At 37.2% G+C, this 72,089-nt stretch overlaps 1 pseudogene; it reads right to left on the reverse strand.

The window, feature by feature from the left end:
- Positions 1-24,209: 24,209 nt before the first annotated feature.
- Positions 24,210-28,371, reverse strand: LOC121437548 (annotated as a pseudogene).
- Between the last annotated feature and the right edge of the window lie 43,718 nt (positions 28,372-72,089).

Below are 72,089 nucleotides of genomic sequence, written 5' to 3' on the forward strand. Positions count from 1 at the left end.
GATTTAGAGTCTACCCATGAAAATATCTAATATGATAGCCTTTATTACATGAATATTTATGTCCTTCCTTCTTCTTTCTCCATATGTGAATGTTATTTCTTATTTCTTCTTCTATAACTCCAAATGCTTATCTCTTATCTACTTATTGCTTCAATTTGAAAACACAACCACAGTTCTCATTAGTTGTGGAATCATAGTCCCTTTTTAGTGCCAGCAACAATATCCAAAAAGCAATGTAATACTCTGTATTGTAAAATAAAGAATGCACAACTAATTTTACATTGACCATATTTCTACCTAGTTCCAGTGAATGTGTACTTCCTCATCTATCTACATTTTTAAAGACTGTTTTTATCTCTCTCTTTGTATAATTCTCTCTGTGTGGTGTTTTTTTTTTCCATGAAGTTATCAAAATTTTGCATTAGGAGGGGATGTCTGTTTAAATTACTGCATACAATGCTCGGAAACCTACTGGGTTTCTGATAGCAAAGCACACTAGACTAGTATAAAATTAAACTAAAACATCTGCAATCCCAGTACTTGCTATCAATTATGTCACAAGTGGAAGGCCAACTTGGGCTACATAGAAACACACTTAGTATAAAAAGTTAAAAACAGCACCTCCCCCCAGAATATTAAGTCTGTCCATTTTTATAGTTGATTATAGAAATTCAGAACTCATTGTCTCATGAGTATACTTTTGAATAATTGTAACTGGTATAAAATTTATTTGAATACTTAGTTAAATTCTACTGTCTTAGAATTTTTATTCTGTGAATTTAGGATTGTAATCTTTTCATTTTAAAAGCAGGGTTTCTCTGACAGTCCTGAAATTCACTCTGTAGACTAGGCTAGCCTCGAACTTACAGATCTGCCTGACTCTCTCTTCCAAATGCTGGACTAAAGGTGTGTGCCACCACACCCAGCTGTGAATTAGATTGTATTTCATCTGCTTTAAACATCATAGTTATTTTCCACACTCTAGGTGGAGGCTTCTCATTCATTCCCAGCCAAGTAGACCTGAAATAAGCACACAGAAACTGTATTAATTAAAACACTGTTTGGCCAATTAGCTTAAGCATTTTGCTAGCTTGCTTTTATATTTTAATTAAACCATCTCCATTAATCTATGGCTCACCATGAGGTGTGGCCTAAGGGTAAAGTTCCGTCCGGGGTCCAGCATCCAGTGTCTGTCTTCTGTGGCGGCTACATGGCTTCTCATTGATTCTGCCTACTCTCTCCTCCTCTGTCTGCTTGGATTTCCCACCTTATCCTATTCTGCACTGTAATAGGCCCAAAGAGGCTGCATTCTAATGGTATTCACAGCATACAGATGGGAATCTGACATCACCTCCCCTTTTCTTTCTAAATAAAAAGGAAGGTTTTAAATTGAATACAGCAAGATTACATGCAACAAAACAGTTAGCAAGCAAGAATTTTAGTTAGAATATTAATATCTATTTTATATTCTATCGTAACTAAGGAAAACTATAATTATCTATTCCTCAACTCAAAGACCACAGAAGGATACAGTATTACCTAAGTAAACAGGAAGTGCATTGAAAGGAACTTGCAGAATTATAGAATTAACAGACATCTCACTGCTTGAATAGTCACCTTCTAGTACTTTTTGTAGGGCTGGATTTGTAGATAAGTATTGATTAAATGTGGTTCTGTCAAGGAATATCTTGTTTTGTCTTTCTATGGTGATTGAAAGTTTTGCTAGGTATAGTAGCCTTGGCTGGCATCCATGGTCTCTTAATGTCTGCATAACCATTGACCATGACCTTCTAACTTTCATTATTTCCTTTAAGAAGTCAGCTGTACAGCTGATAAGTGTATCCTTATATGTTACTCGGTCTTTTTCTTTTCTTTCTTTTTTTTGCAGCTCTTAATATTCTTTCTTTATTCTGTATATTTAGTGTTTTATTATGTGTTGAGGGACCTTAACCCAGTCTATTTAGTGTTCTGTAAGCTTTTTGTATTTTCATAGGCATATCTTTCTTCAGGTTGGGAAAGTTTTCTTCTATGATTTTGTTAAATATATTTTCTGTGCCTTTAAGTTGAACTTATTCTATACCTATTATTCTTAGGTTTCCCGTTTTCATGATGTCCCATATTTTCTGGATATTTTGTGTTAAGCTTTAGTTATATTTAATGCTTTCTTTGGCTGGTCAGTCAATTTCCTCTAGTGTATCTTTCGTGCTTGAGAGTCTCGCTTTCATCTCTTGTATTCTGCTGTTTATGCTTGCATTTGTGAGTCCTGATCGTTTTCTCATAACTTCTGTTTCTACAATTCCCTCAGCTTATGTCTTCTTTATTGTCTGTATTTCAGTTTTCAAGTCTTGAATAGCTTCTTTCAGATGTTTGATTGCTTTTCTTTAAGGATTTTTTTTAATTTCTTGTTTTATGTTTGTCTTTTTCTCCATTTCTTTGAGGGAAATTTTCATTTCTTCTTTAACGCCCTGAAACATTTTCTTAAAGTTATTTTTTAGGTCATTTTGTTCTGTTTCATCTATATTTGGGTGTTTAAATCTTGTTGTTGTAGGGCCACTAGTTTTTATTTGTCCTGCAGAGGTCTCTGGCTCTGGCCTACTCTCTCAGACGTCCCAGACTTGTGCCCAGACTTGCATAAGTCTCTTGATCTGGCCTACTTCCTCAGTGGTTGCTCCCTTGTTCTTACTACTGTGGACTTTGCTGCCTCAGGCCTACTCAGGCAGAGGTCGCTGATTTGGACCCTTTCTTCCAGCAGAGGTCCCTAGCTTCTTCTAGATCCTACAGAAGCCTCTGGGTTAGTCCTACTCCCTCGGAAGTTCTGGATTCATAGTTAGACCTACAGAGGTCTCTGGTTCTGGCCTAGTCCCTTAGTGGTTACTTTCTTGTATCTGCCCCTGTGGCGTTCACTGCCTCAGGCCTGCTCTGGTGGAGTTCACTGGCTCAGGCCTCTTTCCATAGATGTTCCTGTGCCCACTCAGACCTATTTCCACAGATGTCCTTGGCCTTGGCCTGTTCCTATGGAGGTCCCTGGCTTGGACCCAGTCCCACAGAGATCTCTGGGTCAGCCAAGACCACTTCTTAAAATGCTAAGCAGTGTTGGCTAGGACTAAGACTGCTTTGTCTTTTGGCGCTGCCTAGTCCAACATGTTGAAGGCAAGTTCACTGCTTCTGTGAGCTGTGCACACCAAGACAATTCTAGGTATACAGGTGTCTATGTTGCACCATTAAGCAGTTTATAACATACTGCTTACAGAACCCATTTAAGTGCAGGACTTCCTGAAAAAGCCAGAGTTCATTTTGCCAGGATGGACCAGGAAGCTCGATCTTAAATATGGTGTGTATTTTTTTTTTTTGCCACTAAAGCTGAATCAGGAAACCTCTTAAAGAAGCTGCATATCTGCCTGCTGCCAGCAAACAGAGACTACCTAAAAATATACGGCTATAAACAAGCTCCAGTTGACTCTCATTTTTGTGAGTCCAGAGCCCTCTTTTTTTCATAAGCTTTTTTAGGTCTTACGTTGATCCATGCCGCAGATGGAGGTTGCTCATTTGATCCCAGCCGCCCAGACCTGAAATAACCACTTAGAAACTCTATTAATTAAAATACTGTTTGGCCAGTTAGCTTAAATGTATTGCTTTCTAGCTCTTATATCTCAATTAAAGCATCTGTTAATCTGTGCAATACTACATGGTTGTGGCCTACCAGGAAGGTTTGATTTTGCATCTGACTGTGGCAGCTACATGGCTTGTTATTAACTCCACCTATTCTCTACTCCTGTATCTGCTTGGACCTCCCACCTTGCCTTATTCTGTGCTGCAATAAGCCCAAAACAGCTTGTTTATTAGCCAGTGGTATTTTCAGCATACAGAGCAGAATCCCACATCACCACATGATGTTTCTTAAAATTAATAAAGGCCTAGATATTTTCCTGATAAGACTCTATTCCCAAACAACCCTTTATTTCTTATTTTACCAAGTTTTTCTGATTCTTTTATTCTCCTCACCTTTAAATGTAACCTCGCTTGACAATATTATCTCAAAATGAGACATTAAGAAGTGGTATAATATTTATGGTCCATGACTCATGGAATAGACGGTGTCATCAAATATATTACTCTTAATATGTATCTGATATAAATAAAACTCATCCCGTGCTTAGCAACTGAAACACACTTGTGACAGAGTAGTCTGAGCTGCAAAATAAAAATAAATAAACAAGAAAGCAATTAATCTCATTTATCAAACAAGCTACTGGGTAGTAAAATCTCATTTACCCTTAACTTATACAATACTTCTGCTTGTTTTATTACATTTGTTTCAGATACTGGGTTCACTTTTAGATATACTAATTTTTGCCTTGTTAAATTTGTTGCTGTATATTTTCAGTACATTTATATAATTTTTATCTCCTCTGTTACGTGTATTTTTGTATGAATTAAAAAAGAGAATATTCTCAAAGTATGCTGCCATATTTTACACTTCATTGAAGTTGCTAAATCTTCCTAAAGATTGCTTACCTTGGTGATTAGGCTCATGTGTTTTAATTTAATTTTATTTTTTATTAAAAATTTCCACCTCCTCCCATTTCCCTGCTCCTCCCTCCTACCCCCTCCCTCTCCAGTCCTAAGAGAAGACAGGGTATACTGCCCTGTTAGAAGTCCAAGGCCCTCCCCCCTCCATCCAGGTCTAGGAAGGTGTGCATCCAAACAGACTAAGCTCCCAAAAAAGCCAGTACATGCAGTAGAATCAAAACCCGATGTCATTATCATTGGCTTCTCAGTCAACCCCCATTGTCAGCCAGAATCAGAAAGTCTGGTTTGATCACATGCTCATTCATTCCCAGTCCAGATCGCCTTGGTGATCTCCCATTAGGTCATGCACACCGTCTCAGTGGGTGGACGCACCCCTGCAGGTCCTGACTTCCTTGCTCATCTTCTCCCTCCTCTGCTCTTCATCTTGACCTTGGGAGCTCATTTACTTATATACAACTGTTCACTGTATCTACAATATTAAAAGAGAGGGAGGGAGTAGCATTCATGAAGTCACAGTCAATTTTTCTTCACAAAGAAGAGAAGTATGTTATGCATTTAGCTAATGTGCAAGGGAAGAATTTCATATTCAGGATCCAAATCCAGTTAGTTTGAATTTTGAGTTTTTCTTCTTTTGACCACTGGATAATCAATTCTTTGATATTTCATCTAAAAAGTGTGTCCCTGGGTAGTAGTTTGTCAGGATTATGTAGAGAATTATGTCATATAATAGATTTAGAAGTGCTTGCTTGTAGAAGGAGCTGCAGGCTGCATTCCTGCTGCCCAGCTCCTGGACGCCTGGCTAGCTTATGCCCTGACATAACAACATACAAACTGTATTCATAGAAACACTGCCTGGCCCATTATTATATCTAGCCTCTTCTTGGCTAACTCTCATATTTTGCTTAACCCATATTTAGTAATCTGTGTGGCAACACGAGGTGGTGTCTTACCGGGAAAGATTCAGCATGTCTGACCTGGTGGCTTGCTCCATTGCATCTGACCAGAGAGGAGAGGCATGGTGATTGCCTCACTTCCTCCCAGCATTTTGTTCTGTTTATTCCATCTACCTATTTTCTGTCCTATCAAAGAGCCAAGGCAGTTTCTTTATCAACCAATGAAATCAACACAAAACAGAAGACCCTCCCACATCACTTGCTTAAAATCCAGAGCTTTAATTTGTGGTTAGTATGATTTGTAGTAAAATGGACAGGCGTTTCTATTTTTAGAATCATGATTCCTAATTGACTTTCATCAAACATTGAGATTTCTCTTTCTGTTATTGGCAGTTAAATCCTATGTAAAAATGGTAGTTTCTTCTCAATCAGGTGATGAGTGTCTACCCAGGAAATACCCATTTCATTTACCCTTTGTTTCTTGTGATAAACATAATGTTTATTCTTAATTAAATGAGCCCAGTGCTGGAGAAGAGCAGATAATGTATTAGAGTGCATTTCTAGCTAAATGTGAAAGCCAAAGCTGAAGGAAATAATACTTACTAGAGGGATTGCTAGTCTGCATGTACTTAAAGAATCTCCCAATACAGCTCTAATTTCTTTACTATGCTTTAAAAAAGTGCCTTTGTACTGGAAGTGAAGAGAAACTTGCTTAGGTCAATGTTACCTGAAAATAGGATACCTGGCCCTCATCACTCACTTGCAGATTTATCTGATTTCATTGAGAACAATGGCAAAAAGGGTTCTTAAAATGCATGCACTGATTTTGAGCTAGTGCCCATCATCCTCACATTTTGGCTATTTCTTGATTTCCTAGTTGTAAATGAGTAATTTGAAAGCTTTGGTAAATCTGTGTAGCTCATAAATATTGGCCCTGGATCCAACTTTTGTTTTCTTAACTCTGAGGCTTTACCTCTTTATCTGTGCATTGTAGATAATTATGGTACCTGCTTTAAGACTTGTATCTCATGCTGGCCCAATAAATTTTAGTTATCAACACTATCATTATTTTACATAACTTTCCGCTTCGACTATTTGAAAGCTGCATCTTTCAAATAAAATACATGAATTAGTCTACCATGTTATTTAAACCTCATCACTAATTACTGCACTCTCAATGAGAGAATAAGGTCTAAAATAAATTAATGGAAGTAAGTAATTAATTAAGACAGATTCAGTTGATAGCAGTATGTCAGAGATAGAGGAATGGAGAATGCCTGTAAAACAATTTCTATGGCATTCATGGTATTGTGAAAGAGGCAGCAGGAATGATGAGAGTGGAGAGGAATACAAGTTATTTAGATAAGCAGGGTAGGAAAAACGGTTTGGACTGAATAGGTCCAAACTGAATGAATTTTTGAGCTCCGATGTACAGGACAAGCCAGTAGGAAATATAAAAAATTCTAGATAGGATAAGACCACAAACTGAAATTTCATTTCATATTGGATGCCTCGTGTTTGATATTGGTGCACATATACTAAGAAATGCCAGGGATTGACCTGGTATAATATACACTGTTGCCTTCTATAAAAAAATGTGGAGAAAATACTGCTTGGAACATCATATATTACTTTAGAAATTACCTGCGTTTTTGTTTTTGTTTGTGGCTTTGGAGCCTGTCCTGAAACTAGCTCTGTAGACCAGGCTGGTTTCGAACTCACAGAGATCTGCCTGCCTCTGCCTCCCGAGTGCTGGGATTAAAGGTGTGCGCCACCATCGCCCAGCTTACCTGCGTTTTGGGATGGGTTGAAAGTGCTAATGGATTTTGAGATGATAATGAGAAAGTACCAGACATTTCAGTATCCTGATTACTAAGGGAAATGTATACATACATAAGAAAAGTACTGTGTAGAATGGAAATTCCCAAAGATTAATATATCTTGAGAGGGAAAATAATAAGACTCATTCATGTATGGTGACAACCTTGGTGATGATAGGTGGAGTAATAAAAGTGGATATTTTAGAAAAATACTCTGAATATTAAAAACTGCTTTTATAATATAACCGAAACATTTTAGCATCAATTGTGTCATATATGATATGGATAAAACAATAATGCTTATACTATGTTTTTTGTATATTGAAGGAAGCAATCTTAGTCTTCTTTAAATTATATATTTTTATAATGTGTATAACATACAACAGACATACACATGTGTAGGCATTTTTTTCTCAGAGTTGGGGTATAGTTGTGGCTCTGGGCTGTGGCTTTCAGACATCAGTTTGAAAATAGATGCTAGTATTCCAGAAATAGTTCTTTTGTTGTTTGTGGCATTGGCAGTTTCTTCTACATTAGTTGAACATGACAGAGACAGAGAGAAAAAAAAACACATTAATGACATTAGTAGGGATATGCCCAAATTGAATATATGCAGAGAAAAAAAATGACTACTCTCTAGAGTTACAGACCTTTTCTAAGGCTCTGTACAACTGTTTATAAATACTTATCCATTTGTTCAGTGGAAACCTAATAAAAATAACTTTCAGTGTTGTTATAATTCATATTTAACCTCTTGAGTCAGTTATTTGGCACGAGGTAGTTGAGACAGAAAATATCCATTTACACTTTTGTTTATGTAACTGTCTCTTAGTTGTTCACTACTGCATAGGCAAGGATAGTTGGCCTGTGAGCTTCTACTTTTTCTGTCTGAAATCTCCTATTTCACTGCAGGAACACTAGAGTGCACGATACCATGCTGAGGTTTACTGGAGTTCTTGGTATTCACTTGGGTCTTCATGTTTGCACAGCAAATACTTCACCAGTTAAAACATTCCCATAGCCCCTATTTCTTTATTTCCTCTTCTTCTGCTTCCTCTTCCTCTTCTATTTATCATCCCCCTTATTCTGTTTTTACTATCTTTAGTAATAGTAAAGTAACTTACACTAAAATTACAAGTAGTTTTATTTATCTTTTTGATATCACTTAGGAATGAGTTGAGTATCTATCACCTTGGGTACTATCCTAAAATCTCTAGGGACAAAGAAGAATAGATATTTTCCTCATTAATACACTGCTATTTGAGATTATTTTTATTTTAATATAGTGAAAATAGAAATACTTGTCAAGTTTAATTAAATATTGCCAGGATAAATGTTGCTTGCAGCCCTGAGACATTGTTTTTCCCATTGGCATTATAGGTGTAACAATTGGACCTTATACATCATTGCTAAAGTTAGTTTCCTTGGTGGGTAACGCTGACATATCTGGAGGGCTTCTCAAAATATATTAAGCTCATACTCTGTTACCAGTGCATATTAAGTGTTGCCCAAAAAAATGTGCTTGCATGTAAAAATATGCCACTTACTGCTCAAGTATTTGGTTTCATTCTGTTTTAGGTTGACTGCCTGTTCTTAATGATCATTGCTTATGTATAATTGACTTTTGTGTATTACATTACTCAATTTTTAAAAACCACACTAAATTTATTATTACACATATAGAATTTTGAATTCATTTCCAGTAAACCAATGAAATAAATATTTATAATGGCTTTAACTCATTAATGGTCCTGAAATTTTGTCTTGTTAATTTTCTTCTTTAAATTTTTATTTAAATTTTTTCATATATTCTTACCACATTCTTTCCTCTCTCACAACTCTTCCCAGATCCTTCTACTCCGTACCTACCTCCTAAACCTACCCAGCTCCATGTTCTTTCTCAAAAATATCATCAGAAATCAATCAAGAAAAGCAGCAGCAAAAAAGCACTAAAACTATAAATCAAACAAACTGAAAAATAAATAAATAAATTACAGTTTTATTTTTTTAAAGAGAACTTAGTTAAAAATCTCAATATAACTGCAACCCATGTGCAGAAGGCCCAGGTCTGTCCCATGTAAGTTCTTTGGTTGGTAGTTCAGTCTTTGTGAGCTCCCATGAGCCCAGGTTAGTTGCCTTTGTGTGTTTTCCTGTGGTGTTCTTGGCCCCTCTGGTTCCAATTATTTTTCCTCCCCTTCCACAGGATTTCCCGAGTTCCGCCTAATGTTTGGCTGTGGATTTCTGCATCTGTTTCTATCATATGCCAAGTGAAGCATCTCTGATTACAATTGCTCTATGAAATTATGAGTATAGCAGAATATCTTTAGGAATTGTCATTTTTTTCTTTCTTTGACAGTCATGTTCAGTTTTATACTAGGTCTCTGGGCTGTCTGGGATTGTGTGACTCCAGTCAGAGGAAGTGGGACCTTTGTGTTCATTTTGCTGGGTTTTCTCATCCAATCTTTTATTTAATTGATTAATTAATTTTTTAATAAATGATCTTTTCTCATTTTACATACCTATCCCAGTTGCCACTCCCTCCTCTCCTCTCACTCCTTCCACCCCACCCCATCCACTCCTCAGAGAGTGTAAGAAGCAAATGGGTATTCATGGGGATTCTGCAGAGGCAAAATCAAGTCCCTGTCCCCTATATTTAGGCTGAGCAAGTATCCCGCCAAAGAGAATAGGCTCCAAAAAGCCAGTTGAAAAGAAATTCTGGTCCCACTGTTAGTGGCCACAAAGATTTCCCCAGCCACACATCTGTCACCCACATTTAGAGGGCCTAGTTTGGGCCTATGCAGGTTCCCTTGCTGTCAGTACAGAGTCAATGAGCTCCCACTAGCTCAGGTCAGCTGTTGCTGTGGGTATCCCCAGCATGGTCTTGGCCTCATTGCATTATTATTGCTCTTCCCTCTCTTTTAATGGTTTCTGGAAGCATTGTTCTTCCCTCTCTTTGACTGGTCTCTGGAAGCATTGTTGTTCCCTCTCATTGACTGGTCTCTAGTTGCATGGTCCAATGCTTAACTGTTAATCTCTGCATCTTCTTCCCTTAGTTGCTGGATGAAGGTTCTAGGGTAACATTTAATATAGTCATCAATCTGATTACAAGGGAAGGCCAGTTCAGGCATTCTCTCCACTGTTTCTTAGGGTCTTAGCTGTGGTCATCTTTGTGGATTCCTGGGAATTTCCCTGGTGCTAGGTTTCATACTACCCTCATAATGGATCACAATAAATATATGTGATCAAGTTTTCATTGTAGACTAAAGCTTGCAAAGTCTATCATTTGTTTATAGCTGAATTTACCATTGTATGGCCTTTCTTAGTTGCTTTTCTAATGCTGTAAAGACACTATGGCCAGAACATCTTATAGAAGAAAGATTCTCTTGAGGAATTAAAGTTTCAGAATTCACGACCATCATAGTGGGGAACGTGGCAGCAGGCAGGGAGGAATGACACTGGAACAGTAGTTGAGAGTTTAGCCTCTATCCTCAGATAGCAGGCAGAGATCTAACTAGGTGTGCCACAGGCTTTTTAAACTTCAAAACCCTCCTAAGGGTGATATACTCTCAACAAGACCATACCATCTTCTGATCTTTCCCAAATAGTTGCACTGACTGGGGACCAAGCATTCAAATAAACGAGACTATAGGCAATTACCATTCAAGTTGCCTTACTGATTCTGATTTTAGTCAGGCTTGTTATGATAACAGGAGCCAGTTTTCCTTAATAAGATAATTCTCCATTCATGATATCCAAAGCATTCAGTTACAGTATAGAAGGAAGAAACAATGGTTATTTTTAAAATAAAAATGAACAAAAGTATATCATTTTGACCCAGAAATTCATCCAAGTAAAAGACAATAGGTGAGAACATCCGTAGAAAAGATGTAATTGGATTTGATGTACAGTAGATTTTAAAGTAACTAGGACTAAGTAGGAAGTAACCTAGGTTCTGCTCTCATGCTATAATGGAAGGAGTCATAAAAACTGTATGGGATGGTGGAGCTTGCTGATGTAAGACCTCCACATTCAGTATGTTGTAAGCAATCCCCCATTCAGATGTCAGAACTTGTGTACCTGGGACATTTCTTGACAGGCAGTGTCTTTCCAGAAAAAATGATATAAATTTTAGGCTTCTTGAAGATACAATTCTTTATCCCAGGAGGGTTTGTTAGACATCTGTAATTATCACTGCATTGTTAGTTTTAACATCAACACCACAGATTAGCAGAGAAAATATAGACCACAAGATACTTAATAATACATGCAAGAGAAATTGAGCAAGTTTACTGATGTGGGAGTGTCATGTATCGATCTGTTGATTTCATTGGTTAAGCAATAAAGAAACTGCTTGGCCCTCATAGGTTAAAACATAGGTGGGAGGAGTAAACAGAACAGAAGGCTGGGAGAAAGAAGCTGAGTCAGGAGTTGCCATGATTCTCCCACTCCAGGCAGAGGCAGGTTAAGATCATTCCTGGTAATCCAGCTCGTGGGCTACATAGATTATTAGAAATGGGCTAGTCCAGGTGCGAGAGTTAGCCAGAAAAGGCTGGAACTAATGGGCCATGCAGTGTTTAAAAGAATAGTTTTCCGTGTAATTGTTTCAGGTAAATCTAGCCGTGCGGGTGGCCGGGTGCTGGGGACGCAGCCCTGCCGCCCCTATTTCAACAAAATGGCGCCCAACATGATGGACTAAATCCACTTAAAAACCTGAGAAGTCTTAAAAATAAGGGAGAGAGAGTTTAACACAGATTTTTGCTGTTTGTTGGTGGCATGCTGTAGAGAGATTTCCTTATTCGCCAACAGCAGCAGAAAAACGCTGTGTCATTTTAAAGCGCAGCTTCTTGGGGCTGTGCTGCCAGCGTGAACTCTGGCTTTAAAGCATTTCAAAGGATTTTATGGGACTGGATGTTTGTGTTCCCTCTTGCAATCAGAAGGAGAGTGCTCTGAGAGCATGCCGATGGCTCAGAGCTCCCTGCCTTCACCTGGGCAGACAGCCGAATAAGGCTTAGGCAAGCAGAAGAGCATGGCGGAAGAGAGACATGTTTTCAGACTACACAGTGCTCTGCCTTTCAGATTTGGCTGTAACTTGGATGAAAAGAATTTCTGTGCTGCATGCTCAGTCTTAGAATCAAAGTGCTGAGTGCCACTCCTACCTGGCGGCCCCAGAGCTAGCACAAAATGTTACATCCTCCATTTTGAAATTTTCCTGACTCAGCAGCAGGAAAAAAACTGGCTGTTTTAAAATGCCGGCTTTCTGGGCTGTGCCGCCATTGCAATCTGTCTCCTGCAGGAGACAGAGCTTTTGAATGGAGCATTTGGAGTAAAGTGCTATGATTTGTTTGATGGCAATTAGACTGCTGTGTGCCTAAAAGGGGCACATTGTGTGTCGCAGCTCAGAGGCACAAGCAGCTCCGCCATGCTAGTGGTGCAATGTGCAAGGATCAGAGGCACGAGAGGCTCCACCATGTTGGACTGGGCAGGGCCAGCAGGCAGTACCTGTTTTTGACCTAGGAATGTCATAGCTTAGATTCTTAAGTGCTTAGTGATTTAAAGGCACAAATCAAAATTGCTCCTGGATAGTAAAAAAAATTACAGATTCACAATAAAATAAATTCAGACAGACCACTAAATGGATCACAGTGTTGGATGAATGTACGTAGGCTTGAGAGAGAAAAGAAAAAGAATATAGAAAATAAAGTTAATGGTTTAAAAAAAAGGGTAAAGACTTTAAAGAGACAGAGTAGAGATAGTTGTAGATTAAAAGAAATAAAGAAAAATAAGCCACGTAACAATGGAAAATTCACAGAGAGTCTGTATTATATACATTGTGTTTTCTTTAAAATTTTTGACTGTGAAAGAGCTAAGTACAGAGAAACATTTCATTATAGGGACTGCCAAGTGTAACCAGAACGGATATCATGAGGGTATGACTTGAGAATTTGAGTCTAAGGATATGATGTTTTGGAGAGAGTCTTCTTTGTTTTCACAGAAGATGGATTTCTTCTATCCCAGTTTGGTATGATAGACCATGCCCTCCTTAAAGGTTGATGTGATCACCCTCAAAAAATTACTTCACTCAACTGCCAACAGAGATAAACCAGGCACACAGGTTATACCATGAAAGACCTAATTAACAACGCCCCCATTCAGCAGGAAGCAGTTTGGAGAGAAAAAACTGTGCCCATGTTCCCAAATATGGTTTATAAACGTTCTTTTACATTTAAAGGGGAAATGATATAGGTATGAATAATTTGCATTGGTATGGATTTTAAGATCAATTTTATTATATTTATATGTATTTCTGCTCTTGATTAAGGTATTGTGATTGTGTAGTTCATTTTTAAAATGTAATGTATAATTAGAAAATATAGGTTGTTAATGGATAATCACCAATAATTGTAAAGTTTGTAGTCATGTTAGTTAGATTTTCTAGATATATAGAGATATATTTCAGTTAAATAGACATTCTTCATATCTCTCAAAGGCTGCAGAATATGGCATTTAAAATATTTTAATAACTTAGGACTTTTCATGACAATGAGACATGTCTGCTCCTGGTGGCACCAATCTACTTCAAGAGGAAGATGGGCATTGAAGAGGCACGTTATGGAGTTTGATAGCCATTTGGGCAAGAAATTTTTCTTGCCTGGACTGTTGCACAAACTGGACACAACCCACAGAAAGAGGACTGCTGAACTTGCCTAAAGGTGAAATGGTCTTTCGAGGTTCCTGATTCATGAAAGAGTCTGCAAGACATTCTGCAGGACACAGTAGAAAGTGACTGAACTGTCTTTGGAATTTCCTGCTTGATGAAAATGTCTGCTGGATACTATGGGCCTGAAGGCTGAAGATGGATGCCCCAACGGTACAAAAGAACTTTGGGTGACTGTCCAGGCAGCAAGCTGTCTTTGTCATTTCTAGAATTTGAAGTTTCTTAGTTCTTGTTTACTTAGGTAATATTATATCCTTCTACAGTCTTTTATGGAGTTGAAGAATGAATAATTATAGTTTTCCTTAGTTATGATAAAAGATAAAATAGATATATTGTAACTAATTCTTGCTTGATAACTGTTTTGCTATATTTAATCTTACTATGTTAAGATGAAAGCCTTTCTTTTTTGTTTAAACAGAAAAAGGGGAAGTGATGTGGGAGTGTCATGTATCAATCTGTTGATTTCATTGGTTAAGCAATAAAGAAACTGCTTGTCCCTCATAGGTTAAAACATAGGTGGGAGGAGTAAACAGAACAGAAGGCTGGGCGAAAGAAGCTGAGTCAGGAGTTGCCATGATTCTCCCACTCCAGGCAGATGCAGGTTAAGATCATTCCTGGTAAGCCAGCTCGTGGTGGTGCCCAACGTGGGGCTAAATCCACTTAAAAACCTGAGAGAGCTTAATTTTAAACAGAGAAAAAACAGAGTTTAACGCAGAGTTTTGCTCTTTGTTCGTGGCATGCCGTAGAGAGATTTCCTGATTCAGCAACAGCAGCAGAAAAAAAGCTGCATCATTTAAATGCACGGCTTCTTGGGGCGGTGCTGCCAGCATGAACTCTGGCTTTAAAGCATTTCAATGGATTTTATGGGACTGGATGTTTTTGTTCCCACTTAGGATAGGAAGGAGAGTGCTCTGAGACCTTGCCTATGGCTCAGCACTCCCTGCATGCACCTAGGCACACAGCCAAATCAGGCTTAGGCAGGGGGAAGGGCATGGCATGTTTTCAGACTGCGCAGTGCTCTGTGTGTCAGATTTGGATGTAACTTAGATGAAAAGAATTTCTGTGCTGCACGTTCAGTCTTAGAATTAAAGTGCTGGGTGCCACTCCTACCTGGCGGCCCCAGAGCTAGCACAAAATTGTACGTCCTCCATTTTGAAATTTTCCTGACTCAGCAGCAGGAAAAAACTGGCTGTTTTAAAATGCTGGCTTTCTGGGCTGTGCCGCCATTGCAGTCTCTGTCTGTCTCCTGCAGGAGACAGAGCTTTTGAATGGAGCATTTGGAGTAAAGTGCTATGATTTGTTTGATGGCAACTAGACTGCTGTGTGCCTAAAATGGGGACATTGCATGCCACAGCTCAGAGGCACAAGCAGCTCCGCCATGCTAATGGTGCAATGTGCAAGGATCAGAGGCAGCAGAGGCTCTGCCATGTTGGACTGGGCGGGGCCAGCAGGCAGTACCTGTTTTTGACCTAGGAATGTCACAGCTTAGATTCTTAAGTGCCTAATGACTTAAAGGCACAAATCAAAAGTTCTCCTGGATAGTAAAAAATTACAGAATCACAATAGGACAGATTTAGACCACTAAATGAGTCACACTGTTGGATGAATGTACGTTGTCTTGGGAGAGAGAAGAAAAAAAAATATAGAGAATAAAGTTAATGGTTTTAAATAATAGAAAAGGTAAAGTCTTTAAAGAGACAAAGTACAGATAGTTAAGAGATTAAAAGAAATAAAAAAATAAGCCACGTAAAAATGGAAAATTCACAGAGAGTCTGGATTATGTACATTGTGTTTTCTTTAAAATTTTTGACTGTGAAGGAGCTAAGTACAGAGAGACATTTCATTACATGGGCTGCCAAGCTAAACCAGAATGGATATAAGGGTATTACAGTTTCAAAATTTGGGTCTAAGGATATGATGCTTTGGAGAGGGTCTTCTTTTGTTTTCACCGAGGACCAGACCCTGTGGATTGCATCTATCCCGATATGGTATGATAGACCACAACCTCCCGAAAAGTTCCTGTGAACACCCTCAAAAAATTACTTCACTCACCTGCCAACTGAGATAAACCTGGCACACAGTTTACACCCTAAATGATCTGATTAACAGTGCCCCCATTCAGCAGGAAGCAGTTTGGAGAGAAAAAACTGTGCCCATGTTCCCAAAATATTGTTTATAAATGTTCTTTTACATTTAAAGGAGGAAATTATATAGATATGAATAATTTACATTGGTATGGATTTTAAGGTCAATTTTGTTATATGTATGTGTATTTCTGATCTTGATTAAGGTATTGTGATTGTGTAGTTCATTTTTAAAATGTAATGTATAATTAGGAAATATAGGTTGTTGATTGATAATCATAATCAATAGTCAAGTTTGTAGTCATGTTACTTAGATATTCTAGATATATAGAAATATATTTCAGATAGGCATTCTTCATATCTCTCAAAGGCTGCAAAATATGGCATTTAAAATATTTTAATAACTTAGGGATTTTCATGACAATGAGACATGTCTGCTCCTGGCAGCCCCAGCTACTTCAAGAGGAAGAGGGGCATTGAAGAGGATCCTTATGGAGTTTGATAGCCATTTGGGCAAGAAACTGTTCTTGCCTGGACTGTTGCATAAAGTGGACAAAGAGAACCCGCAGAGAGAGGACTGCTGAACCTTCCTAAAGGTGAGATGATCTTTCGGGGTTCCTGATTCATGAAAGAGTCTGCGAGACATTCTGCAGGACACAGTAGAAAGTGACTGAACTGTCTTTGGAATTTCCTGCTTGATGAAAATGTCTGCTGGATACTATGGGCCTGAAGGCTGAAGATGGATGTTCCAACGGTACAAAAGAACTTTGGGTGACTCTCCAGGCAGCGAGATGTCTCTGTCATTTCTAGAGTTTGAAGTTTCTTAGTTCTTGTTTACTTAGGTAATATTATATCCTTCTGGAGTCTTAGATGGAGTTGAAGAATGGATAGGTAGTTATAGTTTTCCATTGTTATGATAAAAGATAAAATAGATATAATATTGCAACTGTGATTCTTGCTTGATAACTGTTTTGTTATATGTAATTTTGCTATGTTAAAGTTAATACCTTCTTTTTTTTTGTTTAAACAGAAAAAGTGGTAGTGATGTGGGAGTGTCATAGACCAATCTGTTGATTTCATTGTTTAAGTAATAAACAAGCTGCTTGGCCCCATAGTTTAGAACATAGGTGGGCAGAGTAAACAGAACTGAATACTGGGAGAAAGAAACTGATTCAAGGAGTCGCCATGATTCTTCCACTCCAGGCAGACACAGGTTAAGATCATTCCTGGTAAGCCAGCTCGTGGGCTAAACAGATTATAAGAAATGGGCTAGTCCAGGTGCGAGAGTTAGCCTAGAAGAGGCTAGATAGAAATGGGCCACGCGGTGTTTAAAATAATACAGTTTCCATGTAATTATTTCAGGGCATAAGCTAGAGCTAGCCATGTGGGCGGCCAGGTGCCAGGGACCCAGCTTCGCAGCTCTTACTACAACATCGTGGGCTACATAGATTATTAGAAATGGGCTAGTCCAGGTGCGAGAGTTAGCCGAGAAATGGCTGGAACTAATGGGCCAAGCGGTATTTAAAAGAATACAGTTTTCCGTGTAATTATTTCTGGTAAAGCTAGCCATGCGGGCGGCCGGGTGCTGGGGACGCAGCCCTGCCGCCCTTATTTCAACAGTTTACAATCATTTACCTGAAGTAGGGCAAGAGAGATGTTACTGCATCAGTTATACATGAGTGAAATGATAGTATGTTAACCATCTTTACAGTTCTGTACACTCAAGCATAATAAGATGGGGGATGCATAAAAGTAATAGCCATTGGTTAATATGGGGGGAGACATTGCAGCATTGCAGTATGTCCTAATATAAGAAGAGCAAGATAAACAAATTTATTCTCTTGATAGTCACAACTTTACACCAAAAGAGGAGACAAGTAAGAGGACATTCCTCTAAGAAAACTGAATAGTAAAGGACAGTGAGTTTATTCCTTTCTAGGAATTATGAACGAATGTAAAGATGTAAATATAGCCTATTTTATTGGTGCTTTGATGAAAAGTAAAGAAAATGATAGAGGTTAATATGCAAAATGTTAATCTGAAGTGTGTCATAAGTGTATTCGTACTATTCCAGACATATGAAGTATATGTTAGAAGCACTTCTCTGGGTAGATTCGGGATCACTAAGTTCCTTATTTGTTATAACTTATATGTGTGGAGTAGATGCATCTACTATATGCATACCTTTCCTGATAATATTTGAATATAGGGTATATACTTAAGATGATTTTAATTTCTCACTCCTCACATAATTAGGGGATTAAAAAAGATAAGACTAGGGATCTTAAGTTGCTTTATAATAGGATTTAAGTTTTTGGAAGCAGATAGTAGGCTAGACTGTGGGGAATATGGGAGGGAGTGAAGATGGAAGTAAGGTCAGTTTCATAAGAATTCTGTATTGTCAATGTATTGTGGGTAGGTGATGAGAACTTTAGAAATGAGAAAGCTAACAGAGACATTTATCTACATTAAGTTGTGAGGAGAGGGTAATTTCAGTGGTCTTCCCATGAACACTTAAAACTGGAAATTATTGTCTTTATTAGGTCTTTATTACCCCTATCTGTTTATTAAGTACATCTTTTAAAATGCAATTACATCTTTCTATAACTGCTTGTCCTGTAGGATTTTGGCTATACCTGTAATACTCTTTAAGTTGTAATATGCAAATAAGCTGTTTCATTTTACTAGAGACATATGTTGGAGCATTACCAGTCTTAATTTGTACAGGTATCTGAGAACTTACAATAAATGTGTAATGACAGAATCAGCCTTTTCAGAACTGAAAGCAGTTTCCCACTGAAATATGGTACATACACTTTAATTTTCTAAACTGTGCAAAATGAAAAGCATCCATTTGTCAAATTTCATTTCTTTGGGTACCTTTTGAGTTGCTTCCTTCAGGTAATGGTGTTTGGTTATGCAAAGAACAAGTAGGACATTTCCACGGCTTGCTGCCAAGTGATAGAAAACTCCTCAAACCTTTGCTATTAGCATGGTGTTTCTTAGGAAATTCTGAGGCTTCTCGCACATTTCCTGTTAATAGGTGATTATTTTCATCATTACTTTGTGGTAGAGTGCCTGGTAGACCTATACTGGATCTGATAAATGTTATATACAATGGATTATTTCCATTTCTAATTTCTCATTATAGTTGAATAAGTAGTGAGTTAATTCTGAATCATCTGGAATAAGTTCATTGGTTTCAACATCAAAAATCTTTGCTTATTGAAAATCAGTCTCTATATCAAGAGATTCATGAAAGCTAAATAATACTGTAAGAATTGACACACAGCTCTGATTTTTTAACTGAATCATGTGGACTTTGAGGCACTTCACTTATTTTTCCTGATTTATAATCTGACTTTTCTAATTTATTTGCATCAGTATAAGAATATAAGATTACCAGAAATTTGTATCTCTTTTACTATATTAGGAAAAATCCAATTAGTTATCTTAATATTAAGTTTCTTGCTTTGGGTATATTTGTTGTTAATCTCTCCCAAAAGTTACTGTAAGCTTCTTTGTAATGTTCATTTTCTGCCTGTAGTGAGGCAACTTCAGTACTAGTAAAAGGTACCACATTTTTTTTTCTGGGTCTATTCCTTTAATTAATGATATCTCATTTTTCCTTTAATAATCAATTCAGAAACATTTTCTAACTTTTTCCTAAGTCTTTAACTATTTACTCGGCTTGTATGCTAAAATATCAATTCTAAGATATCGTTTTCTCCCTGCATATAAATTCCTGTAGGAGAATGAGTAAAAGGCAAAATAGCTAAAATGCAATAAATCTTTGTATACACATGTGCATCCTGTTATTTTTTTTCTACCAGAGACAATTTTCTCTTATCCTCAGCTGAAAATATTCTTGGACTATTAAAGTCCTTATCACCTTGTAATATTTGAAGTACATTACTTGGATCTTGATTAGTTAATCCAGTAGTGGGCACTAACCAGTTAATATCTCCCAGCAATTTTTGAAAATCATTGAGTTTGAAATTTATCTCACATGATTTGTACATTCTGTGGTTGAATTTTCTGTAAACTGATCTTATATCCTCGATAAGTTCTAGAATTCTCTATTTTCAAGCCATCTAATGTACCATTTTAGAGGGACCTAATGCCCTCCCTGCATTATGATATTTGCTATCCTTAGTATGGGAAAGATTTTTCCTTTTAATATTACTTAATTCTTTCCTTTGGGACTTTCCAGGTGTCTTATCAAATCTGATGGCCACTTAGTGTGTTCACAGTTGGCATGATTTCTCTTTTCATATAATCATGCCATGTATTCAAATACCATATGTTGTTTTAACAAAATTTTAATTGTTTGATTTTCCTAACTTTTGGGAGCCAGATGCTGGGGTGAAAGCCTGTTAGTTCAGAGAGGCAGAGAAAGCATGCAGCTGACCTTCCTTCTCCTCCTATGTCCTAGTAAAAATATCGTCCTCCTATATTGTCTCAACCAAGACTCCTCCAACTCAATGTCTCTCTTTCTACTTCCTGTGTGTGTCTTTCTTAATTGTCCTGACTCCCTCTTACTTTCTATGACTTCTTCTTGTTCACTTTCTGTCAGCTGGTTGAGTACTCCACCTCTTGACTTTTGGTTAACTTTATTTAATCCTGTTTACAATATTCAAGCAGAAAGGTCTCTAATTAAAGTTGTGTGCTAAGACAGAGACATGTCACAACTAGATACAAGTGTAGTAAGGAGGCCACTTGCTTTACCCCTGCCACTCAGAAACGAAATAATCACACAGAAACTATATTATTTAAATCACTGCGTGGCCCATTAGCTCTAGCTTCTTATTGGCTAACTTTTATATATTATTTAGACGTTTTTCCAGTAAATATGCAATTTGGGAGCTCACAGTGTGATCAAATATCCTTAACGATTTAAATATACGGTTTGCATTGTAGATGTATCCGTTGGTGCAGAGTATGCACAGACAGCTCTTCTCTGTATTTTGAGTAGTTGTGGATTACTTTACTTATATGTGTATCTCTGTTGTGAGCATAAACTTCTTTGAAGCGGGGGTGAATAGAATATGTATATCTATATCTATAATACATACATATATACGTATATATACATACATATATATTCCTGAATACATAAATATAACCTCTTCAGTTTATATAATGTTGAACATGTGTGTTTTCAGGTTGTGAAAATAATTCTTAATTATAATCCTATGAGTTAGAAAAGTAAAAAAGTTCGACAGTATTTAAAGGTTTCCTAGTACAAAAGAAAAGAGAAAACAAAGTTATTTTCATGTCCACATCCACAGAGAAATTAGGATACAGGATAAGATCTACACTGAGAGAAATTTTTGGTGAAGGACTGTGGGTTAATTATTTTATAGGACGTAGGAATAAATTAAGTCAGAGTGCTTATATCATTGAAATCATAATGCATGCATCATTTTATTGAAATGACTAAAATTGGACAGGAAGGATAAAGGCTACATCTGCATCAGTTCCCTATGTAGTATGTGGTGTGCAGTGCTCTACTCAGAATGGCATCAGGCATGTGATATGTCTGGGTAAGGCATCATTTTGAGTAGATTTAGGCTCACTTTGTTCCTTGTGTTTTTGGCATCAAGATTGTCAGAGTGATATTGGTGCAGAAACTGTTTTTTTGTAAAAGCCTTATCTGATCTCAGTGTGAAACTTGTTATTTATAATTTTTAAATTACCATATTGAATATTATATATAATTGTGCAATGTTCTTTTTAAATTCTTTTCCAGAATTTTATAGATGAGTATTGTAATCAAATTCTGTTTAAGTAAGTTCTATTTCCCCTTCAGCCTCCCCATTTCCTGCTACCCCAAATTCTGTTTTTTCCTTTAGTTTTTTTTTCTTCTCTTTCATGTCCTATATGTCCTTTTGTCTACCCGGTTCTCCCTCATCATCTATTTTTTCCTTCCTTTGGTCTCACTTTTAGTTTTTAGGTTTAATCATTACAATCACACATACACACATGCACACTCACAAGCAAGTGTATTTATTACATGCAAGGATCAGTGTGTATGACTGAGAATATATGATTTTGTCTGAGTTTTGATGTGGATAACAAACTATAGCATCACTCACTCATGAATGCTTTTATGTGGTATATTCCATCAACACTGATGCCGAGGAATTACTGCCAGTGTGACTGCATCTTCTCAGTTAGTTTAAAGCATATTAAATTATTCTTTTCTTTTAACATTTTGATAGTGAAAGATTGACAGAAAGCTCATGTAGACCTTTGTTTATATGGTCATGAGTTCCTTCAGTTTAATTTCTTATCTCAGCAACTCACATAGGCAATTGCATATAAATGTAGAAGAGATTGATGTTCTGATAGAAAAAAGAACAAATTATTACATGCTTACCCTATATCCAGATAAGCAGTGTACAGCTCAGATACAAAGTTATAAATTCAATGTGAAGGTCATTATATTTGACACTTCCCAGGACTTCTGAGAAATAAGTGCAGAGTTCATGTATCATGCTGTGTTAGGAGGAATGGCAAGAGCTGCAGGAGATAATAAAGTCAGCAGAATTAGCACCTCTATATTCAGTTTCTTGTGTTCAGTGCCCTACTTAGTCAGTTGACAGGCAATTGAACTTCATTCAACTTGATTCTCTCTGTGTATATATGATGACATATGGAAAGTAAGGTTAATGTATCAAAAGAACACTTGTGGATTTTTTTTTTTGACCACTTACCAGGCACTCTTAAGGTTACCTTCATGGAAAATTTTTAGCACCTTCAGGTCTAATTACAAGCAGATAAAGGTAAACATAGTATATGAACTTTTACCATATTATAATATCCGAAAGGGTATCAAACATTTTCTTTTAATATTGACAATCATTAGGTAATGAGAATACTATTAAGAAGATTTTTTTTGTAAAAATATATGCTAAATATTGAATTTATTATTTTGTTATCACATTATTAAATCAGCTCGTGATAGTATTATTTTCCTTTGTCATATTAGAAAAGTTGAAGGGGGCGAATGGAAAATAACACTTTAGAAAATATATAAGCAATTATTTTTCATCTGTGGCCTCATTTTAAAAACCATGTATCTCAAATCTCTCTATGAAGTTCTATTGTATTGCTCAGTTTTACTGTTCTCTGGCTGGTAATGCCAGTATGTGGTAGCTTCCCTTGAATTGGATTCTCTGATCGAATCTGCACATTTGGTGTTTCTAAGATACATTCTTACTTAAGATGTCCATTATTTCAGTCATGTGCATTAAAGAGAACATGGTCATGGAGATTAAGTTTTGCTATAGGAAAAAAATGAGTGAGAGAAAGCTTATATCATAGATTTAGACCTTCATTCAGATAAGAGACTAAGACAAAGAAGGCAAGGGGTAAGGCAAAGAACCTTATAGTAGTAATTTTGAAAACTTCAGAGATTGATGGTATCAGCTTGGGAAAGAACCTTTATAGTTAACATGTTCTGTTTTGTCTTAATTAAATAATTGTAGGCTATTTATTGTTAGTTTTCTAAAAATCCTCTCTGAAGATAGTAATACTTACAAAATGCTATGTTATAACAAATGAGTGGTGATGGTAGTATAACTACAAGTACCCTGTACATGTATACTTATAACTCATACATGCATTTCTGGACACTTGTAAATCAGACACCCTCAATATAATTTTGATAGTATATTTTTAATATAAAACAAGTAGAATATCAACAAAAAAGAAAAAGTACATTAAGGTACATTTGAAAAAATGAAAGTATGGCATTTCCCCCTTTTTGCTTTGTAATCATTCACCTAAGAAGATAACAAGTGAAATTTTTTATAGAAAAAAAGACACACACATTGAGAACCATTGAGGCAGTTATTCTCATTGTCTTTAGAATTAATATTGTGATGTTGTAGAATCACTTTACTAGGGATGTGATGAAAGTTGCAGGACATGATGAGGGATATAGGAAAAGTACAAGATTGTGTTGATGCTATAAAGATGAATTAGATTGTATTATGTCTTCTCTGACTAGAGTTAAGTCTTACTCATCCAATGCCCTATGAAAATTTAGTTATAGCTACAGACATGTGGGAAATTCTCTCTCTCTCTCTCTCTCTCTCTCTCTCTCTCTCGCTTTAAGAAAAATCCTTTACAGTCCTGGTTTTTTATTTCATTTTGTACATCAGGCCATGAATTTGCAGGGAATGGGCTCCAGCAGCTCAGGCTCTTTCCCGTTAGTCCTCATGAAGTGTGCTTCTATGGGTGGAGCAGGCTGGTGCTACAGCTGAACCCAGGTACCCTTCTCTTTGGCTTCCTTTTTCTTCTGGTCATTCTCCTTCACGCGCTTCAGGAAGCTGTTTCTGCTCTTCGAGTGACTAACGTGTTCAATCCGTGTTGTAATAGGAGCGGCAGGCTATGGTCCTGCCACCATAGCTCCCAGCCACCTGGCTAGCTTATGCCCCGAAATAACAAAACACAAATTGTATTCTTTTAAACACTGCTTGGCCCATTAGCTCTAGCCTCTTACTGGCTAGCTCTCACATCTAGATTAACCCGTTTCTACTAATCTGTGTACCACTACAAGGTGGTAGCTTACCGATAAGATCCTAACCTGCTTCTGTGTCGGGTGGAGAATCGTGGCAACTGACTGACTCGGCTTCTTTCTCCCAGCATTCTGTTCTGTCTACTCCACCCACGTAATTTTCTGTCCTATTAAAGGGCCAAGGCAGTTTCTTTATTTAACCAATGAAATCAACACAAAACAAAACTCCCACATCATTTCCCCTTTTTCTGTTGAAAGAAAAAAGAAAGGCTTTAACTTTAACATAGTAAGATTATATATAACAAAACAGTTATCAAGCAAGAATTACAATTACAATATTTATATCTACTTTATCTTTTATTATAATTAAGGAAAACTATAATTATCTATCCATTCTTCAACTCTGTCAAAGACTCCAGAAGGATATAATATTACCTAAGTAAACAAGAAATAAGAAACTTCAAACTCTAGAAATGACAGAGATATCTCACTGCCTGGACAGTCACCCAAAGTTCTTTTGTACCGATGGGGCATCCATCTTCAGCCTTCAGGCCCATCGTATCCAGCAGACATTTTCATGAAGCAGGAAATTCCAAAGATATTTCAGTCACTTTCTCCTATCTCCTGCAGAATGTCTCACAGACTCTTTTATGAATCAGGAACCCTGAAAGATCATCTCACCTTCAGGCAAGTTCAGTAGTCCTCTCTCTGTGGGTTCTCTGTGTCCAGTTTATGCAATAGTCCAGGCAAGAGCAGTTTCTTGCCCAAATGGCTATCAAACTCCATAAGGAACCTCTTTGATGCCCATCTTCTTCTTGAAGTAGATTGGTGCTGCCAGGAGCAGATGTGTCTCATTGTCATGAAAAACCCTAAATTATTAAAACATTAAATGCCATGTTCTGTAGTCTTTGAAAGATATGAAGAATGCCTATCTAATTGAAATATATCTCTATATATGTAGAAAATCTAACTAACATGACTATAAGCTTGACTATTATTTATGATTATCCATCAACAACTTATTTTTCCTAATTATACATTACATTTTAAAAAAGAAATACACAATCACAATACCTTAATCAAGATCAGAAATACATATACATATAACAAAATTGACCTTAAAATCCATATCAATGCAAATTATTCATATCTATATCATATCCCCCTTTAAATGTAAAAGAACATTTATAAACCATATTTGGGAACATGGGCACAGTTTTTTCTCTCCAAACTGCTTCCTGCTGAATGAGGGCGCTGTTATTTAGGTCTTTTATGGGATAACCTGTCTGCTAGGTTCATCTCAGTTGGCAGTTGAATGAAGTAATTTTCTGAAGGTGTTCAGAGCAACCTTTCAGGGGGGTGTGGTCTATCATACCATATTGGGAAAGAAGCAGTCCACAGGGTCTCATCCTCTGTGAAAACAAAAAAAAAAACCCTCTCCAAAGCATCATATCCCTAGACCCAAATTTTGAAATCATAAAACTCTTATATCCATTCTGGTTTAGTTTGGCAGCCCATGTAATGAAATGTCTCTCTGTACTTAGCTCCTTCACAGTCAAAAATTTAAAAAAAAAACACAATGTACATAATCTAGACTCTCTGTGAATTTTCCATTTTTACATGGCTTATTTTTCTTTATTTCTTTTAATCTATAACTATCTGTACTGTCTTTTTAAAGACTTTACCCCTTCTTTAAGACATTAACTTTATTCTTTATATTCTTTTTCTTCTCTCCCCCAAGCCTACGTACATTTATCCAACAGTGTCTGAATCTGTTCTATTGTGAATCTGTAATTTTTTTACTATCCAGTAGCATTACTTAAAATGTTAAGCATTTCTTAAAAACTTAAATTGCGCCATGTAGAGGTAATACAGTAATAAGGTACAGCCTGTTTCCTACCCATTCTAAACCTTAACTGCACTGTTATTATGATAATTACGATTGTTCCCGCCTCAGGTCAGCACAATACAGCATGGCGGAGCAGAGCTGGAGCCTCTCTTGCCTCATTCATTTGGTGCCCATGAGCTACACACAGTTCCAGCCACACAGCAAGTCCACATTGCCATCAAGCAAGCAAGCATTTTAATCACAAAACCCCCCTTCAAAAGCTCTGTCTCCTGCAGGAGCCAGACAGATATCGCAATGGCTGGCACAGCCCAGAAAGTTGGCATTTTAAAACATGAAGTAGTCTGTGAGACATTCTGCAGGACACAACAGATAGTTACTGAACTGACTTTGAAATTTCCTGCTTTGTGGAAATGTCTGCTGGAAACTATGGGCCTATAGGCCCAAGACGTATGCCCCAATGGTACAGAGGAACTTTGGGTGACTGTACAGGCAGCAAGATGTCTCTGTCATTTCTAGAAGTTTTAGAAGGTGCTTATTTCTTGTTTGCTTAGGTAATATTGTATCTTTCTGGAGTCTTTGCTGGAGTTAAGAATAGTTAGTTATAGTTATAGTTTTCCTTAGTTATGATAAAGATTATTGTAACTTTTACTTGATAACTGTTTTGTTATATGTAATTTTGCTATGTTAAAGTTAAAGCCTTCCTTTTTTGTTTAAACAGAAAATGGGAAAATGATGGATGAAGGTCATTGGTTAATTATAGTAAAGAAACTGCTTGGCTCTCATAGGTTAAAACAGAGGTGGGTGGAGTAAACAGAACAGAATGCTGGGAGGAAGAGGAAGTGAGGTCAGACTTGACAGCTCTGCTCTCTGGAGAGAGACACCATGCTCCCCTCTCCTGGAGAGACGTGGGGATAGCTCTGTTCTCTGAGGCACATGTGATGAAGCTCCGACCCAGGATGGACATAGGCTAGAATCTTCCCGGTAAGCACACCTAGCAGTGCTATGCAGATGATTAGAAATGGGCCAAGCAGTGTTTAAAAGAATACAGTTTGTGTGTTGTTATTTTGGAGCATAAGCTAGCAGGTGGCCAGGGTGCTGAGGATGCAGCCCCGCTGCTCCTATTACAACAGAAAAACAGCCAGTTTTTTTCCTGCTGCTGAGTCAGGAAAATTTCTTTGCAGCAAGCTACCCACAAACAGCCAAAAGCTGTGTTAAACTCTCTCCCTTTTTTTAAAGCCCTCTTAGGTTTTTTAGTGGATTTAGTCCATCACGTTAGAGCGCCACTCTGTTGTAATAGGAGCAGCGGCTACATTCCTGCCGTCCCAGCTCCTGGCCGCCTGGTTAGCTTACGCCCCAAAATAACAAAACACAAATTGTATTCTTTTAAACACTGCTTGGCCCATTAGCTCTAGCCTCTTACTGGCTAGCTCTCACATCTAGAATAACCCATTTCTAATAATCTGTGTACCACCACAAGGTGGTAGCTTACCAGTAAGATCCTAACCTGCATCTGTGTCGGGTGGGAGAATCATGGTGACTGACTGACTCGGCTTCTTTCTCCCAGCATTCTGTTCTGTCTACTCCACCCACGTAATTTTCTGTCCTATTAAAGGGCCAAGGCAGTTTCTTTATTTAACCAATAAAATCAACACAAAACAGAAGACTCCCACATCAAATCCGCACATTAATTCTCTTGGCAAGAATCTTGCCCTTAACTTGCTTGTTTACAATGATGCCCACAGCATCCTGGGTGACATTATAGACTCTTCCTGTTTTGCCATGGTAACCTTTATGGGACATTCCTTTTTTAACAGTGCCCATTCCCTTGATGTCTACAATATCACCCTTCTTGTAGATTCGCATATACGTAGCCAAAGGAACAACTCCATGTTTCCTAAAGGGCCTAGAGAACATATAACAAGTGCCCCTCCTCTTTCCCTTTGTGTTTGTCATTTTGGCGAGTTAGTGAAAGATGGTTACCACGGCTGGCCGAAAGCAGTACTTTCTCTTATAAAACTGTGCTTTGTAACCATCTTAAAATTAGTGAACCTCAGCATGGAGTCATTACAGAACAGTTAATTGTAATACCTACAGATAAGAAAACAAAAGGTGAAGTAAAATAAGGCGAAAAGAAAGTAGTAGTCAGCACATTGCTTAGTCACATAAACCAATCAAAAAGTAAGTGATCAAATAAATATTCTCTGAACAAAACTCTTGATGGATAGTAAGATAATTTACCAAGTCTTATGATTAAATTAGGTCACAGAGAAAGCTAGTGATTTGATGTGGGATTCCTCTCTGTATGCTGTGAATGTTTTATTATCATTAGTTAATAAAGAAGCTGCTTTGATATTATGGCAGGGCAAAGTAAAGCCAAGCAGGAATTCTGAACAGTTACAGAAAATAGGTGGAGTCAAAGAGATACCATGTAGCTGCCAAAGCAGAAAGTCGCCAGAATACCAGAATGTTAGCCAGTAGGCCACAATCCTGTGGTGGCAAACAGATTAATAGAAATGGGTGAATTCAAGATATAAGAGTTAGCTAGAAATATGCGTAAGCTGATGGTTAAACAGTGTTGTAAATGATAGAGTTTCTGTGTGATTATTTGGATCTGAGTGGCCAGGAAATGAAGAGCAGTCTTTGCCTATAGTGATTATTGATGTTATAATGAAATTTGAAATTATGGTGATTAAGGATTCAGAAAATCCATAGCATATGCCATGTTGTACTTTTGATTGGTTTCAGTCATCTAAACACATAAGGCTTATTATGTTCCTAAATTAAAGTGCTCTCTGGGTGCCATTACTCTTCATAGGACATCTCTACATTTTAGTGTATATATGGATTTGTATGGATTGAATGGACCGAGGCATTATGTTTACCTAAGATTACATTTACCATACTATCTTTAGCCCAAGAACATTCACAACTTTGATTGCATAAAGACAGAGGACACTAATTTTCTCTTTTATAAAGAAAAATAAGTTAAATGTAAGCATGGCTAATTGATGATTATAGTGATCCAAGTAAATTGGGGGAATGTTAGTCTGGACAGAGACACAAAATAAAATATATTTGTGTGTCCTTTTGTAGGGTTTATGAATAGAGTCCATTTGTAAATGTTAAACTATAAGATACATAGTGATAAAATTATTAGGAGTGATGGATCTAGCTGAGAGGCAAAACCTACTTGAAATTATCCTGTATTGGTGAATTCAATTGTATTTTCTGTTTCTGTTGAATGAAAAATAAAACCGAGAGACAGAGATTGGGGTTCAACCTAAAGATCAGAAAAGCAAAGCAGCCAAGCCACTAGATAGATCTTGTCTCTACCAAGACTCAAAGTGGCAATCCTGCAATACGCTCCACCAATTTCAAACTCCACACTCCACTGAGTTCCTGTCTTTTCCCCTTTATATTCCTCTCTCTACCCAGCCATTTTGTTCCAGTTTCCATCTCCCTAGTGCTGGGATTAAAGATGTGTGAAATATACTTGACAGATATGTATTAGGTACTTTGTAGTACATGCAACTGGAGAACAAGTACATGTATATGGAGAACAATGTTTTTTTGTGGTATGCAACAAGTCTTCTTTGTCCTGCCAGCCAGTTCCCAAATAACACATGGAGACTTATTAGATATGAAAGTTTGGACTTAGCTTATATTTATTTTTAACTAGCTCTTAATAACTTAAATTAGCCCATTTATATTAATCTACCTTTTGTCATATACCATCCATTCTGCTTCTTCCCTCTCTCCTTGTGTCTCTTACTTGCCTCCGTTATCTCCTCAAGTTCTTGTCTCTGAACAGAAGTCCTGCCTATACCTCCTGCCTGGCTATTGATCATTCAGCTTTTTTTTAAACCAATCACAACAGTATATTATCACACAGTGTACAAATATCCAACAAGAGTAGTAAGCATAAAATCACATTAGTAACCTGAACATACACTAGAGGTGTAGTAACCTGAACATACACTAGAGGTGTAGTCCTTCATCCCATGAATGTATTGAACCTACCTTTACTTCAGATTTCCTCAAGGTGGAGTCAGTTGAGAATTATTTACTATAGTGCTTGAAGATTATGGAAGAAAATTATAAAGATAATTAAGAGACAGTATTAAAAAAGAAATAAAGTGATAAGAATATTGTCTTGGTACTTAAAATTATTTGCTGAAAATAAAGCTGAGAGGATGTTTTCTAAGAGAAATTAATGACGAAGGATATAAAATAAATATTCCCAAAGACAAATGAGTAAATTATATCATGGTGGGAGTCTGATGATTTATTAATGCTACACTATAAGTTGAAGTTTTGGTGGAAGTTAAGGGGTTATTCAGTTAATTAAAAGAAGCTGGAAAACAGTATAATTTGCCTCCTATGACATGCAAATAAATAAGATCATTGCCTAGGTTTTACACTGTATGTGATTATTATTCTCATGGTATTTAGTTATAAATTATATTAAAGAGCTGAATGGCATGGTAGATACTACTGGAGTACCAATTCCATATTATGACTGTCATTTGCAGTGTCTTTCTTGGTTTGGTACTGGTGAGTTAATGCATATAAAATCAGGACATCTATGAGCAGAGGAAATCTTACCAAGTTACTTGTTTGTGTGGACCTAAACATTACGGTTGTTTTGTTATAGGTTCCCTTGGGGAGCTCTGTATACTCTGAGAAGACTTCATTTACCTTTTATGAAAATATTTTTATGCAGTATATTCTGATAACAGTTTTCATTTCCCCAATTCCTTCCAGATCTTCCCAAACTTTCCTCCTCTTGAATCCACAACTTTTCTGTCTCTCATGAGAAAACAAACAGGAATTAAAAGTATAATAATAAAATAAAATAAGAAGCAAACCAAAGAAGTTAGAATAGGTCTAAACAAACAAAATAAAAAATAGCCAAAGAGAAAACACAAGAAACATAGACTCAGTGGTAGACATTTTTGTACACACAGGAATCCCATAAAAACATAAAACTGGAAGATATAATATATGCACAAGGGACCTATAAGCAAAAAAAAATGCCCTGATACAACATTATGAGGCAAAACTTCCCAAAACGCCATTGTGTTTGTTCTGTGCTAGTCATCTACTGTCAGGCATGTGGCCTCCCATTTATGTACTCAATGAGACATCCTTGGAGAAAACAAATTTTTCATTTGCAAGTGGTTATCATTTGAAGACATCTTCTGGTCCAGGGATGGGGATATTTGTGGACCCTCCTCTTTTCAGTATTGGGATCTTAGAACCATACACACTTTCTCCATGTTACCATAGTCTCTGTGAGGTCACTTGTGCGGTCCTGCTATGCTGTGTTTAGGAGGCCTTGATTCCTTAGTTCTTCTATCCCCTTGGCTCTTACTATCTTCCTTCTTCTTCTTCCCAGGGATCCCCAAGATCCTTGATTTGATTGAAAATTTTCATTTAGGACTGAGTGTTCCAAGTTCTCTCACTCTTTGCATATTTTATGACTGTGGATCGCCCTGTATGTTCTCATCTACTGTAGGAGAAGGCTTGTCTGATAATGACTGAGAAAGGCACTGACTTTTGAGTATAGCAGAATGTCATTGAAGTTATTTTATTGCTACATTCTTTTAGTAAAATTGTAGTATTTCGTTTTATCCTTGGTATCTGTGTTATCTAGTCTCAGGTTCTTTGTCAGCCAAGTACTGTCAAGTATAGACAACTTACTAGTAATAAGCCTTATTCAGTTCTTGTTTGGTTACTCCCACAAGATTTGTGCTATTGCACTAGCCAATCTTGCATTCAGGTTACCATTGTATGTAGAAAGAGACTTTCTTTTGTTTCCTGGTCACCCAGACCCAAATAATCACAGAGAAACTATATTAATTACAATTTTGTTTGACTGATATCTGTGGCATTTTTCTAGTTTTCTCTTGCACCTTAAATTAATCAATTTCTATTATTATATATTCTACCACGAGTCTCTTGGTTTGTTACCTCTTACTTTTTGGACGGCTACATGGTATCTCTTGAAGTCTGCCTACTCTCTCTATATATCTCTGTTCAGATTTCCTGCCTGGCTTTACTCTGCTAAGCCATTGGCCAAAACAATTTCTTTATTAACAAATGATAACAAAACATATTCAAAGCTTACAGAGTGGAATCCCATTTCAACTGCAGTTGTTTTGGTGTTATGCTATCCCTTTGGTAGGGTGCAGAGTACTTTCTAGTACTGTGAACAGTGGTCAGTATGGATAGGGGCTCTAGGTAGACCTAGCTTGATTTCTTTGTTTTCAGTATTCATATAGGTGTTTTCTTCAGCAATGGCGCCTTATTGTATATTGATAGAGACTAATCAATAGCCTTTGCAATAGTTTGGCTTATTTGGGGGTTCCCATAGGACCCCTTTTGCCAACAATATGTAAACCATTGCTAATACAAAATGGTTCTGAAACACATTGTAAACATGGTTCTGCATCTTCACATGCATTGGAGATTTTTTTAACCTGATCCCTAAATTTTAGTTAGATATCTCTAAATCAGTCATCTTTCAGATATCTTCTATTAACTAAGAATATAAATGATGAAATGCATTGAATATCTTTCTTATAAAAGAAAGAGTCTATGACATCAAACTTACTCCCTTTTCAGTGTTTTGGATTTCATATAAGTATCAAGAAAATAACAAAATCTATTCTGGAAGAAATGTATAATTCAGGACAGTGGGATTGATTGTAGGTTGATAAATAAATGGCATTTAACATGCATCAATCATAATTTTGTCATTGCAGTAATGAAGGCTAAAGGAAATGATTGTGGCAGGATTTTCACATCGGTTCTCTTTCTGTGAGCAATTGTGAAGAAGAAAGTTTACCTATGACGGCTTGGTAGTAATGGTGTAGTATAGGTGCCAGTTACTGGTGACACGTTCTGCCATGATCCAGTGTTTGGCATTTGATAACTTATATGAGCTATGGTGTATTGATTAATTTACATTAAACACAATTTTGTGTCATTTGAGAAAACTGATTTTGAATAGAGAAAATTCATTATATGGTTGGCCTTCAGGCAAGATTGTGGAGCATTTTCTTAATTAGTATTTAATATAGGAAGGCTTGTCTCATTGTTGGTAGTATCAGTCCTGAGCAGGTAGCCCTGAGTTTATTTTTATTCAGTGAAAAACTCTTTTTTGTTTGTTTTTTAAATTAATCAATTTCCTCATTTTACGTGTCAATCCCAGTTACCACTCCCTCCCCTCATCTCACTCCCTCCACCTTCCCCTGTATCCCACCACCATCTACTCCTCAGAGAGTATAAAGCTTCCCATGGGGAATCAAAGTCTAGCACATTGCTTTGAGGCAGGACCATGGTCATCCCCACTCAATCTGGGCTGAGCAAGGTATCCCTCCAAAGAGAATTGGTGCCCAAAAGTCAGTACAAGCAGTAGGGATAAATCCTGGTCTCACTGTCAGTGGCACCACAGTATGCCCCCACCATATAACTGTAACCCACATTTAGAGTGCTTACGTTGGTCCTAAGCTGGTTTCCTCGCTGTCATGTCAGAGTTGAAAGGCTTCATTAACTCAGGTCTGTCATTTTTGTTGGTATCCCCATCATGGTCTTGACCCTTTTGATCATGTTATTGCTCCTGTCTCTTTGACTGGGCTCAGAGAGATGGGCCCAGTGCTCCGCTGTGCATTTCTGCATCTGTTTCCATCAGCTGCTGGATGAAGGTAGTCATCAATCTAATTACAGGGAAAAGTCAGATTGTTCATTCATTCATTCATTTATGCATGCATTTTCTCTCATGTTATATTCTAATATTGTTTCCCATATCTTCCTTTCTCCTAGTCCCTTCTTTTCATGTCCCTTTTCCCTCAGATTTACACCTACTATCACTTCTCCTCAGAAAAGAGCATGCCTCTAAGGGTCAGCAATCAAACATGACATAACAAGCTACAATAAGGCCAGGTACATACTGTCACATCAAAGGTAGACTAAGCAACCCAGTAGGAGAAAAAAGGGTCACACAAGCAGACAGGAGAGTCATAGACAACTTCCACTCCTGCTGTTAGGAATCCCACAATAACACCAAGCTGCTGAACCATAACATTCATACAAGGCTCCTAGTTCAGACTCCTACAGGCTTCCTTAGCTCTGCAAACCCCCAATAAGTCTTAATTAGTTGGTTCTGTGGGTTATGTTCTTGTGGTGTCCCTGAAGCCTCTGTCTTTTGTTCCTCAAATCCTTCCTCTCTGTGGTACTTTGAATGTAATTGGAGCCCATAATCTTATAGAGAATGCCACTATTAGGAATTACGGCTTTGTTGGAATGGGCATGGCCTTGTTAGAGGAAGTCATTACTGTGGGTTTTGATGTTTTCTATGCTCAGGATAATGCCCAATGTCTCAGTTTGATTTCCTGTTGTCTGGATGATGTAGAACTTTCCAGTACCACATCTGCCTGCATGCCACCATGCTCTGCTTCATGATGATAATGAACTGAACCCCTGAAACCATAAGTGAGCCACCCCAATTAAATACTTTCTCTTTAAGAGTTGCCATATCTATAGTGTCTCCTCACATCAACAGAAACCCTAACTAAGACATTCCACCTCCTTTACTTGACTCCCTGCCAAATGTTTGACAGTAGGACTCAACATCTGCTCCTGTCAGTTGCTGGATAAATTCTCTCTGGTTTCTTTGATGAGGTTTCTGCTAGGCTCAGATCCCAGATCACTCTGCAGGCAGAACAAAGTGTAGTTTTATTGTTTTGTGGCTGAGTTGGTATCCCAATCCATGTATTTGGAGGTCGCTTGTTTGCTCCTCCTATGACAAATAGGTGCCAACGTGGCCAACAAAAGTCCTTAAAATCTGAGAGAGTTTGGGAAGGAATTCTAGGCACAAACAAACAGAGTTAAGCGCAGCTTAATGCCATGGCTCCTTTAAGAGAGGTTTTCCTGATTCAGCAGTAGCAGGAAAATTGCCTCGAGGTTTAGAAACTTGCCTTCCTGGGCCATGCTACTAGCACAAACTCTGACTCTTTTGGGAGATCTGGCTCTGAAGCATTTAAATGGGTTTTGAGAGCAGAGTCCTACAACTTGCTTAATGGCTGTGTGCCTAAAAATGGGGAAATGTACATGGTTCTCAGAGGCAGTGAAAAGCTCTGCCATGCTGGACTGGGCAGAACAAGCAGGCAGGGCCTTGTATGGGCAAGCAAAGCTATTGCTTAGGTTTTTAAGAAGTGCTTAGCATTTTAAGAAGCTATCCGGGTCAGAAAAGGATTGCACATACGCAGTATGGATGTATTCAGACATAAAAACATCTAAATGAGACACAGTGTATTTAAAAAATGTACGTAGGCTTGAGAGAGAGAAGAAAAAGAGTAAAGAGACAGTAAATGTAATATAAAAGAGTACAGATAGTCATAGATTAAACGAGTAAAGATAATAAAATGAATATAAACTTGTACAAAAAATTAGTAGAGTAAGAAAAATAAGCCATGTAAAGATGGAATATATGCAGAGAGTCTGGATTATGTATATTGTTGTTTTTTTAATTTTTTTTACTATGAAGAAGCTAAGTACAGAGAGATTTCTCCATCATGATCTTGTTCTCACTTGCTCATATATTCCATCCTTCCTCTCTTCAGCTGCATTCCCATATCTTTGCCTGGTTCTTGGTTGTAGATCTCTGGATCTCATTACATCCATTACTGGATGAAGGCTCTATAACGATAGTTAGATAGTCACCATTTTGATTACAGGGGAAGGCAAATTCTGGATCCCTCCCCACTATTGCTAGGAGTTTTGGCTGTGGTCATTCTTGGGGATTCTTGGGAATTTCCCAAACACTAGATTTGTATTATCTAAACCATATTGTTGGCATTTCATGTGTGCAGCTTCCATTTCATATCTAGAGGACCTGTCAAATCTAGAAGACCCTGCAGAATTCCCAGTCTTTTGGATCTCACAGTCATTTTTTCTAACTCTTCTTTGGATTTCTCTGAACCCTGGATGTTCAAGTTGCATTGTACCATTGAACAATCGAAGACAACTGCATCACAGCCATTTATTCTCTACATTTTGAGCAGGTAAGGTTTTCTGAGATGCTCTCCTTCTGTTTCAAGGAAGCTATGTTGAGGGGTGGATGGTGAAGATAATTTTAAGTGGTAATCCTACAGGTAAAGTAAAAGAGTTGGACAATGTGAAGGGATCTCCTAGTAAAAATGAAAAGAGAAAACAAAGTTATTTTCATGGTCACTTGAACCATTAACAGAGAAATAGTACACAAAATAGGATCTCTACATTTTGACCACTTGTGGAATTTTTTAGTGGTGTGTTTCTGTTCTAAACATAAGGAGGGTATGAAGCGAATATATATATTATACTTATATAAAAATATATCTAATTTTCATAATATATTATGTCATTTCCTTCTTCCCTTATACCCCTCCTTGCTCTCTTTCAAATTCATGGCATCTCTTTTTCACTAATAGTTGTTATACACACATATATGTATATATATAAATATTTATACAAATATATTTCTGAATTCATAAATTTAAACTCTTCAGTTTATATACTGTTGACCCTGTGTGTTTTCAGGTTGTGAAAATAATTTTTAATTGTAATCCTATGAGTTAGAAAAGTAAAGAGTTTGACAATATTAAGAGATCGCTTAGTAGAAAAGAAAAGAGAAAACATAGTTATTTTTCATGACCACATCTACAGAGAAATGGGACAGAGAATAGGATCTTCACTAAAAATTTCCTGGTGAAGGACTGGGTTAGTTATTTTATAGGACATAGGAATGAATTAAATCAGAGTGAATGCGTCATTTTATTGAAATGACTAAAATTGGACGGAAAGGATAAAGGCTACATCTGCATCAGTTCTATGTATAGTACGTGGTGTGCCATATTTTACTCAGACTGGCGTCAGGCATGTGATATGTATGTGTAAGGCGTCATTCTGAGTAGATTAAGGCTCACCTTGTTCCTCATTTTTGTTGTCCAGATTGTCAGAATAATATAGGTACAGAAACCTTTTTTAAAGGCCTTATCTGATCTCAGTTTATTTTTATTATCTTTAAAATTAGTAAGTAGATATTAGATATCATTATGTGATTTTTAAATAAAGAGTTTTTTAATTTTTCAAAACATGTTTATTCTGTGGTTTTGGAGCCTGTCCTGGAACTAGCTCTTTTTTTATTTTTTATTTTATTAAAAATTTCTGCCTCCTCCCTGCCTCCCATCCCCCCCTTCTCTAGTCCGAAGAGCAGTCAGGATTCCCTGACCTGTGGGAAGTCCAAGGTCCACCCCTCCATCCAGGTCTAGGAAGGTGAGCATCCAAACAGGCTAGGCTCCCACAAATCCAGTACATTCAGTATTATCAAAACACAGTACCATTGTCCTTGGTTTCTCAGTAGCCCTTATTGTCTGCCATGTTCAGAGAGTCCGGTTTTATCCCATGCTTTTTCAGTCCCAGTCCAGCTGGCTTTGGTGCGCTCCCATTAGATCAGATCCACAGTCTCAGTGGGTGGGTGCACCATTCACGGTCCTGACTTCCTTTCTCATGTTCTCCCTCCTTCTCTAGAGGGGTTCCCACGGGTCCAGGGAGATGTCCCCAGCTAGTTACTTGGACAGCTAAGGAGAGGGAGCCTGAAATGGCCTGATCCTATAGCCATACTGATGAATATCTTGCATATCACCATAGAACCTTCATCTGGTGATGGATGGAGATAGAGACAGAGACCCACATTGGAACACTGGGACTAGCTCTTATATATAAGGCTGGCCTTGAACTCTCAGAGATTCACCTGCCTTCTGAGTTCTGGGATTGAAGGCATGTGCCAGTACTGCCCAGCTGAATAAAGGATGGTTTAATACATTCTCCTTACTTCTCATCTCCCTCACCACCCTGCCACTCATCTATTTTTCATCTTTGATGTTATATATGTCCATTTTACAAACCCCGTCCTTCCTTTCACATCACTTATTTTACCCTATCTTGGTTTCTACTTTAAATTTTTAGGTTTTACTGACATTAGATGCATGCATACAGATCTACATACATGGGCATATACATTTCATGAAAGCATCCATCTATGAGTGAAAACATGTTTTTGACTTTTTTTTCAAGTCTGTGTCACTTCACTCTACATCTATCCATTTCACTTAAAACTTAATTTTTATTTACAGTTTAATAAAATTAGCTCATATATAGATGCCCCAATTTCATTTTCTGTTCATTTTTTCCTATGTCTATGCTGGTTCCATTTATTTGCTTTGGAAGAAATAAATACATACAAAATTATAAAGGAGACTTTGTTTGTCCTATAGTTTTTTCGGGGGATGCAGGAGCATTTATATTTCTTTTGACCCCAGACAGGCAGCCAACAACAGACCAAGAAATTGTTATACCGAACTCTAGTTTAGCAAACCGGTGAGTTTCTGGTAGTATTTACAGAAGTTAGGGTCAGTGTAGTTGTATGCCATAAAGTGATCCCACACTAGCTCAGAAGGGGGTATAATAAAGGGTTCTATATTTAGGGGTAGACTCACATATCTATAGTCTTCTTCACGTGAAGAGGCCTTCTGCATCTTCTAAGTTTAAGGATGTTCTGATACTTGTAAGTTTGATTACTTTGTCTAAATACATGTTACTTCCTTCTCAAAGTATATTTCAGAGAAATAATAAAACAACACAATACAGTAGCATATGTTAACAGAGAAGGCGGCAGATGAGTAACCGAAGTTAAGGTATACTGTAGTTGACATTTCTTAAGATAAATCAAAAAAAATATTGTTTAGGTATTATACATTTTTAGGGGGAATGATTAATACTAGAGCCTATAATGTCAGTGGGAGCGATATCACCACTTTCAAAATGCTTTCTATAATCTACTTCTCAGACAGGTTAAAATTTCTTGTTATTATGTTTCTTAGTCCTCTCGGAGATTTAAGTTTTTTGAAGTAAAATAATTGTGGCTCAATTGTGAGTACTTAACATATTTTTTTCTCTGAACCTAGCAAGATTTTGTCAGGAATTTGTCAATAATGCATCCTCAAAAATCGCCAGAAAGTATTCCTTCCATATAGAAATACTTAGACTATCATAGAAAAAGGAAAGAGTATTATTTCTTGATGCACTAAAGTATGGCAAAAGTTATTCTGTGGTGTCAGTCTTTCTGTACATTACAAGCGAGAGAGAATATTTTCTGAGAGAATCAAATGAGAAACATCAGTATGTTAATCTTCTGGATTTTAGAATAAATTATATAAGAGAACAAGCATCATTTATTGTGGATGTAATGAGAGAATATCTCTAATCGTGCATACAAAGGTTTCACCTCTTTACTGAGGGCATTATCTACCAAATTCTCTGCATCTCCATGTTGGTAAGATAAAGTACATGTGACCAGAATTCAGGACTCTTGCTTTTTTGTGGTGATTTGTCAAATCTTCATCTCATGAATACTTACAGCTGAAACAACACGAAAATGGTAGACTAACTTTTCTGCTTCATAGAGAATCAAAAATCATCATAAAACTATACATTTGTCTTTTATACTCATTCTGGTAAACAGAGCACTTCACAGCCGTCAGAGTAAGTTATTAGGCCAAAGACAGGCTGAGACACAGAGTTGCAATTCCATGGTTATTTGGTGCACTACTACAGTATAGGATATATTTTTTCCTTGGGTGTTTTCTGTTGTCAAAACTTTATCTCATGAACAGTTACAGGTAAAAATACACAAAAATGGAGGTGACTAACTTCCTGCATGACATGAAAAAATGTTTAATCTCTTTGTAGTGACAGTCATTCACCAAAAAGAAGGCAAATCAAGAATCTATTCTAAAAGTCATTGGAATAGTTAATGAGTAGTTTATTTGATGTAGCTAGGTCTTTTTTCTACGTGTTACTTTTATTGGCTAATTAATAAAGAATCTGCTTGGCCTGATAGGTCAGAAGATAGGTGGGTGGAGTAGACAGAACAGAATGCTGGGAGAAAGAAAGCAGAGTCAGGCAGACGCCATAGTTCTCCTCTCCGAGATGGACACAGGTTAGAATCTTCCTGGTAAGCCACTACTTCGTGGTGGTACACAGATTACTAAATATGGATTAAAGCAAGATGTGAGAATTAGCCAATAAGAGGATAAAACTAATGGGCCAGGCAGTATTTAAATGAATACAGTTTTGTGTTGTTATTTTGGGTGTAAAGCTAGCTGTGTGGGAGCCGGGTGGGACAAAAAGCAGGCCTGCTTGCCATGTAACTACATTTATTCTCCATGAGTTTTTGAATAAATTATAGTAGAGAACACATGGTGAGATAAAAGCTAAGAACTTTTCTGGAGTATACTGTATAACGTCTTATCATTAAGACTATTGTGTGCAGTACCCTATTGAGAATGATGCTGGTGAGATGAAGAACAATTTGATCAGTGCCGTTCTGAGTAGAGTAAAGCTCACTACTTCTTCATTTAATATGGCCTGTGGGTGGACATACATAATAGATTCGCTAATCAGACATGGAATTTCTGTATGTATACCACTTACCTTTCCCAAGATTATTTGAGCTATATATTCTAAACATTACAATTTAGAGGTCATAAGGAAAGGTACAGTAAAAAGTAAAATGATATGAAGGCAGTGTAGTATTTTTACCTTGTAGTAACTGTAGATGTTATGCAATTAAAAAGAGACCATTAGAGAACAAGGGGGAAAGTAGGCCTTAAGGTAGAAGGTGGAATAAAATTTATGTAGTATTAAAGTAGAAAATAGATTAGCCTGAGTGGAAAATTTTAATTGTAGAGTGCTTTTGAAAGTAGGGTAGAGGAAGAGGGAGGGAGGAGAAGGTTGAAGACATATCTGAAACTGAAGATCTATGAAAAAAATACTAAACACGAATTGTTATAAGCTTGTTAGAAGTATAATTTTACAGACAGTCCACAAGATATTTCAGAAGGTAAAAACACTTGCTACACAAGTATTTGAAACTTAATTTCATACCAAATACCAGGGATATAAGGAAAGAATTCTCTCTCTCTCTCTCTCTCTCTCTCTCTCTCTCTCTCTCTCTCACACACACACACACACACACACACACACAGGTACATACACACAGAAAAAAACATTGATAATAAACAAAATATTTTTAATTATAGGAATTGTGTAGTGGTAACCCTACCTGTGGGAACAGTGTTACATTCAGAAGCTGTTTTGTAGGTGGTTTAGTAAAAATTCCCTTCTTGTGTGGGAAGCTTCCCAATGACCAGTTGCCCAGGGTATCACTAGAGCCTCCGAGATATAATATTGGCATTGTGTTTGGTTACCCACTAGATTGAGATGGTAAGATCTTATTGTTGAACATATATACCTTAGTTATAGTGTCAGAAGGTGCTATTCATGGGGGGAAAAGTACTGGCACTTAAGTACAATAGGGAACTCTGTCTACGAATGACTACATGACTGATAGGTACTAACCAACTACTTTCTTATGTATTTGAGGCATGTGGACGAAGTAGAAACTTATACCCAGTACTATAAACCTGGTTAAGATCCAGCCTGTCATCAGGGAAATCATAGAATCTTGATGGTAAACTACTAGCGATATATATATATATATATATATATATATATATTTCCATCTTTATCTGGTCTTTATATCATTGTAGTAGTTACGCTGAAAAAGTATTTGGACTTAGAAAACATTTTTCTATTTTCCTTTTTTACATAAAATTGAGAAGATTTGGTGTAAAGTTCTACAAAGGTTTTATAGACTCAAGTAGTGAATTCATCTAGGCCAGGACTTTCTTTTATACTACAAGATTATTTACTACTTTTCAAACATGCTAGCCTTTTCTGTATCTGCTTAACTTGTTCTTCTAATCTTGATTTAACTAATTAAATTACGTTTACTTAGAAATTTCCCTATCTTTTTAAATTTCCAGGTTAGTGGCATATAAATTATGGTCTGTCCTAATAATTTTGTGAATTTCATTGGCATCTGTTTCATTGACACCTTTTATCCCAGCTCTGACTTATTTAGTTGTGTGTTCCCTATCGTTTTGTCAGTTTGTCTAAGGCTTTGTCAATCTTATTTATCTTTTACAAGAACCAACTTATTGTTTCATTGCCTTTTATTTATGGTTTTTTTTTCATTTCTATTTCATTAATTTTGTTTGCCTTCATCATGATTACTTTGTTTCAACTAATGATTTGTGTTTGGCTTGTTTTTATTGTTTTCAAGGTGATATGATGCATTATTTGTTAATTTGAAATATCTCAACTTATATTTTTATATGGGGTGATTTTTATTTCATATATGTCGATGTTTTGCTTGCATGTGCACCAGGCCAGAATAGGAGGTGGAACTGGAAGTATGGGTGGTTGTGAACCACAATATGGGATGTAATTTGAATGAAAAGCATTCTAAAACAAAATGTGATTTTAGAATAAGTTATATCCAAGGTTGTATCATAGATTCTAATTTGTATTAAAAATAAAATCCAGGAATCAGATATTAGGGGGCGAAAGCTGAGAGATCAGACAAGCAGTTCAGCTAGCCACTAGAGAGACCTTTTACCTCCACCAAATCATCAAACTAAAGGGGATATCCTGTCTCAACAAGTCCTCAGACTGACTGCTTCAGATTGTGTCCTTACTACATTTGAATGCCTGTCTCCTCTTACCTTATATTCCTTTCTCAACTCAGCCATATCACTTAGAGTCTCCACCTCCCTGGTGCTGGGATTAAAGGTATTGACCCTTAGTACCCTGCTGTGTTTGTCTTTGAGGCTGAATCAGTCTAGTGTAGCCCAGGGTGGCCTTGAACTCAGAGATCCCTCTGCCTCTGTTTCCTGAGTCCTGGAATTAAAGGTACATACTACCACTGACTGACCTCTAGTGCCTTAGCTCTGTACTCTGATCTTCAGTCAAGCTTGATTTGTTAAAACACAAACAAAATTTCACTACAAATAATATTCAAGTTTGTAAATTCACCACATTTCATTACGATTGACATCTAGGCTGTTTTCAAACTAAATGGCTACCTTGAAATCCGGTAATGATCAGGATGTATATTGAAGATGAGAATTTAGTAATGATTTGTGACACAGCTGCAGTCATGCTAAATATTTTTCATGCATTTAAGAAGAATCAAAAAAATTATTAATATTAGTTCCTAGATATCAGATCAGAAGATGTGGACCTTTTAATACTAGAAAATAAAATGGAAATAAGTTTGTTCTCTTGATATTGACAGTCATTTGGCTAAAGAGCAATTGAAGTGAAATGTGTAGATAAGAACAGTGTTTTGTTTATTAAGAAATATAAAAGGATCTAATCACTGTACAAATACCTTCCTTGTTTGGTACTATGGTGAAAGCCGAATTTGATGATGGAGACATTGGGCTCCACCAATCCAAATCAACATTGATTCATGTGTTGAGTTCTACCTAGAATAGCAATTGTTATATGAATAGCCTGTGAAATGTGTCATTTTACATTTATCAGTTGATGGACATTTAGGTTGTTTCCTCCTCCTGACTATAACTACTATGATTAAAGAATCAGTGAATATGGATACACTTGCATATCTGAAGGAACTTAGAAAGTTCTTTGGAAATATGCCAGGGTAGTTAGCTAGATGATAGAGTAGATATGTTTCTATTTTTTAGAGAAACCTCCTCCTAGGTTTCTATAGTGATTACTTGAGTTTTTATTGTTAATAGCAATGAGTAAATGTTATTTGCCCATATACACAATAGTATTAGATGTTATTTTATAACCATTCTGACTGGAATAAGATGGCATCTCATTTATTGAGCATTTTTATTTCTTATTTTGATAACTCTGTTTAATTAAATTAGTAACTTTTAAATTGTGTTGCCTTTAATTTTAATGCTTAGCTTTTGAGTTCTTTATATTTTAAATGCTAACTTTCTTTCATTTATTTTTCTGGTGCACAATTTCTTTTCCATTCTATAGGTGCCTCTGTATCTGAATGGTGACTTATTTTGTGATACAGGGGATTTCAATTTAATGAGATTCCATTTTTCTATTACTTTTTTATAATAATATTTCTAACTCTGAGAAATTCTCAGTGTATTTTGATCATATTCAGCCCTTACTCTACCTCCTAATTCCTCCTAGATTCCTCCAACCTCCATCCAGTTTCCTGAATCACAAAGACTATCAGTTCAAACTATGCTACCTCTGTTGTGGGAGGTCCCTCCGCTCCTCCAGCCAGTGGCTGCTGAGATGCCAGCCCATTGGGGCATGGTCTCTCTCTTTAAAAAAGCGGCCACTTTCCTCCTCACGCTCTTTTTGCTTCCTGCTCCGTTTCCTGTGACTAGACTCCTTCCTGATTGCGCAGAGGGCTGTTGTCTGGGACGGTGATCTGTAAGTTTTTCCCCTTTAAATAAATACCACCCTATTAATCATAATTCCAAACTGGTGTGGGATTGTTTATGACTTACGCCTTCATACCTCTATCTCTTTAATTTGGGGTCATCTAGTAGGGGTATCATTGACCTACTAAAAGCTACACCATTAAAGAAAATTGACTTGCCAACCACAGAAACCATGAAGTATAAATAGTTTCTTAGCTAGTAATGAGAACTCCTAGACTCTAGCTTTTTTTTTTTTTGAGGAAGGTTATTTTCTTTTTTATTACTTTATAAATAATACCAATCAAAATTTCCACTTCCCTCCCACTCCCCCACTCCCTCTTCCCCCTTCCTCTCCAGTCCTAAGAGAGGGCAGGGTCCCCTGCCCTGTGGGAAGTTCAAGGTCCTCCCCACTCCATTCAGGCTTAGGAAGGTATGCATCCAAATAGAATAGGATTCCCAAAAAGTCAGTACTGCAGTAGAGACAAATCACCATGCCATTATCATTGGATCCTTAGTCTGCCCCAATTTTCAGCCACATTCAGAGGGTCCAGTTTGATCACATGCTCTGTTCAGTCCCAGTCCAGCAGGATTTGGTGAGCTCCCATTAGATCAGACACCCTGTCTCAGTGGGTGGACAAACCCCTTAAGGTCCTGACTTCGTTGCTGATATTCTCCCTCCTTCTGCTCTTCAACTGGACCTTGGGAGCTCAGTCAAGTGCTCCGATGTAAATCTCTGTCTCTATCTCCGTCCATTGCCAGACAAAGGTTCTATGGCACATCTACAAATTAGAGTACTACTCAGCAGTAAAAAAAAAAAATTGACATCTTGAATTTTGCATGCAAATGGATGAAAATAGAAAACACTGTCTTGAGTGAGATAACCCAGACCCAAAAATATGAATATGGTATATATTCACTCATTAGCGGATTGTAGCCATAAACAAAGGACACTGACCCTACAGTTTGCGATCCTGGTGAAGTTAAGTAATAAAGTGAACCCAAAGAAAAGCATATATAGATCCCCCTGGAAGTTGGAAGCAGACAAGATCGCCAGACAAAACGTTGGGAGCATGGGTGTGGGGATGAGGTGAGGGGAAGGGGAGAGAGAAGGGAGAAGGGGAGGATTGGGGAAGAGCTTGGGGGAGTGCGATGGTTGAAATGGAGGAAGGATGGATATGGGAGCAGGGAAGGAGATATCTTAATTGAGGGACCATTTTGGGGTTAGCCAGAGGCTTGGCTTTGTAGTGGTTCTCAGGAGTCCATGGGTAGGACCCCAGCTAGGACCCAGGGCAGTGGAGGAGAGGGTGCCTGAATTGGCCTTGTCCTATAGTTAGACTGATGACTATGTTACCTCTAGCTCTTTCATTGATAAAATGTTGTTTGGCTTGATCTTTTACAAGTCATTACAGAGAGCACAGCTGCTGTGAGTTCATGAATGCAGTGAACCCTGTCATGTCCAGAAGGTTCAGTCCTGTTTTCAACCACCATACTCTTAGAATCTTATTCAAAAAATTATTTTCTTTGTTAAAAACTTGAAGTATATTTTTTTTTAGTTTCTCCTCTAGTAGATTTAGGGTATTAAGTCTTATGTTGAGGTCCTTGATTCATTTGGAGTTGATTTCTAATTTCTTGAGTTACCTATTTACTGTATAAATCACTCTCCTGTGGCATTGGAGAAATTTTTTTTCCCATTCTGTGGGCTGCCTTTTTGTTGTATAAATGGATATTTGTTGATCTGAATATGTAAGCTATTGGTGTCCTGTTCAGGATGTTGTTTCCTGTGTATATGTGTTCAAGGCTATTTCCCACAGGTTCAGTGTGTCTGGTTTTATGTTACGGTCTTTGATTCACTTGGATGTTGCTGCGTTTTGCTCTTTACTCTTTTGGCTATTTGGGCCCACCATCCAGATCCCAAATAAATCCTACACAGAGGCCAAATAAACACACATAGTGGCTTATTATTATAAATTCTCTGCCTCATCTTGGCTTTTTTTCTAGCCTGCTTTCCTTAACTGAACTTTATTTGGATGTTTCAATGCTGATGTAGCTTTATTTGGATATTGATCTTTATTCAGTTGTAGTAGTGCATCTCCATGTTTATAATATAGTTTGGATTGTGATGTTGGTATAGGTACACACTTGGCTTGCATTCTCTGATCCCAGGAATGCTGTTAGGCATTTGTAAGTCAGGCTTCCTAGAAAATCACTTATGTGACTTATTCTTAACATGAGTATCTTTTTTTTTTTTGATTTTTCGAGACAGGGATTCTCCATAGCTTTTTGGTTCCTGTCCTGGAACTAGCTTTTGTAGAGATCCGCCTGCCTTTGCCTCCCAAGTGCTGGGATTAAAGGCGTGCGCCACCACCGCCTGGCCATGAGTATCTTGAAGATATAATTGATATATAAAATATATTGAGGAACTTCCTAGTACATTTTCCTAGTAAAGGACAATGGCTAAAACTTTACTTATTTTCTATGTAGTGACAGTTAAATAATTAACACATAAAATGAAAAAGATACAAAGTGAAAGATAGTGATGTGGCTTTTCTCATGGCATTTATAATAAATTAAATCAGGACACAAATACCATGCATTGTTGAGAATATGAGAAAAACTGAAGCATATGATGTACATTTCTGGAAAGTAATGTCTTAAAGATGCTATGGGCAGTGCCCTGTTCACCTACATGCTGGTGAGTTTACATAGATGTGTCCTCTCTAGATGGACTGAATTTAACCAGTTCCTGCAATTGATATTGTCTCTAAATGCTTGTGAATGTACAGTCACAAATAACTCTGATTCACTTATCCTAAGTATAAGGTAATGGATGATCCATAATGTAAACTTAAACAAAATTATTTTCATTTTAATCATGTTCATAGGTTATGTTCCTCATGGGTAGAAAATCCATAAAATGTTGTAAGTGGAATAGGTCACAGAATCCAAATAAGTGTAAAATAAATAACAGTAGAATTGGTAATCCATAAGGCTAATACATTAAACTTTTACTATTCGTGAATTATGTAATATGGGGAGAACTAATGAAGTTGACAGAGAATCTGCTGTTGCTCATGTTTATTTTCTTCATGTTTGATATATTTATTTTTTGAGATTTTACTACATGTATCTGGGTACTCTGAGCAAGGCTTACCAAGCACAATTTTTATGGTGGTAATCATAGTCATAAAACTGTATATATACTCAGAATTTGTTCCTGAACTCAGAAAGCACATTGTGAGCAAACTGTACAATATACATTGTCAAAGAGAATAATTTGAGGATTCTTACTGTAATTTCTACTTCCCAGAACAGAAAATAATTAATAGTATTAAAAAGACATTGTATAATGCATTTTGATTATATTAACTCTCTTCCCCAGCTTTTGTTCTTTTTCTTTTCAACCTATAATGTATAGTTTGCATTACACATATACTCTTGGATGTATGGTTTTTAATAGAGGGTGGTCCCACTAGGGGCCATGCCGTTACAGAAAAGCAACTCTTCTTTCCCCATCAGTTAGAAACTGCTAATTTAGGGGTGGGAATTAGTTTTCACCTTCTTTCTCTATGCTGGAATTTGTCTGGCAAGAGCCTCTGCAAGTCTTGTTATTGATGACTAATCTGATGTGTGTTCATATGTGCAAGGAAACTAATAAAAGTGAGAAAAACTACTAGTCACTGAGGCAGAGAAGACAGGTGCTTAGAAATAAATAATATATGAAAAGGTCAAAATGGTCTCTAAAGTTGCATTTTCTCTTTTTTTGTATCTCAGCAACAGGACAGGTACAAAACTAAGAGTCCAAGAACTTCCAACTGTGATTCTTTACTTTATAGTTCTTTATAGTATTGCGATGGGATTGTATGAAAAAACATATCATAGCCAACTTTGAAATCAAAGTGACTTTTATTTTACTGACATGTCAGAATATAGGTGCATTTTTTTTATAGTTATCAGATGTATTTGCACTGTAGTCCTGGGTAATCAATTCAATAAACAACAATTGAAGCTTACTGAAACCCTGTGTAGTATAGGTTACAATTTCTTGGCATGAACTCCACATAGAATTTTGCTCTTTGAGATGGACAAGGAGATAAAATATGTAAAACATAATACTCATAGAGTAATGGGGGAAGGAACTTTGTAAAATAACCATACAATAATAACATGTTAACATATCTGCTATAGTAAATGAGTTTTTCAATATTTCAAAGTAATTAATCATAAAAGTGAAATATTTTACAACATCAGTGATGAATTAGTGATAACACAAAAGTGAAGTCACCAACTAGATTCCTTTTTTGGTCACACTAAAATTTTCAAAGAAAATGAGAATTTTTTAAAAAAATAAATTTAGCTTGTCTTTACTTTTGTTATTTCTCTTGGCCTCTCTACTACTTAAGCTTGGGAAGACTTTTCTTTAAATTCAATTTTCTTTCTTGCTTACTTTCACATGTTTAAATTTCTGCTTATCTGGTGTGGAATTCCCCTCTGTATGCGATGAACACCATTGGTTATTAAAGAAACTGATTTGGCCTGATTGGATAGATAGGTGGGGAAAACTAAACTGAATGTTGGGAGAAAGGAGGCAAAGTCAAGAGAGAAGCCATGTAGCCAGAGACAGACGCCAGAACTTTACACAGTAAGCCATGTGGCGATACACAGATTAATAGAAATGGGTTAAATTAATATGTAAGAGTTAGCCAATAAGAAACTAGAGCTAATGGGCCAAGCAGTGTTTTAAATAACACAGTTTCTGTGTGATTATTTCTGCTCTGATGTGCCGGGTGTCTGGGAAACAAACAAGCGGCCTTCCTACAGCACTTATTCTTATTTATCATTAGATTAACAATATTTTTCTCTTAAACTGCACATCTATTTTTGTTCCAGAGATTAACATGTGGACAGAACCAAATACTTTTAGGGACTTTTCTCCTCACAGATAATATCCCGGTTTGCTTCATTTACTTGAGTATTGAGTATTAATATCATGTCTAGATAAAGTTCTTCAGATAAAGTAATTTGAATGTTAAAAAAGACATTCTAGTACAAAAACTGGTAAAGTATAACAGGTTATTTTTATAACTCTTATCTATTCTTCACAGAAAAATAGGAGCCATGAGAGAATCTTTAATGAGAATTTGTGGTGCTACATTATTGGTTTTTTTCCCCTATGGCTCATAAATGGTTTAGGTTAAAGAACATGGATAATATTTGACTGAATTATAGAGATGGAAAAGTATGATTAAGGCTAGGTCATCAACAAATATCATTGCATGAATGGTGTACAGTGCTCTATTCAGATTGGTGCCTGCCACATGAAATACATATGACTGGCACCATACTGGATAATGTAATGTTCACTACATTCTTCATGTGATTTGGCCCTTGATGTTCATGGTGGTGTAAGTAGAAATCCATGTCACATGCTTTCCCTGATTTCAGTTTGTTATTTGAAGTCTATGGAATCTATAATTACATAAAATGGTTTGTTTTATAGAAAACACACCTCAGGAGTTCTTACAGATTATAGAAGATGAATTTGGAGGACAGCAAAATACCTTTCTAACAGGTAAAAAGTAAAATAAGTACAATTTATTTATTTACTTGTTTTTTGACAAGCAAAGAAACATGAGTCCAGAGCATCCATACAGAAAAATGTATTGTAAGGACTATGTGTTTGTTTCCCTAGAATTTTTTATAAAAATTATCTAGGACTACTATTGATATTTTTATGTGGGGAGTAATGAATGCTGGCCTGAGTACCACCTGAGCCTAGTTTAGTTAAATTGAACTTAGTCTATTTAAATTATTTCTTATCTTTACAAAGTTCATCCTCTCTTTTGATACTCCAATTCTGTTGACGTTATAAGTACTCCACATTTGTTCTCCCTTTATCTTACGTTGACCTTTAATGCATACAGGGCTTAGGCTATTTTAATTTATTTCAATGTTAATTCTATACCACATAATTCTCATCGGTTATTGAATATAAATTTGGAAGAAAATCTCCTTTCTTATAAACTGGCATAAAACAAGTTTATGTCATTGATCCTGACATTAATCTAGGTCAGCATACTATGACTCTCAGGATCTGGAAGTAGACATGTATGGTGAAGAACTGTATAGATTCCTTTACTAGAATTTGCGATTAAATCAGTTCTGTGTTCTTGTGTCATGGTGTATTGTCGGGAATGATGTGATGAAATTCGTAGATGTTGACTCTGGGAGGATTGCTACCTCTACATTTGTTCAGTGTGCTGATTTCAGTGTTTAAGGAGAGATTTGCCATATGATTTTTCTCTAGGCATAGTAAGGGTCAGGATATCTAATTTTTATAATTGCAGCTCAATAATGATTGTGATCTGGTGTCCTGGAAATGTTTTCCTTGATACATTGATACCAGTTTTTTCATGTTCACTTCCTGTTTGTCAGGAATTTTTAGTGTGACTTCAGTGGAGAATATTAATACCAGCAAGTTAGATTAGAGAATAGAAAAGGATAAATTAAATAATAAGGACAGACATTCATGTGCTTAAAATACTACTAATAAAGGAAAACACATATCTGTTTCCAGTACTGACAGGCATTCATATATAGAATGAAAGTTAGAGGATACACATTGATAAAAAATTTAAGAATGGCTTGTTTTTTCCTCTTAAATTATTAATAAGTCATGTGTAGGTACAGGTTTATTGTTTTGTTATGGTTGTAAAAGATGAACGGAGTGATAGAAATTTCCAGGACAGCAAATCCACTTTGTTTAATATTTAGGTCTTTATCCACATTGGGTTCATTCACATTAAAGGCAAGTGTACTGTAGCTCTCTGGGTAGAAGAAGGCTTATCCTTATCCCATTATTTTGTGTTTTTTTTAATTGTAATGCTTATGTAGATAAAATTACCCTTGACATACCTCATTATTTATAATGAGCATTATATGCCTCTAGAACCTATGCTTTTTTTACTCTTTTTATTGAGCTATACAATTTTCTCCTCTCTCCTCCCTTCTACCCCTTTAACCTTTCACCCTCTCCCCTTACCCTCATGCTCCCAATTTACTTAGTAGATTTTGTCTTTTTCACCTTCCTTTGTAGATCCATGTATGTATCTCTTAGGGGCCTTTTTGTTTTCTGGGGTTGTGACTTTTAGGCTGGTTTTTCTTTGCTTTATGTTTAAAAGCCACTTATTAGTGAGTATATATGGTATTTGTCTTTCTGAGTCTGGATTACATCGCTCAATATAATGTTTTCTAGATCCTCAATTTGCCTGCAAGTTTCAAGATCTCATTTTTTTTTAACCACTGTGCAGTTTTCCGTTGTATAAATGTACAATTGGGGCATAATTCTTTCCAAACTTCTTTCTGCTTTTTGTTGGGTGAAGTAATTTTGGGGGAGGGGAGTTCATGTAGTCCTGTTGGGGTGGGGGTCTTGGTCCATCAACCACATTATTCTGGAAGGAATCCACAGGTTCTCATCCTCTATAGAAACAAATGCAGAACCTCTTTTCCATTGCAACATGTCCTTAGACCCAAATTTTGAAGTCAAGACACATTTAAAATATATATGTTGGTTTAACTTGGCAGCCCGTAAAATGAAATGTCTCTTTCTACTTAGCTCCTTCAAATTAATAAAAAAAAAGTTCAGAGAAAACACAATAGCACACATAATTCAGACTGTGTATATTCAATCTTTATGTGTCTTATTTTTATTTCTTCCTTTAATATATGACTGTACTATGTCTCTTTAAAAACTTTTACTTTTTTAAAAAATTTACTTTTTATAACTTTCTACATTCTTTTTCCTCTCTCTCTCTCTCTCTCTCTCTCTCTCTCTCTCTCTCTCAAGCCTATGTACTTTTATCCAACACTGTGATCCATTTAGAGGTAGAGGTCTTTTATTTGAATTTGTTTTTATTGTGTATATGCAATTTTTTGACCTCAGCACTTTCTTTAGATGCAAAGAGGGGGCATGGCTAGGAGTAACTCTGAGGTCTTGATCCACCAAATCCAACATGGCAGAGGCATGTTCATTGCCTCTGAGAATCATTCTCTCTGCCACATACCAAGGGTTACAGAGAGTCTATGTCACCATTAAGCAATGTAACACACTGCTCACAGACCCCATTGAAGTCCTTGGTATCCTGAAGGAACCAGAGCTGTATGAGCAAGTATTACAAACTAGGAAGTCACCCTTTCTTAAAGTAGCTGTGCAGATTTTGTTTTGTTTTGTTTATCTCCTAATGCTGAGTCAGTAAGACCTTTCTTAAAGGAGCAGCAGCATCTCTGTTCACTGCTAGCAAACAGAACTTATCTGAAATAATGTGGCTACTAAGAATCTGTGCTTGAATTCCGTTTTATGAGTCTAGAAGTCCTTTTTTATTGTTTTAAAGCTTTCTTAGACTTCACGTTGAAATTCTTGCCCCACACTGGCATGCCAATTTGTAGGCAGTGACCACTAATTCATTTCCCTGCTGCCCAGACCTGCAATAATCACACAAAAACTGTGTTATTACACTGCTTGACCTATTAGTTCATGCTTCTCATTGGTTAGCTCTTATATCTTAAATCAATGCATTCATTTTAATATGTGTATCGTCACATGGTTGTGGTTTACCAGTAAGGTTCAGTCTAGCATCTGCTGTTTGTCTCCTGTGGTGGCTACATGGCTACTCTCTGACTCTGCCTACTCTCTCCTTTTCTATTTGCTTGGAATTTATGCTTTTCCATATTCTCTGCTATAATAGGCCCAAAGCAGCTTCATTAGTTATCCAGTGGTCTTCACAGCATACAGAGGGAAATCCCAAATCAGTCTGGCATTATTTCTCTCTGTGCAGTACTTTACTCACACTACAATTTATCGATGAAATATATTTTAAGTATCAACACAGGGCTAGAATAAAGACTTTCTACTTATTTATTTTGTTGCCATCAAAAACATAGAGACAACATTCTTGCATTTGAAACTTACCTGTTTCTGTGATGCTAGGTAGGATTTTATGTCTATCAAATATATTTTTTAGATTAATCTAATTAAAAACCAAGTAAGACAATATAAATGTAGATTGTTTTCATTAAAACAGATAGTAAAGAAATTTATGTTCTTGCATTTCTCTTAATAGGAAATTGTGGAATTCAGCTGACTTAGTCAAACATCATTTGACATGTTATGTGACTACAATATTCATATAGGTGCCAGTTACTATGTATGGATAATCCTCCACTAGTTGTGTAAAGCTTTCTAGTTTCAGTTTGTTATGGTGGTAACTATATTGACTTTGATGTGGTATATATGTACAAACACAAGAGAGCCCATGGTGTACTGTAGCCTTCATCACAAAGGTATATAAATAAAATCAAAAAATTTTAATAGACATGGGCACAATGCTCCAAGGACAAGAATATTCAAACCCAGACAAGTTTTTCATAGCGGCAAGATATATTTTTTTACATAGTTCCTTTTCCTCTAAAAGGTTTGCATGCCTCAATCTCTCTGTAAAAGCCAGACTTTGACAATGCATTCTTTTCCTTTCTCACTATACCATACTTTTTCTACCAATATAAGCTCCTATCTTTGTTAAAGATGGATCCATCCATCCTATATTTTACATTGCAATTTTCCATTGGAATATTTTTAATAGATTTTTATTTTATTTTAACTTTTTATTACTTTATAAATATTTCCACTTCCTCCCCTCCTCCCTCTTTCCTCCCACTCTGCCACTCCCCCTCTCCTCTCCCCCTCCAGTCCTAAGAGAGGGCAGGGCACCTTGCCCTGTGGGATGTCCTAGGCCCTCCCCCCTCCATTCATGTTTAGGACGGTATACATCTAAATAGAATAGAATCCCCAAAACCCAGTACATGCAGTAGAGAAATCCCAGTGCCATTATCATTGCCTTCTTAGTCTGCCCCAATTGTCAGCCACATTCAGAGGGTCCAGTTTGATCCCATGTTCCTTCAGTTCCAGTCCAGCTGGATTTGGTGAGCTCTCATTAGCTCAATCACAACTATAACCCAAACTTCTGGAGATACTTTCAAAATTAGTATTTCCCTATTCCCAGATATGTGTAGATTTGTGTCAAGTTAATAAAATACAACCACCTCACATTGCTAGTTATATATCTAATTATGTATTTCATCTTGATTTAATTTTTGTGAAACTTTGCACTATGATTTTTATTTAACTTAAAAATTTTCATCTACCATAGTTTCAATTTGTATTTTTAATGAGTTTTTCTTTGTCTTGTAATAAGGTACTCATAGTTAGAAAACAGTGAAAGAGGAGTACTAGTACTCAGCTTGATACATCATTTTTCTTTAGTCCATGTTGCAAGGTCAAATTAAAGAAGCCTTACTTTGATATCAGTGAAGGATAGCAGCAGTATATGGGCTATCTGCATTTGTTCAGAAAGAATAAAAGGCTTGTACGCAACAATTTTTTTTGTTTTGGGGACCCCCTTTTCTTTAATCTGAGTTGTCCATTTTGATGGGTTATCTCCATTCATTTAATTCCTTCTGGGAACATATTCAATAATATGCCTAGAATTATGTTTCATAGTTTATTCCATTTTTAAAATTTTGCAATTAAAATAACATACACATTACATGGCAAGATTTCTTGTTTGTGTGGGAACAAAGTTGTCCCAGTTTGAGTGAAATGTTACCAACTACTTAAGAGTAAGTTTCACTAAGTATTATTACTTCATTATAAGTCTGGACAATGACTTTGGTGTAGCTCCTGAATTTTTTGTCTGTTTCTTAATTATCTTAAGTAGTTCTTTGATACTTCTAGAACATATGGTTTATTAATAATGACTTCATTCCTATTATTTGTCTAATTGGCTTACATAGGTTAGATAACATAAAACAATACCTTTTCTATAAAAATATGAAATGAACATACATTTCTGGTCTGTGAAATCATCCAGGTAAGTAAGAGAATAGGACTAAAGGTTTGCATTTGTTATGCACGATAAATGACAATATGTTGAACATCTCTCAAAATATTAGTTAGGAATAAATGTAAGTATTCAGGTATCACACAGTACTTGGAGGACTGATTAATGTTCTAGTGATATTATAGTAACCAGAGTCAGTACCTCTAAATTCAGTAAACTCTGTTCTCTATGCAGTGCCTAAGTGTAAGTATGTTTTATGCATAGTTGAGGCTCAGGACCTAGTAACCCGTCTCAGGGATAGCTACTCATTGGTCCCTGTGGATTGAGAAATATAATCATTCAACATTTTAATACAATGATATACTTATGGGATACAGGCATCATTATGATTATTTTGATTCCTATTCTTTATTTCATTAATTTGGACAGGATTAAATACAATATAAAAATGATAATACAAAGGTTATAATATTGCTTTTCAAAAACATCCAGTTTGTAAGAGTGTAAGCGAGAAGATCTGTGATTATTATAAATATGATCAGTACTGAGAATTTATAATCTGTAGTATGAATTCCACACGAAGTGGTTGATGAGACTAGTCCCATATGATTTGTGTGTAATACAATATAAAAAGTTCTGGTGTTTCAGGACTCTGCTGACAAATCTCAACCTCATTGATAAAGTAGTGTGCACTGTGATATTCAAAGAGGTCACTGTGTACTCCGTGTAACTGTGGCCTTTCTGAATTGAATAATGATTGCCAAATCTAACCTTTGTGGTATGCTCATTGAACATCCCAGGAGGCATTGTATCCATCATTACAACAAATATCCACAAGATGGATTCATTGATAATTTTAATTGTAAATCTACAGGTTAAAAAAGAAGTCAAATAGAACCATTTTGGGTTATCCTAATACAATATGCTTATTTGGGGGGGGAGGGGTTCTGAATGTATTCACTGAAACAGAAAGTAAGTCAACGGACATGCCTAAGAAAAAATGTGTGGTCAAGGAAAGTGAACAATTATTCTCAAAGACAGATAAACACATTATGTCAGAGACAGTTATCATGTTTAAGTAATTTAGGCTCTGATGAAAGCTGAGGTGTATGATAGAGGCTGCATACACAGAAATTAATATGAAATGTGTCATTCGTGTGCAGTGCTTTATCTAGTTCGGTGTCAATCATGTGAAATTGAAGTGCATGCATGACACCACACTGGGTAGAGAAAGGCTCACAATATTCTTCATTTGTTGTAGTCTTACATGGTTACATTAGTGATACATGGATACATTAGTGATACAAAAACTGTATTAATTAAATCACTGCTTGGCTCATTAGCTCTAGCTTCTTATTGGCTAACTCTTATCTATTAATTTAACCCATTTTTAGTAATCTGTGTATTGCTTTGAGGTTGTAGCTTACCAGCTAAAGTTCCGGCATCTGTGTCCAGCAGGGGTACATGGCTTCTCTCTGACTATTCCTCCTTTTTCCCACCATGCCATTTAGTTTTTCCCAGTCTTTGTCCTCCGCAAGAACAGCAAGTACTATTAACCACTGCACTACCTCTCAAGTCCCAGTCTAGGGTTCAACCCACGAAATGGTGCAACCCATATTTAGGGTAGATAGTCTCATATCAATTACCAATCAAGAATATCCCCTATGTGCTTTTCTGTAGTCAAAACAAATGTAGAAATTACCTCACTGAGGTTTTCTTATATAATTCTAGCTTGTATCAAGTTAACAGTTAAAACTAACCAGAATAGAGTGTGAGTCTTCTTTTTGTTTTAATTTATTTATTAAAAATTTCCACCTCTTTCCATCCTCTCATTTCCCTCCCACTCCTCCCACTCCCTCTCCCCTTTGCTCTCCAGTCCTATGAGAAGACAGGGTGCCCTGCCCTGTGGGAAGTCCAAGGCCCTTCCACCTCCATCCATGTCTAGGACGGTGAGCATCCAAACAGATTAGGCTCCCAAAAAGCCAGTACATGCAGTAGAATCAAAACCTGGTGCCATTATCATGGCTTCTCAGTTAGCCCTCATTGTTAGCCACATTCAGAGAGCTCGGTTTGATCACATGCTCGTTCAGTTGCAATTCAGAGTGTCCCACCATTTCCGTGTTTGGATACACCCCTGGCGGTCCTGACTTCCTTGCACATGTTCTCCCTTCTTAATAGAAGAATGGATAAAGAAGGTGTGGCACATATACATAGAGTTCTACTCAGAGGCAAAAAAAAAACAAAAAACAACAACAACAAAAAAAAAAGACATCTTGAATTTTGCATACAAATGGATGGAAATATAAAACACTTTACTGAGTGAGATAACCCAGACTCAAAAAGAGGAATATGGTATGTACTCACTCATAAGTGGATTCTACCCATAAACGAAAGACTTTGAGCCTATAATTCGTGATCCTAGAGAAGCTAAATAATAAGGTGAACCCCAAGAAAAACATGTATTTATCCTCCTGGATACTGGAAGTAGACAAGATTGCCGGGCAAAAGTTGGGAGCATGGGGGTGAGGTGGGTTGTGGGAGAAGGGGAGGATTGGGGAGAGCTTGGGGGAATGGGATGGTTGAGATGGAGGAAGGGTAGATATAGGAGCAGGGAAGAAGATATCTTAACTAAGGGAGCCATTTTAGGGTTGGCAAGAGACTTGACTTTAGAGGGGTTCCCAGGTGTCCAAGGGGATTTAAGCTAGGTCCTTAGGCAGCAGAAGAGAGGGCGCCTGAACTGGCCTTATCCTAGAGCCACACTGATGAATATCTTGCATATCACCATAGAACCTTCATCTGGCGATGGGCGGAGATAGAGACAGAGACCCACATTGGCGCACTGGACTGAGCTCCCAAGGTCCAGATGAAGAGCAGAAGGAATGTGAGTCTTCTTTATTCCTGATAATGAGATAAATACTAATGATATTATGGTAGCTGGGGTTCCAGTGTAACATTAGTATTGGTATACATCTTGTGGAAAGTCATCATAACAGCATTTATCATGTGAACTACAAATAAAAGATGACACTCTGGGTAAGGTTAGTCTCTTTGTAGTCTTCATTGGTTTTGGCCTTGGGTTGTCAGGGTAGACCAAATACAAAATAGATAAATAGGTTAGGAGACAGACATGGAAAGTTGAAGATCATTATAAATCTCATTTCTGAGGTTGGAGGAGTAAATAAATAGGAGTTTCAGTTATCTCATTCTATGAGAAAGTCCTTCATATCAAGTTGGAAGTTGATATAGTAATTGATGGTTTTCATAATCTTCCATGGGAAGAAGAAGATATCCCCTACTCAGAGAGTTATCAGGTACATTTTACTATTGATTTCTGAGGTTTTTTTTTTTTAAGTGAAACATAAACCAAGTACTTCACTGATGAATGAGGCACCTGCCTGATGATGGTGGGTACTGTGGCAATGAAGTGCATGTATACATTTTATTCCTTTGTGCCTACTAATGCTTATCGAAATAACTCTGTTAATATATTCTTTTTAATAAAATAGGATTTGTCTATATAATATATTCTGATTATTGATTACCCTCGCACAACTTCTCCCAGATCCTCCCAACCTACCCTAATCCACACCCTCTCAATAGAAAACACACAGGCCTCTAGACTAATATAGAAAGACAAACACATTTGAATATGACAAACAATTAAACAGAAACAAAAAGAGCCAAAGTAAAAGCACAAGAAACACATAGATGCACATACACATTTACTCTGACGTGCAAAAACCCCATGAAGACTCACAATCAGAAACTTTTATGAGTAAAAGACACATTATGCTAAAACTGAAATGCACAGGAAAGCATGAGGTAAAAGATAAAAAGAAACCCTCGAAAAATGTGATTGAGTTTTTTTATTGTGTTGACCATCTACTGTAGGATATGGGGTCTGCCTTTAAATATAGTTTGAATACCCAGTGAGACTCCATTGGTAAAAACTTAAGTTTTGCTTTTCCAGTAGTTATTCAGTTGGTGATGGGTTCTAGGTTAGGAATGGGTGCTTGTATTCTTTTAGCATTGGGACCTCCTGTGGCTCACACCTGTATAGGCCCTTCACATTACCACAGTCTCTTTGAGTTTATATGTGCATCAGTGATGTCCATTTTAGAACCTGTGGTTTCCTTGGTGTCTTCCATCCTGCTGGCTCTTAACAATATTTGTGACACCCTGTTCAGAAGAGTTCCCTGAGTCCTGAAAGGAGGGATTTGTCATAAGCATCCCATTTAGGACTGGTTGTTTCCAAGTCTCTCACTCTCTGCACATTATCCAGTTGTAGGTCTTTGTATTTGATCACATAGCCTGCAGAGAGAAGCTTCTCTGATGGTCGCCAAACAAGAAGACACTGATCTATGAGAATAACAGAATGGGAGCCATTTTATTGCTTTTTTTTGTAGAACAGAAGTACTTTTTCCTCCTAGGTCCATGTACTATTTAGTCTTAGGTTTCTGGCCATCCAAGTACTACCAGGCATGGGTTCTATCTCATTGATTGGGCATTAAATTCAGTCAGATTTTGTTTGGTTACTCCTACACTTCTGTGCCACTATTGGACCACTGTACCATGCATCAAGTCACCTGTGTAGATAGAATGGTTGGTAGCTACACTGTTGTTTACCTTTCTCCTCTGGTAATATACAGAGTAATTTTCAGTACAACAGAGTGGGTGAAGGAGCTATATAGGCACCAGCTCAACTCTGTATCCAGTGAGTTATGTAGGTGTTGTCTTCAACATCATTTTATTGAGAGTGACTAATAGGCTGGGTCATTTGGGGCTTCCAATTGAAGCCCTTTGGACAAATCTCTATAAGATGTAACCCATTCTGGGCAATGGAGGTTTCATTTGTGGCAGGAGATGTCTAATTGTGGCTTTGTCTTCCCTGTTATTTGTAGATTCCATTTAGAACACCTTCATATACATGCATCTTTTCAGAATCCTCAACGGTATTAATTTTTCATACAAGAGCACAAATGACCCTTAGTTTTAGTTATCCTTTTATGTTTCCTCTCCCTTAGTTCTTTTTTTCCATCCCCTCCCAATTTTTTCCCTACTTCACCCCTTTTAGTAGGGAGAACCTTCCTCCTCCCAAACCATAGTTAGTAGCTTACTCTCTTCTTAACCTTTGAGGCTGTGTAGACTGTAGCCTGCTTATGAGTGAATTAATAGGTGACATTCACATATAAGAGTATATGTATTGTATCTGCCTTTGAATCTGGTTTACCTCACTTAGGATGAATTTTATTTTAGTTCAATTCCTTTAACTTCAAATTTCATTTTTTAAATAACTGAATAATAATCCATTGTGCAAATGTATCACACATTCTTTATGCATTCATCTGTTCATGGGTATCTAAGATGTTTCTAAATTCCAGCTATTAGAAATAGAACAGCTATGAGCATAGTTGTATAGAGAATTTCTAGTAGGTTGAAGAATCTTTTGGATATATGGCTAAGAGTTGGATAGGTGTATCTTGGATCAATCTATTCCTATTTTTCTGTGAAACTAAAACTGATTACCTTTGTGGCTATCCATGTTTGCCAACCCATCAGCAAGGGTTGAGTCTTCCTCTTACTGCACATTTTTGTGACCATGAGCTGACATTTGTTTTATTGATCTTGGCCATTCTGACTGGTGTAAGAAAAAAAATGACAAAGTTTTTATTTGTGTTTCCCTTGTGGCTAAGTATGTTGAACATTTCTATAAGTCTTTGTCAGCCACTGTATATCCATATTTTAGAACTCTGTATTAAGTGTCTTCATGATTTCCAGTTCTTTGACCTCTTTATATGTTTTAGATATTAACTGTCTATCTCATGTATAGTTAGGAAAAATCATTTTTCCATGCTGTAACCTGCTGCTTTGTGTAAATGAAGGTGTCTTTTGTCATAACAGAAGATTTTCAGGGTCATGAGGTATTATTAATTTAATTGTTTTTCTTCGTGCCTGTGCTATCAGTGTTTTGTTCAAAAAGTCTTCCAGTGTGATGAGTTAGAATAGTCCACACTTTCTCTATCTATTAGATGAGGTGTATACTACCTCATGTTGAGGTCTGTTGACATAACTAAGGAAGTCAACAAGAGTCCAGAGTAAAGGATAACAAATATTTATTTGAGGAACACTCATACAATAAAAGTAGAGAACCACCAGCTACCAAGGTTCTCTGCTCTGTGGGCGCTGTGAGCTGTGAGCAGAATTCCAATTATTAGCGAAGGAGAGCAAGAAAACCCCTTCCTTTCTCTTATAAGTGATCATGTCTGCAGGTGATCACACCCCTAAATTCAGTACTCCCAAAGGCTGATAAATTTTCAGAATTGAGATCATTGACCTATTTGGAGTTGATGTTACGAAGCATGGCGAGTATGGATCTATTTGTGTTCTACATGCAGCTATCCCGTTTGACCAGCACCAATTGTTTAAGATGCTGTATGTATCTCTGTATTTCTGTATACTTGAACAAATTATCAAATGTCTTTTAAGTGTGAGGACTTATATGTGGGTCTTCAGTTCAATTCCATTGCAATGTGTCTACTTTTAGAGTAGATTAAAACACACCAGAGTCTTCATTTAATATGTCCTTTTGTTGATGATGATTGAATTATTGCAGATATCTTGAGTTCTTCCTTATTTATATGTTAGTTTTTGTCTCGTGACTTCAGTCTTTGTAAGATGTTTGGGTTTGTTAATTCTTCACCTCATTAATACACAAAGATTTGAGAATGTAAAGAAAGAAGAAACAAGTTTGATACCTTGAAATGAAGGTGGATGGCAATGGGCAATATGATTATCATTCCATAGAAATTATAAATAAAGAGATGTATTGCATTTGTATCATGTTATCCTGAGAATAATTATGAAAGTTGTTGATTTTTGGAGTCAACTGAGATAGTGAATCCACATCTAATAAATTGTGTGCACTATAATGCTGAGAGAAGTAGCAGTTTCTTTGTACTATGAGTAACTGCAACCTCTCTCGGTATTGTAAGGTTCAACAAATGCAAGGGTGGTAGCTGCATGGATATAGTCATAATATGTCTCCAAACAGAAGATGAATTTACTGAATCCAGAATACATTTCATCCGTCTTCACATCTGACTTCTTCTTGATGGTTTCAGTTCTATGGGTTATAGAAGAAAAAGTTGGAGAACCCTTGGAAGCACACCAAGAAAGAAAAATGATAATGATGTAACAGATAGTATTGCTTCTGAGAGGAATGTGTGGTAAAGTTAAGTAACTATTGTCTATGACTTGTTAAAAATTTACCTCATTGTCCCAGACTTCTTTATTCCAAATGCTGAAATGAAGACCAGAAATGGTAGTTATGGATTGCCTGGGCAGTGCTTTACTAGATGAATGCTAATCATGTGAAACGCAAGTGAAAGCCACCATATTGGGTAGAGTAATGCTCATTTGTTTTGGCCTTGGGTAGTAAAGTTGAAGAAACTTCAACTATCTACACTATGGCTTCATAACTTGCTTTCTTGTACCTGTATGAACCTTGGTCTGTAACTAAAATTTCTTTTCTACAGCATTTGCTTCAGGAAGAGATAGATTCAGAAACATAAAACTATGAGAATAAAATTAACCTTTATGTAAATAAAATTACTACATGTGTTTTTAATTACTACATGTATTTAAATAATCTGAATGAATAACCAGTTACAGTATTTGGATAGGAAATATAAGATAAATGCCAGTTGTAGGTACATTTCCTAGAAACTGTAAATAAACAAAATCAGGATTCAGGTTTCACACCATTGGGTATACATAAATGATAAAAATCTACGAAGTTAGCCAGGCATGGTAATGTGTACCTTTAATCCCAGGATCAAAAAACTTATATGAAAAATATGTCTCTGATCATTAGAATCACCTATTTATTTCTGGGTATAATATGTCTTTCTTTGTCATATATAAGGTTACAAAATGTATTTTTCATTACCTAACAGTTAAGAGTAAATCAATCTGTTAATATGTCATGCTGTAATTGGTGAAGTTAAGAAAACTGCTTAGGATGATTGGGCTACATAGATGCTGCCTTCACATCATCTTGCTTTCGGTAATGTCTCACTCAGAGTTGTTAGATAATTAGACTGCCTGCAAAGTTTTTCTAGGTAAAGTATTGCTCATAAATTTAAGTATTATAACTTCTAGGTAGTGGTGGTTCTTTTTATGTGAGAATCCTGAAAATGTTTGCTTGAATGAGATATACTGTGTTGTCTTCAGAATGAAAGATTAAAACTGGTATTTTTATGAGTCTTACTTATATACTAGCCTTTGTTGCCTCATATCCTGGCTTTAAGATAGTATAGGCTACCCATACCTCATGGATACCTACAAGATAGAGAATGCAAAGGAAGAAGACAATCTTAAGAAAAAAGAGAGCAATTTCTTTCTCAGTTGTTAGATTAAATAAAGTTAAAAGGCTATTATTTCCCTGGATCCAGAAGTAGAGATGAAAAGTGAAGGATAGTACATTTGTTCCCTAGGAGTTGACTAAATAAATTTATTGTTCATGTATCTATATGCTACTGGGAAGATTCATGAATGTTCTCGACAATAGAAGAGTCAGATGAGACAAGCAGTGTGCACTGTGATACTTGCATAGGCACTAGTCACTTTCTTTTTTTTTAATTATTTATTAAAGATTTCTGCCTCCTCCCCGCCACCGCCTCCCATTTCCCTCCCCCTCCCCGGGTCAAGTCCCCCTTGCTCTTCAGCCCAAAGAGCAATCAGGGTTCCCTGCCCTGTGGGAAGTCCAGGGACCACACACCTCCATCCAGGTCTAGTAAGGTGAGCATCCAAACTGCCTAGGCTCCCACAAAGCATGCAGTAGGATCAAAAACCCATTACCATTGTTCTTGAGTTCTCAGTAGTCCTCATTGTCCGCTATGTTCAGTGAGTCCGGTTTTATCCCATGTTTTTTCAGACCCGGGCCAGCTGGCCTTGGTGAGTTCTGATCACTAGTCACTTTCTAATATGAGTAACTCCAACCTCTCTCCGTATGATTAGGCTTACATGGATAATACAATACTTTTATTTGTAAATGACATACTTGGACTCATTGTAAATGTCATGCTTATAAAATACTGTCATTGTAAATGTAAGAACATGATGACATAGATGCACATGCATAGAGTATTTGTCTTTTGATCCTAAGATGTATTGTAGCCACTTCACAAGACTTCCTTTAGATGGAGATAGATGAGGAACCTTACATCTAATTCCTACATGTCAAAGGTGAAAAATACTAAGAACTTTTATGGGCTTGGTACTATCCAAACGAAAGGTAATCAATTTAGTATCAAATTTTTATTATTCTCCCTTCCTTTTCTTCCCTTCAACACCTTTAATCAAATTCATGCTCTGCTCAGTCATTTTATGTAGGTTGTATTGTATGTGACTTTAGCACTGACCACTTAGTATTGGATAAGCAATTAGTGGGTTCTCTCTGCTGAACAGTTTCTTCTGATCTTCACATTCCTAGAATGCCTGTAATTCTTTCACTAGGGTTGGGACCCCCTTCCATATTAGCATGACAATTAGTGTCATCCATGTTCTGGTCTTGTTTAGGCAGCCCTGTTGTTGAAAAATTCATGAGTGTAGCTTCTGTGGATTTTCTAGGAGACTAAGTTTTACAGCAAACTTCTTTTTCCTCTGCCTTCTTAAAATCTTCCAGGCTGCTCTTCTCCTGTGGTTCTTGAGCCTTGGGTGCAGAAGCTGTGTTAACAGATGCCTACGAACTACAGAATTGGGGCTGGGTGGATAACATATGGTCACTTAATTATCTGCGTTTGTGCAAATCAGTTGTGATTTCCCACAATGGCCTTAGTCTGTTCAGAGAGACCTTCTTTGGATGAGCAGGTAGAACTATACGTAGCTGTTGCTATAAGGTTAAATATTTAGAATATAGCTAGGGATTGTGCTGTTCTATTAAAAAGGCAGTGAAAGTTTTCCAAGACCCATAACTTCACTATCCCAAAGATAACTGGGTAGGTTTTTAGTACCAGGCATGATTTCCCTCTTCTTGAGTAGCCTTAAGTCACATTGTTTACCACCAGAAAATGTGCAACACTGTTGCACCATTAGGTATATGATGCCATGTTGTTCATTATTGTACTTCATGAGCATTGTAGTTGGGTAGGAATATTGGTGGCTTTCATCTCTCAGATGCTTGCATAGAAACTTGCATAGATCGGAAGGAGAGTTCTCTGAGACGGTGCTGATGGCTCAGCGCTCCCCAACTGCACCTGGGTAGAAGGCCAAATCAGACTTAGGCAGGCAGAAGGGCATGGCATGTTTTCAGACTGCTCAGTGCTCTGCGTGTCAGATTTGGCTGTAACTTGGATGAAAAGAATTTCTGTTCTGCATGCTCAGTCTCAGAATTAAAATACTGAGTGCTGCTCCTACCTGGCAGCCCCAGAGCCCAAGAGCACAAAATGTTACGTCCTCCATTTTGAAATTATCCTGACTCAGCAGCAGGAAAAATCCTGTGTTGTTTTAAAATGCCGGCTTTCCGGGCTGTCCGGCCAGGGCAAACTCTGACTGTTTGAGGCAGGATGGCCAACTACAGAGAGAGGACTTGTGTGTTGTCTATGGACATAATGTTGCAACTTACTTGCTGGCAGGAACCTTGAAACGCCATAGACTTGTGGCAGTAATCATGGCTACAGCCAGTACCTCAGCCATGAGGCTGAGAAACTTAGAGATGGACTGGATCTAGCTGGCAAAGCCACGGCTTTAATCCTACCCATATTGCTCAGTAATTTAAAGGCTCGTGTGGTTAGAAAAAGAGAGATATACAGTAAAGAGAGATTCAAAGACAAAGAAAAGTTTTAAATGATTTACAGTGTGTTAAAAATATATGCAAACTAAAAGTTAAATTCTTAAAAGTAAAAATGCTAATTTTCTCCCCGGCAATTGGGTCTACTTCCCTTAGCCAAGAGGATAACTATATGTTTTTCCTTGGGTTCACCTTCTTACTTAGCTTCTTTAGGTTCACCTATTGTAGACTCCGTGGCCCTAATTTATGGCTAGAAACCAATTATGAGCGAGTACATCCCATGTTCATCTTTTTGGGTCTGGGACACCTCACTCAGGATAGTGTTTTCTATTTCCATCCATTTGCCTGCAAAATTCGAGAAGTCATTGTTTTTTACCGCAGCGTAGTACTCTAGCGTGTATATATTCCATACTTTCTTCATCCATTCTTCCATTGAAGGGCATCTAGGTTGTTTCCAGGTTCTGGCTATTACAAATAATACTGCTATGAACATAGTTAGGAGGGTGGGATGGGGGTAAGGGGAGATGGGGAGAGAAAAGGTAGAAGGGAAGGGAGGGGGGGATTTGGGGAATCAGGAGAATTGGGATAAAGGAAAGGTGGATAGGGGAGCACGGAACCACAATTCTTAGTTAAGGGAACCACTTTAGGGTGAGCAAGAGATTTGACCCTAGAGGGGCTCCCAAGTGCCCAACATGAGGTTCCCAGTTAGTTCCTTGGGTAGCTGAGGATTGGGAACCTGAAATGACCCTATCCGAGAGCAATACTGACGAATATCTTGCATATCATCATAGAACCTTCATCTGGTGATGGATGGAGACAGAGACAGAGACCCACACTGGAGCACTGGACTGAGCTCCCAAGGTCCCAATGAGGAGCAGAAGGAGGGAGAACATGAGCAAAGAAGTCGGGACCACGAGGCGTGCACCCACCCACTGAGACAGTGGAGCTGATCTACTGGGAGCTCACCAAGGAGAGCTGGACTGTGACCGAAAAAGCATGGGATAAAACCGGACTCTCTGAACATGGCGAACAATGAGGGCTGATGAGACGCCAAGGACAATGGCACGGGGTTTTGATCCTACTTAATGTGCTGGCTTTGTGGAAGCCTAGCCAGTTTGGATGTTCACCTTCCTAGATATGGACGGAGGGGGGAGGACCTAGGACTTACCACAGGGCAGGGAACCTGGACTGCTCTGTGGACTGGAGAGGGAGGGGGAGAGGAGTGGGGGGAGGGGTACAAGGGTGGGAGGAGGGGGAGAAGGGTGGGAGGAGGGGGAGGGAAATAGGAGGCTGGGAGGAGGTGGAAACTTGTTTTTTGTTTATGTTTTTTTTCTTCTTTTCTTAATAAAAAAATTATAAAAAAAAAAAGTAAAAATGCCTTGGGAGGCAGAGGGAGATTGACCTCTGTGACTTCATGGTGTGGTGACACACACCTTTAAGCCCAGTGCCTAGAATGCAGAGACAAACAGATCTCTGTGAGTTCAAGGTGTAGTAGCAAATACCTTTAATCCCAATGCCTGGGAGGCAGAGACAGGCGAATCTCTGAGAGTTCAGGGACAACCTGGTCTACAGAGTTATTCCAGGTCAAAGATACAGAGAACCTGTCTCAAAAAGCAAAAAGTTAAAAGTAAAAATAAACAAAATAGAGGTTAAAATCAAGCGCACAAAGATGGAAAATACAGAGAGAATCTTGATACGTTATGCTATTATGCTCTGTTTGAATTGTTTGAATGCTGAGGAAGGCGCAACAGCTGCTAAAAGATATTTGTTTATAAATTCTGCTGAACTAATCCAACATAGACATTTTGAAAATGCCTTGACTTTGAAATTTGGATCTAAGGACATGATGCTTTGGAAAGGAGTTTCTTATTTTGTTTTCACAGAGGATGAGACCCTGTTCGTTTCTTCTATTCCGATATGGGATGATGGACCACGTCCTCCTGAAGGGTTGCTGTGAATATCTTCAGAAAATTGCTTCCCTCAACTGCCAACTTAGATGAAACTAGCACACAGGTTATACCATGAAAGACCTAATTAACGACGCCCCCATTCAGCAGGAAGCAGTTTGGAGAGAAAAAACTGTGCCCATGTTCCCAAATATGGTTTATAAACGTTCTTTAACATTTAAAGGGGGATATGATCTAGATATGAATAATTTGCATTAGTAAAGATTTTGCTTTATTGATAGAGATTTAAGGTCAATTATGTTATATGTATATGCATATTTCTGCTATTGATTAAGATATTGTAATTGTGTAGTTCATTAAAAAATGTAATGTATAATTAAGAAATATAGGTTAATGGATAATCATCAGTAATAGTCAAGCTTGTAGTCATGTTAGTTAGATTTTCTAGATATATAGAGATACATTTCAGTTAGATAGACATTCTTCATATCTTTCAAAGACTGCAGAATATGGCATTTACTGTTTTAATAATTTAGGACTTTTCATGACAATGAGACACTCTGCTCCTGGCAGCAACAATCTACTTCAAGAAGAAGATGGGCATCGAAGAGGCTCCTTGTGGAGTTTTATAGCCATTTGGGCAAGAAACTGCTCTTGCCTGGACTGATGCATAAAATGGACACAACCCACAGAGAGAGGACTGCTGAACTTGCCTAAAGGTGAGATGATCTTTCGGGGTTCCTGACTCATGAAAGAGTCTGCGAGACATTCTGCAGGATACAGCAGAAAGTGACGGAACTGTCTTTGGAATTTCCTGCTTGATGAAAATGTCTGCTGGATATTATGGGCCTGAAGGCTGAAGATGGATGCCCCAACGGTACAAAAGAACTTTGGGTGACTGTCCAGGCAGCAAGATATCTCTGTCATTTCTAGAGTTTTCTTATTTCTTGTTTACTTAGGTAATATTTTATCCTTCTGGAATCTTTGATGGAGTTGAAGAATGAATAGATAGTTATAGTTTTCCTTAGTTATGATAAAAGATAAAATAGATATAAATATTGTAACTATAATTCTTGTTTGATAACTTTTTGTTATATGTAATTTTGCTATGTTAAAGTTAAAGCCTTCCTTTTTTTGTTTAAACAGAAAAAGGGGAAGTAATGGGGGAGTGTCATATATCTGTTGATTTCATTGGTTAGGCAATAAATAAACTGCTTGGCCCTCATAGGTTAAAACATAGGTGGGAGGAGTAAACAGAACCGAATGCTGGGAGAAAAAAGCTGAGTCAAGGAGTCGCCATGATTCTCCCACTCCAGGCAGATGCAGGTTAAGATTTTTCCTGGTAAGCCAGCTCGTGGGCTACACAGATTATAAGAAATGGGCTAGTCCAGGTGCGAGAGTTAGCCGAGAAAAGGCTAGATATAATGGGCCAAGCGGTGTTTACAATAATACACTTTCCATGTAATTATTTCAGGTAAAGCTAGCCGTGCGGGTGGCCGGGTGCCAGAACGTAGCCCGCTGCTCTTATTTTAACACCGATTTCCATAGTGGCTGTATAAGTTTGTACTCAAACCAGCAAGGCATAAATATTCTCCTTTTTCCACATGCTAGCTTTCACGAACTGTCATTTGTTTTGCTGATCTTGCCCATTCTGAATGATATGGCGCTTTTTGGTTTTCTTACTTCTTTATGTCTTACTTTCCTTCTTACACCCTGGCTGACTGTATCACAACACACAGGTTGTTACAACAACAGGGTGGCTTGCTTCTGATGTCCTTCTCTCCTTGTTCTCTTTGCTCCTCTTTTTTTTTCTCCTCCATTTATATTCTCTGCCTGCCATCCCTGCCTTTTCTTGCTCCTGCCTCGTTTTTTTTTTCCTTTCAGTGCTTCATTAGACCCTCAGGTGTCTTAGACAGGCAAAGAATCACAGCTGAGTTAAACAAATAGAGTATAAACAAAACAACACATCTTTACATCATTAAAGAAATGGTCCACAGCATAATAGTAACACACCTGTTGTATTCTTCAACAGCTTTCTAATGTAATGTGACCTGTATATGGTAGTGATGGTATAAACAGGGTTCCATTGGGGTTCTTGTTCATACAGGGATATTTGATGCCTGATGTCAGACTCTCTTCAAATACTTTGGAGAGTCTATTCTTCACTTGGTGAACACTTCATCAACCTCATTTAAAGAATGTAAAGAAAGGTGAGAACACAAATTCTCTTTGTTAGATCATACTTCCGTAAAGTTAAATAGTGTAGATGATAAAATTTGAAAGAGATGGAAGATAAAGTGTAGTATAGTGCTCCTTCCTTTAAACTTACAAATAAAGAAATGAATTGTTCATGTATTTGAATTTATTTGGATTACTGTTGAATATTATTGAAGAGTATAGGCTCCAAGAACCAAATTTTTGTTTCATTGATTCTTTGGACTGTTTTCTGTGTTTCTATTTTGTTGATTTCAGCCCTCAGTTTTATTATTTCCAGTCTTCTACTTCTCCTGGGCACCTCTGCTTCTTTTTTTTCTAGAGCTTTCAGGTGTGTTGTTAAGTCCCCAATGTATGCATTCTCCATTTTCTTTAAGTGGGCTCTTAGTACTATGAACTTTCCTCTTAGCACTGCTTTCATCGTGTCCCATAGATTTGAGTATGTTGTCTCTTAATTTTCATTAAATTCAAGGAAGACTTTAATTTCTTTATTAATTTCTTCCTTGACCCAGGTGTGGTTCAGCAGTTGACTGTTCAGTTTCCATGAGTTTGTTGGCTTATTGGGGGTAGGATTGTTGTTGCCTTCTAACTTTCATCCGTGGTGATCCGGTAAGACACATGTGAACACTGATATTTTTTTGTATCTGTGGAGGTTTCCTTTGTTTTCAAGTATGCGGTCAATTTTCGCGAAGGTTCCATGAGCTGCAGAGAAGAACGTATATTCTTTCCTATTTGGGTGGAATGTTCTATAGATGTCTGTTAAGTCCATTTGCTTCATTACCTCCAATAATTCTCTTAATTCTCTATTAGGTTTCTGTCTGATTGACCTGTCCCTTGGAGAGAGAGGTGTGTTGAAGTCTCCTTCTACTAGTGTGTGTGGTTTGATGTCTGCCTTGAGTTCTAATAATATTTCTTTTACATAAGTGGGTACTATTATATTAGGGGCGTAGATATTCAGGATTGAGACGTCATCCTGATGAATTGTTCCTGTTATGAGTATAAAGTGTCCATCTCGATCTCTTCTGATTGATTTTAGTTTGAAGTCAGTTTTGTTAGAAATCAGTATGGCCACACCTGCTTTTTTCTTAGGACCATTTGCTTGAAACACCTTTTCCCAACCCTTTACTCTGAGTAGATGCCTGTCTTTGTGGTTGAGATGTGTTTCCTGCAAACAGCAGAATGTTGGATCCTGTTTTCGTATCCAATCTCTTAGCCTGTGCCTTTTTATAGGTTAATTGAGCCTATTAATATTAAGTGATATTAATGACCAGTGGTTATTTATTCCGGTTATTCTTATTGTTTTTGGTAGTAGAGTTTGTGTGTCTCCCTTCTTTGAGATGTGCTGGTGAAGGGTCACTAGATGCCTGAGTTATTGTAGGCAGTGTTGGCAATGTTGGTTCCTTGAGTTGCAATTTTCCTTTAATTACTTTCTGTAGGGCTGGATTTGTGGCTATGTATTGTTTAAATTTGTTCTTATCCTGGAATGTCTTGTTTTTTC

The sequence above is a fragment of the Microtus oregoni genome, unplaced genomic scaffold, assembly GCF_018167655.1.
Source record: "Microtus oregoni isolate MIOR12 unplaced genomic scaffold, Mior012 000052F_ref0000163, whole genome shotgun sequence".
Lineage (NCBI taxonomy): Eukaryota > Metazoa > Chordata > Mammalia > Rodentia > Cricetidae > Microtus > Microtus oregoni.